The 72,089-nt window shown below is 47.9% G+C and overlaps 1 protein-coding gene across 1 annotated transcript; it reads left to right on the top strand.

Moving 5' to 3' along the window:
- Nucleotides 1-42,310: 42,310 nt before the first annotated feature.
- Nucleotides 42,311-52,663, top strand: LOC138504924 (autotransporter adhesin BpaC-like). Its single transcript, XM_069625323.1, has 5 exons — nucleotides 42,311-42,510; nucleotides 43,172-44,671; nucleotides 47,220-48,215; nucleotides 48,266-49,643; nucleotides 52,547-52,663. Exons 1-5 carry the CDS (start codon nucleotides 42,311-42,313, stop codon nucleotides 52,661-52,663), a joined length of 4,191 nt encoding a protein of 1,396 aa, XP_069481424.1.
- The last annotated feature ends 19,426 nt before the right edge of the window (nucleotides 52,664-72,089 follow it).

The raw sequence follows: 72,089 nt of genomic DNA, 5'->3' as shown, positions 1-72,089 counted from the left end.
CACTAAGAGTTGTGATGCGGTAGTGATTTAACTGTAAGCAGTAGTGATGACACGATAAGCAGTAGTGATGGCACTGTAAGAGGTACTGATGACACTGAGCAGCAGTGATTGCAATGTAAGAAGGAGTGATGACACTGTAAGCTGTAGGGTTGAAACTGTAAGCGGTAGCGATGAGACTATAGGCATGAGAGATGAGACTGTAGACGGGATGGCACTGTAGGCGGGAGTGATGGCACTGTAGGCGGGAGTAATGATACTGTAGGCAGTAGTGATGACACTGTAAGGAGTGATGACACTGTAAGCGGTAGTGATGGCACTGTAAGCGGGAGTAATGATACTGTAGGCAGTAGTAATAACACTGTAAGAAGGAGTGATGACACTGTAAGCGGCAGTGATGGCACTGTAGGTGGGAGTGATGGCACTGTAAGCCAGAGTGATGAAACTGTAAGCGTAGTGATGGCACTGTAAGCAGTAGTGATGAAGAAACTGTAAGCGGTACTGATGGCACTGTAAGCGGTAGTGATGAAGAAACTGTAAGCGGTATTGATGGCACTGGGCCTCATTACGACCCTGGCGGATTTTTTCCACCAGGGCCGGACATTACCGCCATGGCGTAAAGTCTGTTTACGCCATGGCGGATGGCGGACTTACCGCCCCATTCCGAGGTTGGCGGGCGGTAAGTCCCCATTGACCCATTTACTCTTCCCCATTCCCATTTCGGCCCCATAGGGCTCAATGGGAGTGGGGAAGGCGTTAATTACGCCACCGTAAATTACGGTGGCGTAATTAACACGAAGGTCCCTTAGCGCCATGGATTTCTACGGCTGCTAAAAGCAGCCGTAAAAATCACCATGGCGCTATGGGAACTCGTAATTGGCGGTAAGGGGTCGGCGCAGCTAACGCTGGCGTAAACCCCTTACCGCCAGGGTTGTAATGAGGCCCACTGTAAGTGGTAGTGATGACACTGTAGCTGGGAGTGATGACACTGTAAGCGGGAGTAATGGCACTGTAGGTGGGAGTGATTACACTGTAAGCAGTAGCGATGGCCCTGTAAACAGTAGCGATGAGACTGTAAGCGGTAGCGATGAAACTGTAAGCGTAGTGATGGCACTGTAAGCCGTAGTTATGGCACTGTACGCAGTAGTGATAAAACTGTAACTGATATTGATGGCACTGTAAGTGGTAGTGATGGCACTGTAAGCAGGAGTAATGACACTGTAAGTGGTAGTGATGGCACTGTAAGCGGTAGTGATGGCACTGTAAGTGGGAGTGATGGCACTGTAAGTGGGAGTGATGGCACTGTTAACAGGAGTGATGACACTGTAAGCAGTAGTGAAGACACTGTAAGCAGTAGTGATGACACTGTAGTCGGAAGTGTTGAAACTGTAAGGGGTAGTGATGGCATGTAAGCAAAAGTGATGAAACTGTATGCATAGTGATGGCACTGTAAGCGGTAGTTATGGCACTGTACGCGGTAGTGATAAAACTGTAACTGATATTGATGGCACTGTAAGTGGTAGTGATGGCACTGTAAGCAGGAGTGATGACACTGTAAGCAGTAGTGAAGACACTGTAAGAAGGAGTGATGGCACTGTAAGTGGAAGTGATGGCACTGTACGCGGTAGTGATAAAACTGTAACTGATATTGATGGCACTGTAAGTGGTAGTGATGGCATTGTAAGCAGGAGTAATGACACTGTAAGTGGTAGTGATGGCACTGTAAGCGGTAGTGATGGAACTGTATGTGGGAGTGATGGCACTGGAAGCAGGAGTGCTGACACAGTAAGCAGTAGTGATGACACTGTAGTTGGAAGTGTTGAAACTGTAAGGGGTAGTGAGGGCATGTAAGCAAAAGTGATGAAACTGTATGCATAGTGATGGCACTGTAAATGTTGTGATGGCAATGTAAGCGGTAGTAATGGGACTGTAAGCATAGTGATGGCACTGTAAATGTTGTGATGGCACTGTAAGCGGTAGTGATGACACTGTAAGTGGTAGTGATGGCACTGTAAGCAGTAGTGATGAAACTGTAAGCGATAGTGATGGCACTGTGAGCTGTAGTGATGGCACTGTGAGTGGGAGTGATGAAACTGTAAGTGGTAGTGATGGCACTGTAAGCGGGAGAGATGGCACTGTCAGTGGTGATGAAACTGTAAGCGGTACTGATGACACTAAGCGGTAGTGATGTCACTGTAAGCGGTAGTGATGAGACTGTAAGCAGTAGTGATGGCACTGTAGACAGCACTGATGACACTAAGAGGTAGTGATGCGGTAGTGATGACACTATAAGCAGTAGTGATGGCACTGTAAGAGGTACTGATGACACTAAGCAGTAGTGATTGCACTGTAAGCAGGAGTGATGACACTGTAAGCTGTAGTGTTGAAACTGTAAGCGGTAGTGATGAGACTGAAAGCAGTAGTGATGGCACTGTAAGCGGTAGTGATGGCACTGTAGGCGTGAGAGATGACACTGTAGACGGGATGGCACTGTAGGCGGGAGTGATGGCACTGTAGGCGGGAGTAATGATACTGTAGGCAGTAGTGATGACACTGTAAGAAGGAGTGATGACACTGTAAGCGGTAGTGATGGCACTGTAGGCGGGAGTGATGGCACTTTAAGCCGGAGTGATGAAACTGTAAGCGTAGTGATGGCACTGTAAGCGGTAGTGATGGCACTGTAGGCGTGAGAGATGACACTGTAGACAGGATGGCACTGTAGGCGGGAGTGATGGCACTGTAGGCGGGAGTAATGATACTGTAGGCAGTAGTGATGACACTGTAAGCGTAGTGATGGCACTGTAAGCAGTAGTGATGGCACTGCAAGCGGTAGTGATGAAGAAACTGTAAGCGGTACTGATGGCACTGTAAGTGGTAGTGATGACACTGTAGGCGTGAGAGATGACACTGTAGACGGGATGGCACTGTAGGCGGGAGTGATGGCACTGTAGGCGGGAGTAATGATACTGTAGGCAGTAGTGATGACACTGTAAGAAGGAGTGATGACACTGTAAGCGGTAGTGATGGCACTGTAGGCGGGAGTGATGGCACTGTAAGCAGGAGTGATGACACTGTAAGCGAAAGTGATGCAACTGTAAGCGTAGTGATGGCACTGTAAATGTTGTGATGGCAATGTAAGCGGTAGTAATGGGACGGTTCACGTAGTGATGACACTTTAAATGTTGTGATGGCACTTTAAGCGGTAGTTATGAGACTGTAAGCAGTGGTGATGGCACTGTAAGCGGTAGTGATGACACTGTAAGTGGTAGTGATGGCACTGTAAGCGGTAGTGATGAAACTGTAAGCGATAGTGATGGCACTGTGAGCGGTAGTGATGGCACTGTGAGTGGGAGCGATGGCACTGCGAGCGGGAGTGATGGCAATGTGAGCGGTAGTGATGGGACTGTGTGTGGGAGAGATGAAACTGTAAGTGGTAGTGATGGCACTATAGACGGGAGAGATGGCACTGTAAGTGGTGGTGATGAAACTAAGCGGTACTGATGGCACTAAGCGGTAGTGATGGCACTGTAAGCGGTAGTGATGAGACTTTAAGCAGTAGTGATGGCACTGAAGGCGGCACTGATGACACTAAGAGGTAGTGATGCGGTAGTGATTTAACTGTAAGCAGTAGTGATGACACGATAAGCAGTAGTGATGGCACTGTAAGAGGTACTGATGACACTGAGCAGCAGTGATTGCAATGTAAGAAGGAGTGATGACACTGTAAGCTGTAGGGTTGAAACTGTAAGCGGTAGCGATGAGACTATAGGCATGAGAGATGAGACTGTAGACGGGATGGCACTGTAGGCGGGAGTGATGGCACTGTAGGCGGGAGTAATGATACTGTAGGCAGTAGTGATGACACTGTAAGGAGTGATGACACTGTAAGCGGTAGTGATGGCACTGTAAGCGGGAGTAATGATACTGTAGGCAGTAGTAATAACACTGTAAGAAGGAGTGATGACACTGTAAGCGGCAGTGATGGCACTGTAGGTGGGAGTGATGGCACTGTAAGCCAGAGTGATGAAACTGTAAGCGTAGTGATGGCACTGTAAGCAGTAGTGATGAAGAAACTGTAAGCGGTACTGATGGCACTGTAAGCGGTAGTGATGAAGAAACTGTAAGCGGTATTGATGGCACTGGGCCTCATTACGACCCTGGCGGATTTTTTCCACCAGGGCCGGACATTACCGCCATGGCGTAAAGTCCGTTTACGCCATGGCGGATGGCGGACTTACCGCCCCATTCCGAGGTTGGCGGGCGGTAAGTCCCCATTGACCCATTTACCCTTCCCCATTCCCATTTCGGCCCCATAGGGCTCAATGGGAGTGGGGAAGGCGTTAATTACGCCACCGTAAATTACGGTGGCGTAATTAACACGAAGGTCCCTTAGCGCCATGGATTTCTACGGCTGCTAAAAGCAGCCGTAAAAATCACCATGGCGCTATGGGAACTCGTAATTGGCGGTAAGGGGTCGGCGCAGCTAACGCTTGCGTAAACCCCTTACCGCCAGGGTCGTAATGAGGCCCACTGTAAGTGGTAGTGATGACACTGTAGCTGGGAGTGATGACACTGTAAGCGGGAGTAATGGCACTGTAGGTGGGAGTGATTACACTGTAAGCAGTAGCGATGGCCCTGTAAACAGTAGCGATGAGACTGTAAGCGGTAGCGATGAAACTGTAAGCGTAGTGATGGCACTGTAAGCCGTAGTTATGGCACTGTACGCAGTAGTGATAAAACTGTAACTGATATTGATGGCACTGTAAGTGGTAGTGATGGCACTGTAAGCAGGAGTAATGACACTGTAAGTGGTAGTGATGGCACTGTAAGCGGTAGTGATGGCACTGTAAGTGGGAGTGATGGCACTGTAAGTGGGAGTGATGGCACTGTTAACAGGAGTGATGACACTGTAAGCAGTAGTGAAGACACTGTAAGCAGTAGTGATGACACTGTAGTCGGAAGTGTTGAAACTGTAAGGGGTAGTGATGGCATGTAAGCAAAAGTGATGAAACTGTATGCATAGTGATGGCACTGTAAGCGGTAGTTATGGCACTGTACGCGGTAGTGATAAAACTGTAACTGATATTGATGGCACTGTAAGTGGTAGTGATGGCACTGTAAGCAGGAGTGATGACACTGTAAGCAGTAGTGAAGACACTGTAAGAAGGAGTGATGGCACTGTAAGTGGAAGTGATGGCACTGTACGCGGTAGTGATAAAACTGTAACTGATATTGATGGCACTGTAAGTGGTAGTGATGGCATTGTAAGCAGGAGTAATGACACTGTAAGTGGTAGTGATGGCACTGTAAGCGGTAGTGATGGAACTGTATGTGGGAGTGATGGCACTGGAAGCAGGAGTGCTGACACAGTAAGCAGTAGTGATGACACTGTAGTTGGAAGTGTTGAAACTGTAAGGGGTAGTGAGGGCATGTAAGCAAAAGTGATGAAACTGTATGCATAGTGATGGCACTGTAAATGTTGTGATGGCAATGTAAGCGGTAGTAATGGGACTGTAAGCATAGTGATGGCACTGTAAATGTTGTGATGGCACTGTAAGCGGTAGTGATGACACTGTAAGTGGTAGTGATGGCACTGTAAGCAGTAGTGATGAAACTGTAAGCGATAGTGATGGCACTGTGAGCTGTAGTGATGGCACTGTGAGTGGGAGTGATGAAACTGTAAGTGGTAGTGATGGCACTGTAAGCGGGAGAGATGGCACTGTCAGTGGTGGTGATGAAACTGTAAGCGGTACTGATGACACTAAGCGGTAGTGATGGCACTGTAAGCGGTAGTGATGAGACTGTAAGCAGTAGTGATGGCACTGTAGACAGCACTGATGACACTAAGAGGTAGTGATGCGGTAGTGATGACACTATAAGCAGTAGTGATGGCACTGTAAGAGGTACTGATGACACTAAGCAGTAGTGATTGCACTGTAAGCAGGAGTGATGACACTGTAAGCTGTAGTGTTGAAACTGTAAGCGGTAGTGATGAGACTGAAAGCAGTAGTGATGGCACTGTAAGCGGTAGTGATGGCACTGTAGGCGTGAGAGATGACACTGTAGACGGGATGGCACTGTAGGCGGGAGTGATGGCACTGTAGGCGGGAGTAATGATACTGTAGGCAGTAGTGATGACACTGTAAGAAGGAGTGATGACACTGTAAGCGGTAGTGATGGCACTGTAGGCGGGAGTGATGGCACTTTAAGCCGGAGTGATGAAACTGTAAGCGTAGTGATGGCACTGTAAGCGGTAGTGATGGCACTGTAGGCGTGAGAGATGACACTGTAGACAGGATGGCACTGTAGGCGGGAGTGATGGCACTGTAGGCGGGAGTAATGATACTGTAGGCAGTAGTGATGACACTGTAAGCGTAGTGATGGCACTGTAAGCAGTAGTGATGGCACTGCAAGCGGTAGTGATGAAGAAACTGTAAGCGGTACTGATGGCACTGTAAGTGGTAGTGATGACACTGTAGCTGGGAGTGATGACACTGTAAGTGGTAGTAATGGCACTGTAGACGGGAGTGATGACACTGTAAGCAGTAGCGATGGCCCTGTAAACAGTAGCGATGAGACTGTAAGCGGTAGTGATGAAACTGTATGCGTAGAGATGGCACTGTAAGCGCTAGTTATGGCACTGTACGTGGTAGTGATGGCACTGTAAGCAGGAGTGATGGCACTGTAAGTGGCACTGTAAGCGGTAGTGATGGCACTGTATGCGGTAGTGATGGCACTGTAAGCAGTAGTGATGGTACTGTAAGCGGTAGTGATGACACTGTAAGTGGGAGTGATTACCCTTTAAGCGAAAGTGATGGCACTGTAGGTGGGAGTGATGGCACTGTAAGTGGCACTGTAAGCATGAGTCATGGCACTGTAAGCAGGAGTGATGACACTGTAAGCGGTAGTGATGTCCCTTTAAGCAGTAGTGATGACACTGTAAGTGGTAGTGATGGCACTGTAAGCGGGAGTGATGGCACTGTAAGTGGCACTGTAAGCGGGAGTGATGGCACTGTAGGCGGTAGTGATGACACTGTAAGCATTAGTGATGTCACTGTAAGCGGTAGTGATGGTACTGTAAGCGGTAGTGATGAAACTGTAAGAGGTACTGGTGACACTAAGTGGTAGTAATGGCACTGTCAGCAGGAGTGATGACACTGTAAGCGAAAGTGATGAAACTGTAAGCGTAGTGATGGCACTGTAAATGCTGTGATGGCAATGTAAGCGGTAGTAATGGGACGGTACGCGTAGTGAAGGCACTGTAAATGTTGTGATGGCACTGTAAGCGGTAGTTATGAGACTGTAAGCAGTGGTGATGGCACTGTAAGCGGTAGTGATGACACTGTAAGTGGTAGTGATGGTACTGTAAGCGGTAGTGATGAAACTGTAAGCAGTAGTGATTACACTGTAAGTGGTAGTGATGACACTGTAAGCGGTAGTGATGACACTGTCAGCAGTAGTGATGGCACTGTAAGCGGTAGTGATGGTACTGTAAGCGGGAGTGATTGCACTTTAAGCGAAAGTGATGGCACTGTAAGTGGGAGTGATGGCACTGTAAGTGTTAGTGATAGCACTGTAAGCGGGAGTGATGGCACTGTAAGCGGTAGTGATGACACTGTAAGCGGTAGTGATGGTACTGTAAGCGGTAGTGATGAAACTGTAAGCAGTAGTGATTACACTGTAAGTGGTAGTGATGACACTGTAAGCGGTAGTGATGGTACTGTAAGCAGTAGTGATGACACTGTAAGTGGTAGTGATGACACTGTAAGATGTAGTGATGGTACTGTAAGCGGTAGTGATGACACTGTAAGTGGTAGTGATGACACTGTAAGCGGTAGTGATGTTACTGTAAGCAGTAGGGATGTCACTGTAAGCAGTAGTGATGACACTGTAAGCGGTAGTGATGGTACTGTAAGCGGTAGTGATAACACTGTAAGTGGTAGTGATGACACTGTAAGTGGCACTGTAAGCAGGAGTCATGGCACTGTAAGCAGGAGTGATGACACTGTAAGCGGGAGTGATGTCCCTTTAAGCAGTAGTGATGAAACTGTAAGTGGTAGTGATGGCACTGTAAGCAGGAATAATGACACTGTAAGTGGTAGTGATGGCACTGTAAGCGGTAGTGATGGCACTGTAAGTGGGAGTGATGGCACTGTAAGTGGGAGTGATGGCACTGTTAACAGGAGTGATGACACTGTAAGCAGTAGTGAAGACACTGTAAGCAGTAGTGATGACACTGTAGTCGGAAGTGTTGAAACTGTAAGGGGTAGTGATGGCATGTAAGCAAAAGTGATGAAACTGTATGCATAGTGATGGCACTGTAAGCGGTAGTTATGGCACTGTACGCGGTAGTGATAAAACTGTAACTGATATTGATGGCACTGTAAGTGGTAGTGATGGCACTGTAAGCAGGAGTGATGACACTGTAAGCAGTAGTGAAGACACTGTAAGAAGGAGTGATGGCACTGTAAGTGGAAGTGATGGCACTGTACGCGGTAGTGATAAAACTGTAACTGATATTGATGGCACTGTAAGTGGTAGTGATGGCATTGTAAGCAGGAGTAATGACACTGTAAGTGGTAGTGATGGCACTGTAAGCGGTAGTGATGGAACTGTATGTGGGAGTGATGGCACTGGAAGCAGGAGTGCTGACACAGTAAGCAGTAGTGATGACACTGTAGTTGGAAGTGTTGAAACTGTAAGGGGTAGTGAGGGCATGTAAGCAAAAGTGATGAAACTGTATGCATAGTGATGGCACTGTAAATGTTGTGATGGCAATGTAAGCGGTAGTAATGGGACTGTAAGCATAGTGATGGCACTGTAAATGTTGTGATGGCACTGTAAGCGGTAGTGATGACACTGTAAGTGGTAGTGATGGCACTGTAAGCAGTAGTGATGAAACTGTAAGCGATAGTGATGGCACTGTGAGCTGTAGTGATGGCACTGTGAGTGGGAGTGATGAAACTGTAAGTGGTAGTGATGGCACTGTAAGCGGGAGAGATGGCACTGTCAGTGGTGGTGATGAAACTGTAAGCGGTACTGATGACACTAAGCGGTAGTGATGGCACTGTAAGCGGTAGTGATGAGACTGTAAGCAGTAGTGATGGCACTGTAGACAGCACTGATGACACTAAGAGGTAGTGATGCGGTAGTGATGACACTATAAGCAGTAGTGATGGCACTGTAAGAGGTACTGATGACACTAAGCAGTAGTGATTGCACTGTAAGCAGGAGTGATGACACTGTAAGCTGTAGTGTTGAAACTGTAAGCGGTAGTGATGAGACTGAAAGCAGTAGTGATGGCACTGTAAGCGGTAGTGATGGCACTGTAGGCGTGAGAGATGACACTGTAGACGGGATGGCACTGTAGGCGGGAGTGATGGCACTGTAGGCGGGAGTAATGATACTGTAGGCAGTAGTGATGACACTGTAAGAAGGAGTGATGACACTATAAGCGGTAGTGATGGCACTGTAGGCGGGAGTGATGGCACTTTAAGCCGGAGTGATGAAACTGTAAGCGTAGTGATGGCACTGTAAGCGGTAGTGATGGCACTGTAGGCGTGAGAGATGACACTGTAGACAGGATGGCACTGTAGGCGGGAGTGATGGCACTGTAGGCGGGAGTAATGATACTGTAGGCAGTAGTGATGACACTGTAAGCGTAGTGATGGCACTGTAAGCAGTAGTGATGGCACTGCAAGCGGTAGTGATGAAGAAACTGTAAGCGGTACTGATGGCACTGTAAGTGGTAGTGATGACACTGTAGCTGGGAGTGATGACACTGTAAGTGGTAGTAATGGCACTGTAGACGGGAGTGATGACACTGTAAGCAGTAGCGATGGCCCTGTAAACAGTAGCGATGAGACTGTAAGCGGTAGTGATGAAACTGTATGCGTAGAGATGGCACTGTAAGCGCTAGTTATGGCACTGTACGTGGTAGTGATGGCACTGTAAGCAGGAGTGATGGCACTGTAAGTGGCACTGTAAGCGGTAGTGATGGCACTGTATGCGGTAGTGATGGCACTGTAAGCAGTAGTGATGGTACTGTAAGCGGTAGTGATGACACTGTAAGTGGGAGTGATTACCCTTTAAGCGAAAGTGATGGCACTGTAGGTGGGAGTGATGGCACTGTAAGTGGCACTGTAAGCATGAGTCATGGCACTGTAAGCAGGAGTGATGACACTGTAAGCGGTAGTGATGTCCCTTTAAGCAGTAGTGATGACACTGTAAGTGGTAGTGATGGCACTGTAAGCGGGAGTGATGGCACTGTAAGTGGCACTGTAAGCGGGAGTGATGGCACTGTAGGCGGTAGTGATGACACTGTAAGCATTAGTGATGTCACTGTAAGCGGTAGTGATGGTACTGTAAGCGGTAGTGATGAAACTGTAAGAGGTACTGGTGACACTAAGTGGTAGTAATGGCACTGTCAGCAGGAGTGATGACACTGTAAGCGAAAGTGATGAAACTGTAAGCGTAGTGATGGCACTGTAAATGTTGTGATGGCAATGTAAGCGGTAGTAATGGGACGGTACGCGTAGTGAAGGCACTGTAAATGTTGTGATGGCACTGTAAGCGGTAGTTATGAGACTGTAAGCAGTGGTGATGGCACTGTAAGCGGTAGTGATGACACTGTAAGTGGTAGTGATGGTACTGTAAGCGGTAGTGATGAAACTGTAAGCAGTAGTGATTACACTGTAAGTGGTAGTGATGACACTGTAAGCGGTAGTGATGACACTGTCAGCAGTAGTGATGGCACTGTAAGCGGTAGTGATGGTACTGTAAGCGGGAGTGATTGCACTTTAAGCGAAAGTGATGGCACTGTAAGTGGGAGTGATGGCACTGTAAGTGTTAGTGATAGCACTGTAAGCGGGAGTGATGGCACTGTAAGCGGTAGTGATGACACTGTAAGCGGTAGTGATGGTACTGTAAGCGGTAGTGATGAAACTGTAAGCAGTAGTGATTACACTGTAAGTGGTAGTGATGACACTGTAAGCGGTAGTGATGGTACTGTAAGCAGTAGTGATGACACTGTAAGTGGTAGTGATGACACTGTAAGATGTAGTGATGGTACTGTAAGCGGTAGTGATGACACTGTAAGTGGTAGTGATGACACTGTAAGCGGTAGTGATGTTACTGTAAGCAGTAGGGATGTCACTGTAAGCAGTAGTGATGACACTGTAAGCGGTAGTGATGGTACTGTAAGCGGTAGTGATAACACTGTAAGTGGTAGTGATGACACTGTAAGTGGCACTGTAAGCAGGAGTCATGGCACTGTAAGCAGGAGTGATGACACTGTAAGCGGGAGTGATGTCCCTTTAAGCAGTAGTGATGACACTGTAAGTGGTAGTGATGGCACTGTAAGCGGGAGTGATGGCACTGTAAGTGGGAGTGATGGCACTGTAGGCCGTAGTGATGTCACTGTAAGCAGTAGTGATGTCACTGTACGCGGTAGTGATGGTACTGTAAGCGGTAGTGATGAAACTGTAAGCAGTAGTGATTACACTGTAAGAGGTACTGATGACACTAAGTGGTAGTAATGGCACTGTAAGCAGGAGTGATGACACTGTAAGCGAAAGTGATGAAACTGTAAGCGTAGTGATGGCACTGTAAATGTTGTGATGGCAATGTAAGCGGTAGTAATGGGACGGTACGCGTAGTGATGGCAATGTAAATGTTGTGATGGCACTGTAAGCGGTAGTTATGAGACTGTAAGCAGTGGTGATGGCACTGTAAGCGGTAGTGATGACACTGTAAGTGGTAGTGATGACACTGTAAGCGGTAGTGATGGTACTGTAAGCGGTAGTGATGAAACATTAGGTGGTAGTGATGAAACTGTAAGCGGAACTGATGACACTAAGCAGTAGTCATGGCACTATAAGCGGTAGTGATGACACTATAAGCAGTAGTGATGGCACTGTAGAAGGTACTGATGACACTAAGCAGTAGTGATTGCACTGTAAGCAGGAGTGATGACACTGTAAGCTGTAGTGTTGAAACTGTAAGCAGTAGTGATGAGACTGTAAGCGGTAGTGATGGCAATGTAAGCGGTAGTGATGGCACTGTAGCCATGAGAAATGATACTGTAGGCAATAGTGATGACACTGTAAGAAGGAGTGATGACACTGTAAGCGGTAGTGATGGCACTGTAGGCGGGAGTGATGGCACTGTCGGTGGGAGTGATGACACTGTAAGCGGTAGTGATGGTACTATAAGCGGTAGTGATGAAACTGTAGGTGGTAGTGATGAAACTGTAAGCGGAACTGATGACACTAAGCAGTAGTCATGGCACTATAAGCGGTAGTGATGACACTATAAGCAGTAGTGATGGCACTGTAAAAGGTACTGATGACACTAAGCAGTAGTGATTGCACTGTAGGCAGTAGTGATGACAATGTAAGCTGTAGTGTTGAAACTGTAAGCAGTAGTGATGAGACTGTATAGACGGGAGTGATGGCACTGTAAGAAGGAGTGATGGCACTGTAGGCAGGAGTAATGATACTGTAGGCAATAGTGATGACACTGTAAGAAGGAGTGATGACACTGTAAGCGGTAGTGATGGCACTGTAGGCGGGAGTGATGGCACTGTCAGTGGGAGTGATGGCACTGTAGGCAGTAGTGATGACAATGTAAGAAGGAGTGATGACACAGTAAGCGGTAGTGATGGCACTGTAGGCGGGGGTGATGGCACTGTAAGCCGGAGTGATGAAACTGTAAGTGTAGTGATGACACTGTAAGCAGTAGTGATGGCACTGTAAGTGGTAGTGATGACACTGTAAGTGGTAGTGATGAGACTGTAAGCAGCAGTAATGGCACTGTAGGTGGGAGTGATGACACTGTAAGCAGTAGTGATGGCCTTGTAAACAGTAGCGAAGAGACTGTAAGCGGTAGTGATGAAACTGTAAGCGTAGAGATGGCACTGTAAGCGGTAGTTATGGCACTGTATGCGGTAGTGATGAAAATGTAACCGGTATTGATGGCACTGTAAGTGGTAGTGATGGCACTGTAAGCGGTAGTGATGCTACTGTAAGCGGGAGTGATGGCACTGTGAGCAGTAGTGATGAAACTGTAAGCGGGAGTGATGGCACTGTATGCAGTAGTGATGGTACTGTAAGCGGTAGTGATGGTACTCTAAGCGGTAGTGATGACACTGTAAGCGGGAGTGATGGCACTGTAAGTGGCACAGCAAGCAGGAGTGATGGCACTGTAAGCAGAAGTGATGACACTGTAAGCAGGAGTGATATCCCTTTATGCAGTAGTGATGACACTGTAAGTGGTAGTGATGGCACTGTAAGCAGTAGTGATGGTACTGTAAGCAGTAGTGATGGTACTGTAAGCGGTAGTGATGACACTGTAAGCAAAAGTGATGAAACTGTAAGCATAGTGATGGCACTGTAAATGTTGTGATGGCAATGTAAGCGGTAGTAATGGGACTGTAAGCGTAGTGATGGCACTGTAAATGTTGTGATGGCACTGTAAGCGGTAGTTATGAGACTGTAAGCAGTGGTGATGGCACTGTAAGCGGTAGTGATGACACTGTAAGTGGTAGTGATGGCACTGTAAGCAGTAGTGATGAAACTGTAAGCTTTAGTGATGGCACTGTGAGCGGTAGTGATGGTACTGTGAGTGGGAGCGATGGCACTGCGAGCGGGAGTGATGGCAATGTGAGCGGTAGTGATGGGACTGTGTGTGGGAGAGATGAAACTGTAAGCAGTACTGATGACACTAAGAGGTAGTGATGCAGTAGTGATTTAACTGTAAGCAGTAGTGATGACACTGTAAGCTGTAGTGTTGAAACTGTAAGCGGTAGTGATGAGACTGTAGTCATGAGAGATGACACTGTAGACGGGATGGCACTGTAGGCGGGAGTGATGGCACTGTAGGAAGGAGTAATGATACTGTAGGCAGTAGAGATGACACTGTAAGAAGGAGTGATGACACTGTAAACGGTAGTGATGGCAATGTAGGCGGGAGTGATGGCACTGTAAGCCAGAGTGACGAAACTGTAAGTGTAGTGATGGCACTGTAAGCAGTAGTGATGGCACTGTAAGCGGTAGTGATGAAGAAACTGTAAGCGGTACTGATGGCGCTCTAAGTGGTAGTGATGACACTGTAGCTGGGAGTGATGACACTGTAAGCGGGAGTAATGGCACTGTAGGCGGGAGTGATGGCCCTGTAAGCAGTAGTGATGGCCCTGTAAACAGTAGCGATGAGACTGTAAGCGGTAGTGATGAAACTGTAAGCGTAGTGATGGCACTGTAAGCGGTAGTTATGGCATTGTACGCAGTAGTGATAAAACTGTAACCGGTATTGATGGCACTGTAAGCAGGAGTAATGACACTGTAAGTGGTAGTGATGGCACTGTAAGTGGTAGTGATGGTACTGTAAGTGGTAGTGATGGCACTGTAAGCGTGAATGATGGTACTGTAAGCGGGAGTGATGGCACTGTAAGCGGTAGTGATGGCACTGTAAGCGAGGGTGATGGCACTGTAAGCAGGACTGATGACACTGTAAGAAGGAGTGATGACACTGTAAGAAGGAGTGATGGCACTGTAAGTGGTAGTGATAGGACTGAAAGCGGGAGTGATGGAATTGTACGCAGGAGGGATGGCACTGGAAGCAGGAGTGATGACACTGTAAGCAGTAGTGATGACAATGTGAGAGGGAGTGATGAGACTGTAAGCGAAAGTGATGAAACTGTAAGCAGTAGAGATTAGACTGTAAGCGGCAGTGATGGCACTGTAGTCGGAAGTGATGAAACTGTAAGGGGTAGTGATGGCCTGTAAGCAGAAGTGACAAAACTGTAAGCAGGAGTGATGGCACTGTATGCGGTAGTGATGGTACTGTAAGCAGTAGTGATGGTACTGTAAGTGGTAGTGATGACACTGTAAGCGGGAGTGATTGCACTTTAAGCGAAAGTGATGGCACTGTAGGTGGGAGTGATGGCACTGTAAGTGGTAGTGATGGCACTGTAAGCGGCAGTGATGGCACTGTAAGTGGTGGCACTGTAAGCAGGAGTGATGACACTGTAAGCGGGAGTGGTGTCCCTTTAAGCAGTAGTGATGACACTGTAAGTGGTAGTGATGGCACTGTAAGCGGGAGTGATGGCACTTTAAGTGGCACTGTAAGCGGGAGTGATGGCACTGTAGGCGGTAGTGATGACACTGTAAGCAGTAGGGATGTCACTGTAAGCAGTAGTTATGGTACTGTGTAGTGATGGTACTGTAAGCGGTAGTGATGAAACTGTAAGCGGTAGTGATTACACTGTAAGAGGTACTGATGACACTAAGTGGAAGTAATGGCACTGTAAGCAGGAGTGATGACACTGTAAGCGAAAGTGATGAAACTGTAAGCGTTGTGAATGCACTGTAAGTGGTAGTTATGAGACTGTAAGCAGGGGTGATGGCACTGTAAGCGGTAGTGATGACACTGTAAGTGGTAGTGATGGCACTGTAAACGGTAGTGATGAAACTGTAAGTGGTTGTGATGGCACTGTAAGCGGTAGTGATGGCACTGTATGTGGTAGTGATGGCACTGTAAGCAGTAGTGATGGTACTGTAAGCGGTAGTGATGGTACTGTAAGCAGTAGTGATGAAACTGTAAGCGGTAGTGATTACACTGTAAGAGGTACTGATGACACTATGTGGAAGTAATGGCACTGTAAGCAGGAGTGATTACACTGTAAGCGAAAGTGATGACACTGTGAGTGGTAGTGATGGACCTGTAAACGGTAGTGATGAAACTGTAAGCGATAGTGATGGCACTGCGAGCGGGAGCGATGGCCATGTGAACGGTAGTAATGGGACTGTAAGTGGGACAGATGAAACTGTAAGTGGTAGTGATGGCACTGTAAGCAGTACTGATGACACTAAGCAGTAGTGATGGCACTGTAAGCGGTAGTGATGAGACTGTAAGTAGTAGTGATGGCATTGTAGGCGGCACTGACGACACTAAGAGGTAGTGATGCGGTAGGGATTTAACTGTAAGCAGTAGTGATGACACTATAAGCAGTAGTGATGGCACTGTAAGAGGTACTGATGACACTAAGCAGTAGTGATGGCACTGTAAATGTTGTGATGGCACTGTAAGTGGTAGTTATGAGACTGTAAGCAGGGGTGATGGCACTGTAAGCGGTAGTGATGACACTGTGAGTGGTAGTGATGGACCTGTAAACGGTAGTGATGAAACTGTAAGCGATAGTGATGGCACTGCGAGTGGGAGCGATGGCAATGTGAACGGTAGTAATGGGACTGTAAGTGGGAGAGATGAAACTGTAAGTGGTAGTGATGGCACTGTAAGCAGTACTGATGACACTAAGCAGTAGTGATGGCACTGTAAGCGGTAGTGATGAGACTGTAAGTAGTAGTGATGGCATTGTAGGCGGCACTGACGACACTAAGAGGTAGTGATGCGGTAGGGATTTAACTGTAAGCAGTAGTGATGACACTATAAGCAGTAGTGATGGCACTGTAAGAGGTACTGATGACACTAAGCAGTAGTGATTGCACTGTAAGCAGGAGTGATGAAACTGTAAGCTGTAGTGTTGAAACTGTAAGCGGTAGTGATGGCACTGTAAGCGGTAGTGATGGCACTGTAGGTGTGAGAAATGACACTGTAGACGGGATGGCACTGTAGGCGGGAGTGATGGCACTGTAGGCGGGAGTAATGATACTGTAGGCAGTAGTGATGACACTGTAAGAATGAGTGATGACACTGTAAGCAGTAGTGATGGCACTGTAGGCGGGAGTGATGGCACGGTAAGCCGGAGTGATGAAACTGTAAGTGTAGTGATGGCACTGTAAGCAGAAGTGATGGCACTGTAAGCGGTAGTGATGACACTGTAGGCGGGAGTGATGACACTGTGAGCAGTAGCGATGGCCCTGTAAACAGTAGCGATGAGACTGTAAGCAGTAGTTATGAAACTGTAAGCATAGTGATGGCATTGTAAGCGGTAGTTATGGCACTGTACGCGGTAGTGATGAAACTGTAACCAGTACTGATGGCACTGTGAGCAGTAGTGATGAAACTGTAAGCAGGAGTAAGGACAGTGTAAGTGGTAGTGATGCCACTGTAAGCGGTAGTGATTGCACTGTAAGTGGTAGTGATGGTACTGTAAGCGTGAGTGATGGCACTGTGAGCTTTAGTGATGAAACTGTAAGCAGGAGTGATGGCACTGTATGCGGTAGTGATGGTACTGTAAGCGGTAGTGATGATACTGTAAGCGGTAGTGATAACACTGTAAGCGGGAGTGTTTGCATTTTAAGCGAAAGTGATGGCACTGTAGGTGGGAGAGATGGCACTGTAAGTGGTAGTGATGGCACTGTAAGCGGGAGTGATGGTATTGTAAGTGGCACTGCAAGCAGGAGTGATGGCATTGTAAGCAGGAGTGATGACACTGTAAGCGGGAGTGATGTCCTTTAAGCAGTAGTGATGACACTGTAAGTGGTAGTGATGGCACTGTAAGCGGGTGTGATGGCACTGTAAGTGGCACTGTAAGCAGGAGTGATGGCACTGTAGGCTGTAGTGATGACACTGTAAGCAGTAGGGATGTCACTGTAAGCAGTAGTGATGGTACTGTAAGCGGTAGTGATGGTACTGTAAGCGGTAGTGATGAAACTGTAAGCGGTAGTGATTACACTGTAAGAGGTACGGATGACACTAAGTGGTAGTGATGGCACTGTAAGCAGGAGTGATGACACTGTAAGCGAAAGTGATGAAACTGTAAGCGTTGTGATGGCACTGTAAATGTTGTGATGGCACTGTAAGCGGTAGTAATGGGACGGTTCACGTAGTGATGGCACTTTAAATGTTGTGATGGCACTGTAAGTGGTAGTTATGAAACTGTAAGTGATAGTGATGGCACTGTGAGCGGTAGTGATGGCACTGTGAGTGGGAGCGATGGCACTGCGAGCGGGAGTGATGGCAATGTGAGCGGTAGTGATGGGACTGTGTGTGGGAGAGATGAAACTGTAAGTGGTAGTGATGGCACTGTAGACGGGAGAGATGGCACTGTAAGTGGTGGTGATGAAACTAAGCGGTACTGATGGCACTAAGCGGTAGTGATGGCACTGTAAGCGGTAGTGATGAGACTTTAAGCAGTAGTGATGGCACTGTAGGCGGCACTGATGACACTAAGAGGTAGTGATGCGGTAGTGATTTAACTGTAAGCAGTAGTGATGACACTATAAGCAGTAGTGATGGCACTGTAAGAGGTACTGATGACACTGAGCAGCAGTGATTGCAATGTAAGAAGGAGTGATGACACTGTAAGCTGTAGGGTTGAAACTGTAAGCGGTAGTGATGAGACTATAGGCATGAGAGATGACACTGTAGACGGGATGGCACTGTAGGCGGGAGTGATGGCACTGTAGGCGGGAGTAATGATACTGTAGGCAGTAGTGATGACACTGTAAGAAGGAGTGATGACACTGTAAGCGGCAGTGATGGCACTGTAGGTGGGAGTGATGGCACTGTAAGCCAGAGTGATGAAACTAAGCGTAGTGATGGCACTGTAAGCAGTAGTGAGGAAGAAACTGTATGCGGTACTAATGGCACTGTAAGTGGTAGTGATGACACTGTAGCTGGGAGTGATGACGCTGTAAGCGGGAGTAATGGCACTGTAGGTGGGAGTGATTACACTGTAAGCAGTAGCGATGGCCCTGTAAACAGTAGCGATGAGACTGTAAGCGGTAGTGATGAAACTGTAAGCGTAATGATGGCACTGTAAGCCGTAGTTATGGCACTGTACGCGGTAGTGATAAAACTGTAACTGATATTGATGGCACTGTAAGTGGTAGTGATGGCACTGTAAGCAGGAGTAATGACACTGTAAGTGGTAGTGATGGCACTGTAAGCGGTAGTGATGGCACTGTAAGTGGTAGTGATGACACTGTAAGCAGGAGTAATGACACTGTAAGTGGTAGTGATGGCACTGTAAGTGGGAGTGATGGCACTGTAAGCAGGAGTGATGACACTGTAAGCAGTAGTGAAGACACTGTAAGCAGTAGTGATGACACTGTAGTCGGAAGTGTTGAAACTGTAAGGGGTAGTGATGGCATGTAAGCAAAAGTGATGAAACTGTATGCATAGTGATGGCACTGTAAGCGGTAGTTATGGCACTGTACGCGGTAGTGATAAAACTGTAACTGATTTTGATGGCACTGTAAGTGGTAGTGATGGCACTGTAAGCAGGAGTAATGACACTGTAAGTGGTAGTGATGGCACTGTAAGCGGTAGTGATGGCACTGTAAGTGGGAGTGATGGCACTGTAAGTGGTAGTGATGGCACTGTAAGCAGGATTAATGACACTGTAAGTGGTAGTGATGGCACTGTAAGCGGTAGTGATGGAACTGTACGTGGGAGTGATGGCACTGGAAGCAGGAGTGCTGACACTGTAAGCAGTAGTGATGACACTGTAGTCGGAAGTGTTGAAACTGTAAGGGGTAGTGAGGGCATGTAAGCAAAAGGAATGAAACTGTATGCGTAGTGATGGCACTGTAAATGTTGTGATGGCACTGTAAGCGGTAGTAATGGGACTGTAAGCATAGTGATGGCACTGTAAACGTTGTGATGGCAATGTAAGCGGTAGTAATGGGACTGTAAGCATAGTGATGGCACTGTAAATGTTGTGATGGCACTGTAAGCGGTAGTGATGACACTGTAAGTGGTAGTGATGGCACTGTAAGCAGTAGTGATGAAACTGTAAGCGATAGTGATGGCACTGTGAGCTGTAGTGATGGCACTGTGAGTGGGAGCGATGGCACTGCGAGCGGGAGCGATGGCAATGTGAGCGGTAGTGATGGGACTGTAAGTGGGAGTGATGAAACTGTAAGTGGTAGTGATGGCACTGTAAGCGGGAGAGATGGCACTGTAAGTGGTGGTGATGAAACTGTAAGCGGTACTGATGACACTAAGCGGTAGTGATGGCACTGTAAGCGGTAGTGATGAGACTGTAAGCAGTAGTGATGGCACTGTAGACAGCACTAATGACACTAAGATGTAGTGATGCGGTAGTGATTTAACTGTTAGCAGTAGTGATGACACTATAAGCAGTAGTGATGGCACTGTAAGAGGTACTGATGACACTAAGCAGTAGTGATTGCACTGTAAGCAGGAGTGATGACACTGTAAGCTGTAGTGTTGAAACTGTAAGCGGTAGTGATGAGACTGTAAGCGGTAGTGATGGCACTGTAAGCGGTAGTGATGGCACTGTAGGCGTGAGAGATGACACTGTAGACGGGATGGCACTGTAGGCGGGAGTGATGGCACTGTAGGCGGGAGTAATGATACTGTAGGCAGTAGTGATGACACTGTAAGAAGGAGTGATGACACTGTAAGCGGTAGTGATGGCACTGTAGGCGGGAGTGATGGCACTTTAAGCCGGAGTGATGAAACTGTAAGCGTAGTGATGGCACTGTAAGCGGTAGTGATGGCACTGTAGGCATGAGAGATGACACTGTAGACAGGATGGCACTGTAGGCGGGAGTGATGGCACTGTAGGCGGGAGTAATGATACTGTAGGCAGTAGTGATGACACTGTAAGAAGGAGTGATGACTATGTAAGCGGTAGTGATGGCACTGTAGGCGGGAGTGATGGCACTGTAAGCCAGAGTGATGAAACTGTAAGCGTAGTGATGGCACTGTAAGCAGTAGTGATGGCACTGCAAGCGGTAGTGATGAAGAAACTGTAAACGGTACTGATGGCACTGTAAGTGGTAGTGATGACACTGTAGCTGGGAGTGATGACACTGTAAGCGGTAGTAATGGCACTGTAGACGGGAGTGATGACACTGTAAGCAGTAGCGATGGCCCTGTAAACAGTAGCGATGAGACTGTAAGCGGTAGTGATGAAACTGTAAGCGTAGAGATGGCACTGTAAGCGGTAGTTATGGCACTGTACGTGGTAGTGATGAAACTGTAACCGGTATTGATGGCACTGTAAGTGGTAGTGATGGCACTGTAAGCAGCAGTAATGACACTGTAAGCGGTAGTGATGGCACTGTAAGTGGTAGTGATGGCACTGTAAGTGGTAGTGATGGTACTGTAAGCAGGAATGATGACACTGTAAGCGGTAGTGATGGCACTGTAAGCGGGAGTCATGGCACTGTAAGCGGGAGTGATGACACTGTAAGCAGTAGTGATGACACTGTAAGAAGGAGTGATGACACTGTAAGCGAAAGTGATGAATCTCTGAGCAGTAGTGATGGAACTGTAAGCGGGAGTGATGGAATTGTACGCGGGAGTGATGGCACTGGAAGCAGGAATGATGACACTGTAAGCAGTAGTGATGACACTGTAAGAGGAGTGATGACACTGTAAGCGAAAGTGACAAAACTGTCAGTGGTAGTGATGGCAGTGTGAGCAGTAGTGATGGCACTGTGAGCGGTAGTGATGAAACTGTAAGCGGGAGTGATTGCACTTTAAGCGAAAGTGATGGCACTGTAGGTGGGAGTGATGGCACTGTAAGTGGTAGTGATGGCACTGTAAGCGGGAGTTATGGCACTGTAAGCAGGAGTGATGGCACTGTAAGCGGGAGTGATGACACTGTAAGCGGGAGTGATGTCACTTTAAGCAGTAGTGATGACACTGTAACTGGTAGTGATGGCACTGTAAGCGGGAGTGATGGCACTGTAAGTGGCACTGTAAGCAGTAGTGATGGCCCTGTAAACAGTAGCGATGAGACTGTAAGCGGTAGTGATGATACTGTAAGCGTAGAGATGGCACTGTAAGCGGTAGTTATGACACTGTACGTGGTAGTAATGAAACTGTAACCGGTATTGATGTCACTGTAAGTGGTAGTGATGGCACTGTAAGCAGGAGTAATGACACTGTAAGCGGTAGTGATGGCACTGTAAGCGGTAGTGATGGCACTGTAAGTGGTAGTGATGGTACTGTAAGCGGGAATGATGGCACTGTAAGCGGTAGTGATGGCACTGTAAGCGGGAGTGAAGGCACTGTAAGCAGGATTGATAACACTGTAAGCAGTAGTGATGACACTGTAAGAAGGAGTGATGGCACTGTAAGTGGTAGCGATGGGACTGTAAGCGGGAGTGAAGGAACTGTACACGGGAGTGATGGCACTGGAAGCAGGAGTGATGACACTGTAAGCAGTAGTGATGACACTGTAAGAAGGAGTGATGACACTGTAAGCGAAAGTGATGAATCTGTGAGCAGGAGAGATGAACTGTAAGCGGGAGTGATGGCACTGGAAGCAGGAATGATGACACTGTAAGCAGTAGTGATGACACTGTAAGAGGAGTGATGACACTGTAAGCGAAAGTGACAAAACTGTCAGCGGTAGTGATGGCACTGTGAGCAATAGTGATGGCACTGTGAGCGGTAGTGATGGCACTGTAAGCGGGAGTGATGGCACTGTAAGTGGCACTGTAAGCAGGAGTGATGACACTGTAAGTGGGAGTGATGTCACTTTAAGCAGTAGTGATGACACTGTAACTGGTAGTGATGGCACTGTAAGCGGGAGTGATGGCACTGTAAGTGGCACTGTCAGCAGTAGTGATGGCACTGTGAGCGGTAGTGATGGCACTGTGAGCGGTAGTGATGAAACTGTAAGCGGGAGTGATGGCACTGTATCTGGTAGTGATGGTACTGTAAGCAGTAGTGATGGTACTGTAAGCGGTAGTGATGATACTGTAAGCGGGAGTGATTGCACTTTAAGCGAAAGTGATGGCACTGTAGGTGGGAGTGATGGCACTGTAAGTGGTAGTGATGACACTGTAAGCGGGAGTGATGGCACTGTAATTGGCACTGTAAGCAGGAGTGATGGCACTGTAAGCAGGAGTGATGACACTGTAAGCGGGAGTGATGTCACTTTAAGCAGTAGTGATAACACTGTAAGTGGTAGTGATGGCACTGTGAGCAGTAGTGATGGCACTGTGAGCGGTAGTGATGAAACTGTAAGCAGGAGTGATTGCACTTTATGCGAAAGTGATGGCACTGTAGGTGGGAGTGATGGCACTGTAAGTGGTAGTGATGGCACTGTAAGCGGGAGTTATGGCACTGTAAGTGGCACTGTAAGCAGGAGTGATGGCACTGTAAGCAGGAGTGATGACACTGTAAGCGGGAGTGATGTCACTATAAGCAGTAGTGATGACACTGTAACTGGTAGTGATGGCACTGTAAGTGGGAGTGATGGCACTGTAAGTGGCACTGTAAGCAGTAGCGATGGCCCTGTAAACAGTAGCGATGAGACTGTAAGCGGTAGTGATGAAACTGTAAGCGTAGAGATGGCACTGTAAGCGGTAGTTATGGCACTGTATGTGGTAGTGATGAAACTGTAACCGGTATTGATGGCACTGTAAGTGGTAGTGATGGCACTGTAAGCAGGAGTAATGACACTGTAAGCCGTAGTGATGGCACTGTAAGCAGTAGTGATGGCACTGTAAGTGGTAGTGATGGTACTGTAAGCGGGAATGATGGCACTGTAAGCGGTAGTGATGGCACTGTAAGCGGGAGTGATGGCACTGTAAGCAGGAGTGATGACACTGTAAGCAGTAGTGATGACACTGTAAGAAGGTGTGATGGCACTGTAAGTGGTAGTGATGGGACTGTAAGCGACAGTGATGGAACTGTACACGGGAGTGATGGCACTGGAAGCAGGAGTGATGACACTGTAAGCAGTAGTGATGACTCTGTAAGAAGGAGTGATGACACTGTAAGCGAAAGTGATGAATCTGTGTGCAGTAGTGATGGAACTGTAAGCGGGAGAGATGGAACTGTACGCGGGAGTGATGGCACTGGAAGCAGGAATGATGACACTGTAAGCAGTAGTGATGACACTGTAAGAGGAGTGATGACACTGTAAGCGAAAGTGACAAAACTGTCAGCGGTAGTGCTGGCACTGTGAGCAGTAGTGATGGCACTGTGAGCGGTAGTGATGAAACTGTAAGCGGGAGTGATTGCACTTAAAGCGAAAGTGATGGCACTGTAGGTGGGAGTGATGGCACTGTAAGTGGTAGTGATGGCAATGTAAGCGGGAGTGATGGCACTGTAAGTGGCACTGTAAGCAGGAGTTATGGCACTGTAAGCAGGAGTGATGACACTGTAAGCGGGAGTGATGTCACTTTAAGCAGTAGTGATGACACTGTAACTGCTAGTGATGGCACTGTAAGCAGTGTTAGGCGGAAACCTGTGCAGTTCCCTCTGGGACCACTGCAAAAGATTTAGGACTACAGGTGTTTGGCAGTGAACCCACTTGGTAGCAGTCTGTACCACACAGATTCACTTGGTAGCTGTGGCTGAGCAGTCCGACTTCTCTCAAGAAGAGTTAAGCAGTATGTGGAGTATACAATATAGGACAATTCTTCACAGTAAGACAAGCAAACACGCAAGAAGGCTTCAGTGTAAAGATATTAAGGTATTTATTTATAACGGAACATCTATAGAAAACACTATGGCACTATCACGGCAAACACTTCAATTACAATAATTCTAAGCAGAAGAAAACGATCAATCCCCCTAACAATATTTCGACAAGTCTAGGTTCTACCGGTATCACTTATTTTCAGACAGAGGTGTATACCTCAACCTAGATGGCACTCTAATATTAGTTAGGACGGGAGAGAAAAATAGGCAGGTTACGAAATCAACACAGTTCAATACTTCACAGATAAAATGCAAGGCACGAAGGCAAGAACCACAATAGATCATAAAGTTCAGAGGCCAGGCCCACTCGGAGAGAGGCAAGGCGAAATGTCCAAAAAGTATCTAGTGGAAATGCGTTCGAGTCTTTGTAGCAAATTGTTATCGCCAGATTGAACCAGTTCAGAACAACACGCTAGAAAAAGCTTGGAGGCTACCCAACGGAAAGGCGAGGATTAAGACCACTTCCCGACGACAGAGGAGATCTCCCTGCGGGAGAGTCTCTTCCCCTGACTGGTGGGAACAACCAGTCCCCTTTGCTTTTTCTTCACCTCAGGACGCAGTGGTCGAATTGCCCGTGCAGAGCATCTCGGCAACCGGATAGCCACTACCCCTGTACCGTGACCAAAAGGTGCTGCCTTGTGACGGAGCACTCCGCGGCTGGTCTCTTCCCTGGTGGTGCACCGGACTTCACTTTTCTTCGACGACGAGATCATCTCTACTCTTGGCAAAGACCCGACGTGCATCCACCACCAGGAACAACTGCCCCCGCCGGAGCTGTCTCTCCACAAACAAGGTACCGTGTCCGCCTGGCTTCCCTTTCGATCGGTTCGAGTGAGGTGTCTTAACCCTCTCCTTTCCGTTGAGTTGCCTCCAAGCTTTCTCACGTATTGTTCTGAACTGGTTCAATCTGCCGATAACAATTTGCTACAAAGACTCGAACGCATTTCCACTAGAGACTTTTTGGGACATATCGCCTTGCCTCTCTCCGAGTGGGCCTGGCCTCTGAACTTTATGATCTATTGTGGTTCGTGCCTTCTTGCCTTGCATTTTTCCTGTGAAGTATTGAACTGTGTTGATTTCGTAACCTGCTTATTTTCTTTCTCTCCCGTCCTAACTAATATTAGAGTGCCATCTAGGTTGAGGCATACACCTCTGTCTGCAAATAAGTGATGCTGGCAGAACCTAGACTTGTCAAAATATTGTTAGAGGGATTGATCGTTTTCTCTTCGTAGAGTAATTGTGATTGAAGTGTTTGCTGTGATAGTGCCAAAGTGTTTTCCATAGATGTTCCGTTATAAATAAATACCTTAATATCTTTACACTAAGTCTGTTGCGTGTTTGCTTGTCTTATTGTGAAGAATTGCCCTATATTGTATACTCCACATACTGCTTAACTCTTCTTGAGGGAAGTCTGACTGCTCAGCCACAGCTACCAAGTGAATCTGTGTGTTACAGACTGCTACCAAGTGGGTTTACTGCTGTTAGGCGGAAACCTGTGCAGTTCCCTCTGGGACCACTGCAAAAGATTTAGGACTACAGGCGTTGGCGGTGAACCCACTTGGTAGCAGTCTGTACCACACAGATTCACTTGGTAGCTTTGGCTGAGCAGTCAGACTTCTCTCAAGAAAAGTTGAGCAGTATGTGGAGTATACAAAATAGGGCAATACTTCACAGCAAGACAAGCAAACACGCAACGAGGCTTAGTGTAAAGATATTAAGGCATTTATTTATAACAGAACATCTATGGAAAACACTAAGGCAAATCACTGCAAACAAATCAAACACAATTACTCTACGAAGTAGACGATCAATCCCCCTAGCAATATCGACAACTCTAGGCGCTACCGGTACCACTTATTTTCAGACAGAGGTGTATACCTCAACCCAGATGACACTCGAATATTAGTTAGGAAGGGAGAGAAAAAGATAGGCAGGTTATGAAATCAACACAGTTCAATCCTACGCGGATAAAATGCAAGGCAGGAAGGCAAGAATCACAATAGATCATAAAGTTCGGAGGCCAGGCCCACTCGGAGAGAGGCAAGGCGCGATGTCCCAAAAAGTCTCTAGTGGAGATGCATTCAAGTCTTTATAGCAAATTGTTATCGGCAGATTGAACCAGTTCAGAACAAAGAATGAGCAAAGCTTGGAGGCGACCCAGCGGAACGGAGAGGATTAAGACACCTCGCTCGAACCGAACGGAAGGGAAGCCAGGCGGACACGGTACCTTGTTGTGGAGGGCAGCTCCGGCGGGGGCAGTTGTTCCTGGTGGTGGATGCACGTCGGGTCTTGGCCAAGAGTAGAGATGATCTCGTCGTCGAAGGAAAGTGAAGTCCGGTGCACCACCAGGGAAGAGACCAGCCGCGGAGTGCTCCGTCACAAGGCACCACCTTTTGGTCGCGGTACAGGGGTAGTGGCTATCTGGTTGCCGAGGTGCTCTGCACGGGCAATTCGACCACCGCGTCCTGAGGCGAAGAAAAAGCAAAGGTGACTGGTTGTTCCCACCACTCAGGGGAAGAGACTCTCCGGCAGGGAGATCTCCTCTGTCGTCGGGAAGTGGTGAGTCGGCTCAGCAGGGCTCCACCGGAGGTGTCGTCGTTGCAGGTCGGCTCAGCGTTACCCTCGTTGGATTCTTAGGTCCTGTGGCGACTTCTGAAGATCCAGTCCCAAAAGCCCTGCTTTTATGCAGAAAACCCCCATTCATTCAGCCTAGGTGTCAAACAACACTCGCTAAGTGGGGAGCGGGGAGGCTCACCACTTGGGCCACTCACTCCAGAGTGCGACCGGAGTTGGCAAGGCAACTTGGTCCAGGGTGCCTAAACCCCCTCCCACACCCCTGTGGTAACCCAGACAGAATGGCACCACTTTGGAGGGTCTCTGTACAGAGGCCCGCCAAAAGTGGAACAAAGGGCTCAACCTTTGGTTTAGGAGTCACAGAGACGAACACAGACGCCATTTTAAAAACCGAGTTCTGGCAGAAAGTACCATCCGATAAACTTATTTAAGATAAGGAGACCGGTGGTACGTTAGAGATTAACGAGGAAAAGTATCAATCTCCAACAATGGGATGAATCCCATAGGGTTATGTTCGGGGTCGAACATAACAAGTAGTTTCCACTGCCACCAGCCAAAACTCGACGAGGGGGGACGGGACAGTGCCCCCTCGAGTAACAGACCCAGGAGTAATCGAATTACCCCTACTAGCATGTCCACAATAAGATGGTTGGTACTAGTTCTGTTAGTAAATGTAGGTCTAGTAAAGCCAATGGTGACTTTACATGCCCGGGGAGACAGTAGTCAGTCACCGGGTATGGAGTCTATGGTGGGGGACCCGCTAGGGCACCCCCGTGTTACGACACGTAGGGTGCGGTGTAACACACATAGAAAAACATATGAGACCCTATGGAGTAAAAGACCCCATAGCCCATAGAACACATTGACATTCAAAGGAATTACACACATTCATGTCCAAGAGTGGGAGGAAAAGAGTCTCACTCTTGGCAGGATGGAAAACCAAACTCCAGGAATCCAGCAAAGCCAGTGGGGGACTTACTAGGTTAGAAAATTCAGCCTAAACAGAGAATTCTCCCTAACAAGAGGGAGTGATGGCACTCTAAGTGGAACTGTCAGCGGTAGTGATGGCACTGTGAGCGGTAGTGATGGCACTGTGAGCGGTAGTGATGAAACTGTAAGCGGGAGTGATGGCACTGTATCTGGTAGTGATGGTACTGTAAGCAGTAGTGATGGTACTGTAAGCGGTAGTTGTTAGGGAGAATTCTCTGTTTAGGCTGAATTTCCTAACCTAGTGAGTCCCCCAGCAGCTTTGCTGGATTTCTGGAGTTTGTTTTTTCCATCCTGCCAAGAGTGAGACTCTTTTTCTCCCACTCTTGGACATGAATGTGTGTTAATTCCTTTGAATGTCAATGTGTTCTATGGGCTATGGGGTCTTTTACTCCATAGGGTCTCATATGTTTTTCTATGTGTGTTACACCGCACCCTACGTGCCGTAACACTGGGGCATCCTAGCGGACCTCCACAATAGACTCCATACCCGGGGACTGACTACTGTCTCCCCGGGCATGTAAAGTCACCTTTGGCTTTACTAGACCTAAATTTACTAACAGGACTATACAACCATCTTATTGTGGACGTACTAGTAGGGGTAATTCGATTACTCCTGGATCTGTTACTCGAGGGGGCACTGTCCCGTCCCCCCTCGTCGAGTTTTGGCTGGTGGCAGTGGAAACTACTTGTTATGTTCGACCCCGAACATAACCCTATGGGATTCGTCCCATTGTTGGAGATTGATACTTTTTCTCGTTAATCTCTAACGTACCACCGGTCTACTTATCTTAAATAAGTTTATCGGATGGTATTTTCTGCCAGAACTTGGTTTGTAAAATGGCGTCTGTGTTCGTCTCTGTGACTCTGAAACCAAAGGTTGAGCCCTTTGTTCCACTTTTGGCGGGCCTCTGTACAGAGACCCTCCAAAGTGGTGCCATTCTGTCTGGGTTACCACAGGGGTGTGAGAGGGGGTTTAGGCACCCTGGACCGAGTTGCCTTGCCAACTCCGGTCGCACTCTGGAGTGATTGGCCCAAGTGGTGAGCCTCCCCGCTCACCACTTAGCACGTGTTGATTGACAGCTAGGCTGAATGAATGGGGGTTTTCTGCATAAAAGCAGGGCTTTTGGGACTGGATCTTCAGAAGTCGCCACAGGACCTAAGAATCCGACGAGGGTAACGCTGAGCCGACCTGCACGACGACACCTCCGGTGGAGCCCTTCGGAACCGACTCACCACTTCCCGACGACAGAGGAGATCTCCCTGCGGGAGAGTCTCTTCCCCTGACTGGTGGGAACAACCAGTCCCCTTTGCTTTTTCTTCACCTCAGGACGCAGTGGTCGAATTGCCCGTGCAGAGCACCTCGGCAACAGGATAGCCACTACCCCTGTACCGTGACCAAAAGGTGCTGCCTTGTGACGGAGCACTCCGCGGCTGGTCTCTTCCCTGGTGGTGCACCGGACTTCACTTTTCTTCGACGACGAGATCATCTCTACTCTTGGCAAAGACCCGACGTGCATCCACCAGCAGGAACAACTGCCCCCGCCGGAGTTGTCTCTCCACAAACAAGGTACCGTGTCCGCCTGGCTTCCCTTTCGATCGGTTCGACTGAGGTGTCTTACTCCTCTCCTTTCCGTTGGGTCGCCTCCAAGCTTTCTCACGTATTGTTCTGAACTGGTTCAATCTGCCGATAACAATTTGCTACAAAGACTCGAACGCATTTCCACTAGAGACTTTTTGGGACATATCGCCTTCCCTCTCTCCGAGTGGGCCTGGCCTCTGAACTTTATGATCTATTGTGGTTCGTGCCTTCTTGCCTTGCATTTTTCCCGTGAAGTATTGAACTGTGTTGATTTCGTAACCTGCTTATTTTCTTTCTCTCCCGTCCTAACTAATATTAGAGTGCCATCTAGGTTGAGGCATACACCTCTGTCTGCAAATAAGTGATGCTGGCAGAACCTAGACTTGTCGAAATATTGTTAGAGGGATTGATCGTTTTCTCTTCGTAGAGTAATTGTGATTGAAGTGTTTGCTGTGATAGTGCCAAAGTGTTTTCCATAGATGGTCCGTTATAAATTCATACCTTAATATCTTTACACTAAGTCTCGTTGCGTGTTTGCTTGTCTTACTGTGAAGAATTGCCCTATATTGTATACTCCACATACTGCTTAACTCTTCTTGAGGGAAGTCTGACTGCTCAGCCACAGCTACCAAGTGAATCTGTGTGGTACAGACTGCTACCAAGTGGGTTTACTGCTGTTAGGCGGAAACCTGTGCAGTTCCCTCTGGGACCACTGCAAAAGATTTAGGACTACAGGCGTTAGCGGTGAACCCACTTGGTAGCAGTCTGTACCACACAGATTCACTTGGTAGCTGTGGCTGAGCAGTCAGACTTCTCTCAAGAAAAGTTGAGCAGTATGTGGAGTATACAAAATAGGGCAATTCTTCACAGCAAGACAAGCAAACACGCAACGAGGCTTAGTGTAAAGATATTAAGGTATGAATTTATAACGGACCATCTATGGAAAACACTTTGGCACTATCACAGCAAACACTTCAATCACAATTACTCTACGAAGAGAAAACGATCAATCCCTCTAACAATATTTCGACAAGTCTAGGTTCTGCCAGCATCACTTATTTGCAGACAGAGGTGTATGCCTCAACCTAGATGGCACTCTAATATTAGTTAGGACGGGAGAGAAAGAAAATAAGCAGGTTACAAAATCAACACAGTTCAATACTTCACGGGAAAAATGCAAGGCAAGAAGGCACGAACCACAATAGATCATAAAGTTCAGAGGCCAGGCCCACTCGGAGAGAGGGAAGGCGATATGTCCCAAAAAGTCTCTAGTGGAAATGCGTTCGAGTCTTTGTAGCAAATTGTTATCGGCAGATTGAACCAGTTCAGAACAATACGTGAGAAAGCTTGGAGGCGACCCAACGGAAAGGAGAGGAGTAAGACACCTCAGTCGAACCGATCGAAAGGGAAGCCAGGCGGACACGGTACCTTGTTTGTGGAGAGACAACTCCGGCGGGGGCAGTTGTTCCTGCTGGTGGATGCACGTCGGGTCTTTGCCAAGAGTAGAGATGATCTCGTCGTCGAAGAAAAGTGAAGTCCGGTGCACCACCAGGGAAGAGACCAGCCGCAGAGTGCTCCGTCACAAGGCACCACCTTTTGGTTGCGGTACAGGGGTAGTGGCTATCCGGTTGCCGAGGTGCTCTGCACGTGCAATTCGACCACTGCGTCCTGAGGCGAATAAAAAGAAAAGGGGCCTGGTTGTTCCCACCAGTCAGGGGAAGAGACTCTCCGGCAGGGAGATCTCCTCTGTCGTCGGGAAGTGGTGAGTCGGCTCAGCAGGGCTCCACCGGAGGTGTCGTCGTTGCAGGTCGGCTCAGCGTTACCCTCGTCGGATTCTTAGGTCCTGTGGCGACTTCTGAAGATCCAGTCCCAAAAGCCCTGCTTTTATGCAGAAGACCCCCATTCATTCAGCCTAGCTGTCAATCAACACATGCTAAGTGGTGAGCGGGAAGGCTCACCACCTGGGCCAATCACTCCAGAGTGCGACCGGAGTTGGCAAGGCAACTCGGTCCAGGGTGCCTAAACCCCCTCCCACACCCCTGTGGTAACCCAGACAGAATGGCACCACTTTGGAGGGTCTCTGTACAGAGCCCGCCAAAAGTGGAAAAAAGGGCTCGACCTTTGGTTTAGGAGTCACAGAGACGAACACAGACACCATTTTAAAAACCGAGTTCTGGCAGAAAATACCACTCGATAAACTTATTTAAGATAAGTAGATCGGTGGTACGTCAGAAATTAATGAGAAAAAGTATCAATCTCCAACAATGGGACGAATCCCAGAGGGTTATGTTCGGGGTCGAACATAACAAGTAGTTTCCACTGCCACCAGCCAAAACTCGACGAGGGGGGACGGGACAGTGCCCCCTCGAGTAACAGATCCAGGAGTAATCGAATTACCCCTACTAGTACGTCCACAATAAGATGGTTGGTACTAGTTCTGTTAGTAAATTTAGGTCTAGTAAAGCCAATGGTGACTTTACATGCCCGGGGAGATAGTAGTCAGTCCCCGGGTATGGAGTCTATGGTGGGGGACCCGCTTGGGCGCCCCCGTGTTACGACACGTAGGGTGCGGTGTAACACACATAGAAAAACATATGAGACCCTATGGAGTAAAAGACCCCATAGCCCATCGAACACATTGACATTTCAAAGGAATTACACACATACATGTCCAAGAGTGGGAGAAAAGAGTCTCACTCTTGGCAGGATGGAAAAAAACAAACTCCAAAAATCCAGCAAAGCTGCTGGGGGACTCACTAGGTTAGGAAATTCAGCCTAAACAGAGAATTCTCCCTAACAACTGCCAAACACCTGTAGTCCTAAATCTTTTGCAGTGGTCCCAGAGGGAACTGCACAGGTTTCCGCCTAACACTGGTGTACAGCGGTGGGATTTGTATCTAGTATACAGTTTAGAGTGCTTTTCGACACTTTAGGATAACTAACCACAAAACTTAGCACTAAAAAGCAACTTTCAAAAACATGTCTACGATGAAAACTTACAGTCAAGAATCCTTGTCAGGTGAAAATACTGAGAGTTTGCGAGCTCTCTGTAGGCAAGAGAATCTTTCTGTAAGAGGCAAGAAGTTAGAATTAATAGAGAGATTGCTGGCGAACCAAAGTCTGGGTACTGGTTCAGAGGAACCAATTTCTCCAGCAAATGTAGATAACAGTGATGGTGTTGATCTGAATCGTAATTCTGATGATAGCGTTGAAGAGGCTGAGGAGGACGGAGAGGCGAATGAAACTGTCTCCCCTGCTCCTCTACCTGCCTTACCCGCTGTGCTTACGGGGCCCATACCAGGTCCCACAAGTAACCCTGCTTATTTTGAACTTGAAAAACTGAAGCTCGAATTAGAATACAAACGGTTCTTTGCTCAATCTGAACGAAACCAAGAGCTCGAGTTCAGACGGATGAATGCCCAGGCTGAACAGAAGCAAGCTGAGTTAAGACTCAGGGAAATAGAACTTAATCACGAGTTAGAGATGAAAAAGTTGTCTATCGAAAATGCTTCTCTCTCCTCTGGTTCCTCTAGGAGCTCCAGTCCCAAAAGACCCCGGATGCCGAAGGAATTAGTGGGTATGTATGAACCGAGGTTGGATGTGTTGGATTGGTTAAAACTGTTTAAGTACAATCATGGGCTCCAGGACATCACTGGGAATGAGTTACTTCCCTGGTTGTTCTCTAGGCTCCCTCCTGTTGCGACTGATGTGGTAATGGAGTTGGGCGAGGTGGATAAAGCGAATTACGAAAGTGTGAAACTAGCTTTGATAGCTAGATTTGGGAAGACCCCTTCACAGTATCTTAAGAGGTTTAGCACCCTCAAAAAGCATGATGGTACCCCTTGGGCTACCTGGGTGAGTGAAGGGTTGAAAAACTTAGAGGGATGGATTAAGGGTTACAAAGTGAACACTTATGAGGGTATGAAGAATCTTTTTATGTTGGAGTCGATTTATGATGCCTGTTCTCCTGAGCTCAGACAGCACTTGGCTGATTCGAAGGAATTGGATTCCCGGAGGCTAGCTAAGGCTGCTGACTTATAGGTTGCCAACAGGGCTACTCATAAGGATTCTGGAGCAACTCAGAAAAAGGATGAGGGAAAACAGCCTAAAAAAGACTCAAAAGAGAATTTGAAAAACTCAAATTCCAAAGAGGGCCCCAAACAAAATCAGAAGGGTGTAAGCCACCGGGAAAACCACAGCAGAATAGTGTGTCTTCTGGTGCCAAAACCGAAGGAGGTCAGAACAAGCCACCATTCCAAAAAGCGTTCGGTAAATTCTTTGTTTGTGGCTCGCCTGACCACGTGAAAGGAGATCTCAGATGTAAGGGTAAACCTTCAGGTGTCCAGCTTGTCTCCTTAGCCTTCGCTCCAGAGGAGGAAGTCCAAATAGCAAGTGGAAACTTTCAACTGCTAGCTGACGAACCCATTGGAGTCTCAGCCAGCGTTTCTTTAGTATCTCTGGGGTTGTGGGAACAACAGAATTTAGATTTCTATAATTCTATCCCCGATAATACTAAAGAGTATTATAAGGACAGTGTCCAGGTGAACGGTCAGGAGACTCCTGCCATTAGGGACACTGGGGCCAGCATAACTGTGGTGGATACATTGTTTTTTCAGGCTGAGGATGTTGCTAAGGCACCCAAACGCCTCACCAAGTTAGGTGGAGGGCCTGTGCAGATGCTTCCCCAATTACCAGTTCTCATCCAGTGTAACGACATGACTGTAAAGATACCTGTCAGCATACAGAGTGAGGTACCAGGACGCGTACTGTTGGATAATGATTTGAAAACTCTCGGAGTTGTATCGCATACTCCCAGACCTCCTAGTAAACGGTTACAGGAGCTAACCAGACCCGCAAGAGAGAGGACCATGCGCGGTACTCTCCAGGAGATGATGAAGAAGGAAATCACTCCTGCTCCACTGAAATTGTCGGCAGCTGTCTCCAAGAAAACAGAAGCGAAAGGGAAACCTAAGCCTTCTATCCCGAAACCCGCAGCCAGCATTTCAGTGCAGCCAACACGGACTTCCCCGCGGTTGTCCAAAGTTACACCCGTAACTCCACCTCCAGCTGAGGCTGAGAGGGAGGTACAACCCTGTGTGGTAGAATTAGACTCTGAGGAAGAGCTAATGGAAGGCCAGGAACTCATTGGAGATCTGGATCCTGTTGACCATCCTGAGCTGCACTCTTTACTGGCAGAAGGTGGACCCAGCAGGGCAGACTTCAGTAAGGGACAGAGAGAATGTCCAACTCTGGAAGGTCTTCGCCACCAGGCAGAAGCTCAGGCTGAAGGGCAAGAGCCTGGGAAACACAGGTTGCACTGGGAAGATGGCCTCTTCTACAGTGAACCGACCGAGTCTGCACCTGGAGACTACAAATGACTTGAAGTACCCCAAGAGAACAGACCACAGTTCTTGCAGTTAGCCTACGAGATTCCTTTGGCTGGTCACTTGAGTTTCAAGAAGACTAAGGAAAGGCTCTCTCTCTACTTCTATTGGCCAAAGATGGGGGCCAAAGTAGAAAAATACTGCAGGAGCTGCCACACCTGCCAGACCTCTGGTAAGGTTGGCTCCAAGAATGTGGCACCTCTAGTGCCTCTTTTGAAGAAAAAGTAAGGTAATAATACCGTACTTAAGACTGGTGCTCAATGAGCACCAGTCTTAAGTACGGTATTATTACCTTACTTTTTCTTCAAATCTGTTTAGTGCGATTCGGATGCCATAGGATCTATTACAGACTGGTAGCTCCAGGTCAAAACATTGATTCAAACAATTTATCCAAACAAACATTACCTATATTAAAGTATCTTATTACCGTGGTGTCCACCTACACATTGGACCTCTAGTGCCTCTCCCAGTTGTGGGAGTCCCGTTTGAGAGAGTAGGGATTGACATCGTTGGTCCCCTTGATCCTCCAACCTCCTCAGGCAACAGGTTTATACTTGTTGTAGTAGACCATGCTACTAGGTATCCTGAGGCAATTCCTATGAGGACTGTTACAGCCCCGGCTGTGGCTAAGGCCCTCCTTGGTATTTCTACTAGGGTCGGATTTCCTAAGGAAGTAATCTCTGACAGGGGGTCAAACTTTATGTCCCACTACATGAAAGCCATGTGGAAAACCTGTGGAGTTACTTACACGTTCTCAACAGCTTACCACCCACAAACGAATGGGTTGGTAGAACGGTTCAACCGAACCATGAAGAGCATGATAGGTGCTTTAGAAGAACCCCTTAACCGGAAGTGGGACCTTCTACTGCCATGCCTTCTCTTTGCTTATAGAGAAGTCCCTCAGGAGGGAGTAGGTTACTCTCCCTTTGAACTTCTCTATGGTCATCCCGTCAGTGGTCCATTGGCCCTGATTAAGGAGGGGTTGGAGAGTGCTCCTTCCCCCAAGCCGGTCAGAGTGACTGACTACGTGATAGGTCTCCGGAGGAGAATGTCGCACATGATGACGGAAGCAAGCAATAACTTGAAAGCTGGACAAGCATTGATCAAGCACTGGCACGATCAAAAGGCTAACATGGTTGAGTTCGCTCAAGACCAGCTCATTCTCGTTATGATCCCAACAAGGCAGATGGCCTTGCAAGATAAGTGGATGGGACCCTTCCGAGTTGTGGGTAAACTCAGAGAGGTTAGCTATCTGGTGGACTTGGGCAACCCCAAGGAGGCTCCGACAGTCTTCCACACCAACCGCCTCAAAGCGTATGTCTCACGACCTGATGTAGGAGCGTTGCTTCTAGCGTCATCCGAGGAAGAAGAAGAGAGTGAAGCTCTTCCGGATCTCCTCAGAGGCTTACCTTTAGATGAAAAAATTGAAGGAGTAAATCTCTCCTCCAATCTGACACCCGAGCAACAAGAAGAGTGCAAATCTATGTTGAATCAGTTTGCCTCTCTGTTCTCGCTTTCTCCAGGCTTGACCCCTTAGGGCCAGCACGACATACTCACTGGTGACTGTCTGCCAGTCAAAAGAAGAGGATACAGAATGTCAGAAAACGTATGAACCCACATCAAAGGTGAGGTCAGCAAGATGCTTGATCTCGGGGTAATAGAGCCCTCTACTAGTCCATGGTCTAGCCCAGTTGTGTTAGTACCAAAGGCCGGATCTAAAGAGCTTAGATTCTGCATGGATTATAGAGCTCTTAATGCAGTCACCAAGACTGATGCCCACCCTTTGCCAAGAACAGATGAGTTGGTGGATAAACTTGGCGCCGCCAAGTTCCTCAGCACATTCAACTTGACGTCAGGCTATTGGCAAATAGCCCTGACAGACCATGCCAAGGAGAAAGCTGCATTTTCTACCACTGTTGGCTTATACCAGTTTAAGGTAATGCCTTTCGGATTGAAGAATGCACCTGCTACGTTTCAACGGATGGTAAACCAGGTTCTGAATGGGATGCAGGACTTCTGCATGGCATACTTGGATGACATCGCAGTGTTCAGCAATTCCTGGGAAGAACATGTAACCCACCGGAGAGATGTTTTGCAGGCTCTTGGACGAGCCAATCTGACCATAAAGGCGAGTAAATGCCAAATTGGACAGAGTAAGGTAGTCTATCTTGGACATGAGGTAGGAGGTGGAGAAATAAGGCCTTTGCTCAGTAAGATTGAAGCTGTGCAAAATTGGACAACACCTACTACTCAAACCCAAGTGAGAGCCTTCCTAGGCCTCACTGGGTATTACAGGAATTTCATAGAGAACTATGGGACCATAGCTTCTCCACTGAATGTCATCTCCTCGCCCAAATTTCCTAAAAAAAGTTAAATGGAACGAGGAGTGCAATCAGGCTTTTGAAAACCTGAAAAAGGCTCTTTGCCAAGCCCCAGTACTCAGAGCTCCTGATTACCGCCAACACTTCATTGTGCAGACAGATGCTTCAAATGTAGGGATAGGTGCCGTACTCAGTCTACTGGATGGGAAAGGTAGGGAGCACCCCGTTTGCTTCATCAGCCGCAAGCTGAAGGGTCCTGAAACAAGGTGGGCAACAATCGAAAGAGAGTGCTTTGCTATTGTGTGGGATCTGAAGAAGTTTAGGCCGTACTTGTATGGTTCTACTTTTGTCATTCAGACTGACCACCAACCCTTGAGATGGTTAATGCAAATGAAAGGGGAAAACCCAAAACTATTGAGATGGTCGATCTGCCTGCAAGGGTTTGATTTCACCATTGAGCACAGGTCAGGATGTCACCACCAAAATGCTGATGGTCTCTCTAGGATGTATGTCATCGACTAGAGGTATGAGATTCATCCAGGAGTGGATTAAATCCTCCTGTCCCTTAGTCTGAGGGGGGGGGGGCAGTGTTAGGGAGAATTCTCTGTTTAGGCTGAATTTCCTAACCTAGTGAGTCCCCCAGCAGCTTTGCTGGATTTCTGGAGTTTGTTTTTTCCATCCTGCCAAGAGTGAGACTCTTTTTCTCCCACTCTTGGACATGAATGTGTGTTAATTCCCTTGAATGTCAATGTGTTCTATGGGCTATGGGGTCTTTTACTCCATAGGGTCTCATATGTTTTTCTATGTGTGTTACACTGCACCCTACGTGCCGTAACACTGGGGCGTGCTAGCGGACCTCCACCATAGACTCCATACCCGGGGACTGACTACTGTCTCCCCGGGCATGTAAAGTCACCATTGGCTTTACTAGACCTAAATTTACTAACAGGACTAGTACAAACCATCTTATTGTGGACGTACTAGTAGGGGTAATTCGATTACTCCTGGATCTGTTACTCGAGGGGGCACTGTCCCGTCCCCCCTCGTCGATTTTTGGCTGGTGGCAGTGGAAACTACTTGTTATGTTCGATCCCGAACATAACCCTATGGGATTCGTCCCATTGTTGGAGATTGATACTTCTTCTCGTTAATCTCTAACAAACCACCGGTCTACTTATCTTAAATAAGTTTATCGGATGGTATTTTCTGCCAGAACTTGGTTTGTAAAATCGCGTCTGTGTTCGTCTCTGTGACTCCGAAACCAAAGGTTGAGCCCTTTGTTCCACTTTTGGCGGGCCTCTGTACAGAGACCCTCCAAAGTGGTGCCATTCTGCCTGGGTTACCACAGGGGTGTGGGAGGGGGTTTAGGCACCCTGGACCAAGTTGCCTTGCCAACTCCGGTCGCACTCTGGAGTGATTAGCCCAAGTGGTGAGCCTCCCCGCTCACCACTTAGCACGTGTTGATTGACAGCTAGGCTGAATGAATGGGGATTTTCTGCATAAAAGCAGGGCTTTTGGGACTGGATCTTCAGAAGTCGCCACAGGACCTAAGAATCCGATGAGGGTAACGCTGAGCCGACCTGCACGACGACACCTCCGGTGGAGCCCTGCGGAGCCGACTCACCACTTCCCGACGACAGAGGAGATCTCCCTGCCGGAGAGTCTCTTCCCCTGACTGGTGGGAACAACCAGTCCCCTTTGCTTTTTCTTCGCCTCAGGACGCTGTGGTCGAATTGCCTGTGCAGAGCACCTTGGCAACCGGATAGCCACTACCCCTGTACCGCGACCAAAAGGTGGTGCCTTGTGACGGAGCACTCCGCGGCTGGTCTCTTCCCTGGTGGTGCACCGGACTTCACTTTTCTTCGACGACGAGATCATCTCTACTCTTGGCAAAGACCCAACGTGCATCAACCACCAGGAACAACTGCCCCTGCCGGAGCTGTCTCTCCACAAACAAGGTACCGTGTCCGCCTTGCTTCCCTTTCGATCGGTTCGAGTGAGGTGTCTTAATCCTCTCCTTTCCGTTGGGTCGCCTCCAAGCTTTCTCACGTATTGTTCTGAACTGGTTCAATCTGCCGATAACAATTTGCTACAAAGACTCGAACGCATTTCCACTAGAGACTTCTTGGGACATATCGCCTTGCCTCTCTCCCAGTGGGCCTGGCCTCTGAACTTTATGATCTATTGTGGTTCGTGGCTTCTTGCCTTGCATTTTTCCCGTGAAGTATTGAACTGTGTTGATTTCGTAACCTGCTTATTTTCTTTCTCTCCCGTCCTAACTAATATTAGAGTGCCATCTAGGTTGAGGCATACACCTCTGTCTGCAAAGAAGTGATGCTGGTAGAACCTAGACTTGTCGAAATATTGTTAGAGGGATTGATCGTTTTCTCTTCGTAGAGTAATTGTGATTGAAGTGTTTGCCGTGATAGTGCCTAAATGTTTTCCATAGATGTTCCGTTATAAATAAATACCTTAATATCTTTACACTAAGTCTCGTTGCGTGTTTGCTTGTCTTACTGTGAAGAATTGCCCTATATTGTATACTCCACATACTGCGTAACTCTTCTTGAGGGAAGTCTGACTGCACAGCCACAGCTACCAAGTGAATCTGTGTGGTACAGACTGCTACCAAGTGGGTTGACTGCCAAACACCTGTAGTCCTAAATCTTTTGCAGTGGTCCCAGAGGGAACTGCACAGGTTTCCGCCTAACAGTAGTGATGACACTGTAAGCGGGAGTGATTGCACTTTAAGCGAAAGTGATGGCACTGTAGGTGGGAGTGATGGCACTGTAAGTGGTAGTGATGGCACTGTAAGCGGGAGTGATGGCACTGTAATTGGCACTGTAAGCAGGAGTGATGGCCCTGTAAGCAGGAGTGATGACACTGTAAGCGGGAGTGATGTCACTTTAAGCAGTAGTGATAACACTGTAAGTGGTAGTGATGGCACTGTAAGCGGGAGTGATGGCTCTGTAAGTGGCACTGTAAGCGGGAGTGATGGCACTGTAGGCGGTAGTGATGACACTGTAAGCAGTAGTGATGACACTGTAAGAGGTAGTGATGGTACTGTAAGCGGTAGTGATGAAACTGTAAGCAGTAGTGATGACACTGTAAGAGGTACTGATGACACTAAGTGGTAGTGATGGCACTGTAAGCGAAAGTGATGAAACTGTAAGCATAGTGATGGCACTGTAAATGTTGTGATGGCACTGTAAGCGATAGTAATGGCACTGTAAGCGGTAGTAATGGGACTGTAAGCATACTGATGGCACTGTAAATGTTGTGATGGCACTGTAAGCGGTAGTTATGAGACTCAGCAGTGGTGATGGCACTGTAAGCAGTTGTGATGACATTGCAAGTGGTAGTGATGGCATAGTAAGCGGTAGTGATGAAACTGTAAGCGATAGTGATGGCACTGTGAGCGGTAGTGATGGCACTGTGAGTTGGAGTGATGGCGCTGCGAGTGGGAGGATGGCGCTGCGAGCAGGAACGATGGCAATGTGAGCAGTAGTGATGGGACTGTAAGTGGGAGTGATGAAACTGTAAGCGGTACTGATGACACTAAGCAGTAGTGATGGCACTGTAAGCGGTAGTGATGAGACTGTAAGTGGTAGTGATGGCACTGTAGGGGGCACTGATGACACTAAGAGGTAGTGATGCGGTAGTGATGAAAATGTAAGCAGTAGTGATGACACTATAAGCAGTAGTGATGCAATGTAAGAGGTACTGATGACACTAAGCAGTAGTGATTGCACTGTAAGCAGGAGTGATGACACTGTAAGCTTTAGTGTTGAAACTGTAAGCGGTAGTGATGAGACTGAAAGCGGGAGTAATGGCACTGTAGGTGGGAGTGATGACACTGTAAGCAGGAGCGATGGCCCTGCAAACAGTAGTGATGAGACTGTAAGCGGTAGTGATGAAACTGTAAACGTAGCGATGGCACTGTAAGCGGTAGTTATGGCACTGTACGCGATAGTGATGAAACTGTAACCGGTATTGATTTCACTGTAAGTGGTAGCGATGGCACTGTAAGCAGGAGTAATGACACTGTAAGTGGTAGTGATGGCACTGTAAGCGGTAGTGATGAAACTGTAAGTGGTAGTGATGGTACTGTAAGCAGGAGTGATGGCACTGTAAGCGGGAGTGATGGCACTGTAAGTGGTAATTATGGCACTGTAAGCAGGAGTGATGACACTGTAAGAAGGCGTGATGGCACTGTAAGTGGTAGTGATGGGACTGTAAGCAGGAGTGATGGAACTGTACGCAGGAGTGATGGCACTGGAAGCAGGAGTGATGACACTGTAAGCATTAGTGATGACACTGTAAGAAGGAGTGATGACACTGTAAGCGAAATTGATGAAACTGTAAGCAGTAGTGATGAGACTGTAAGCGGGAGTGATGGCACTGTAGTCAGAAGTGATGAAACTGTAAGGGGTAGTGATGGCCTGTAAGCGGAAGTGACAAATTGTCAGCGGTAGTGATGGCACTGTAAGCGGTAGTGATGAAACTGTAAGCGGGAGTGATGGCACTGTATGCGGTAGTGATGGTACTGTAAGCAGTAGTGATGGTACTGTACCCAGTAGTGATGACACTGTAAGCGGGAGCGATTGCACTTTTAGCAAAAGTGATAGCACAGTAGGTGGGAGTGATGGTACTGTAAGTGGTAGTGATGGCACTGTAAGCGGAAGTGATGGCACTGTAAGTGGCACTGTAAGCAGGAGTGATGGCACTGTAAGCAGGAGTGATGACACTGTAAGCAGTAGTGATGACACTGTAAGTGGTAGTGATGGCACTGTAAGCGGGAGTGATGGCATTGTAAGTGGCACTGTAAGCGGGAGTGATGGCACTGTAGGCAGTAGTGATGACACTGTAAGCGGGAGTGATGGCACTGTAGGCAGTAGTGATGACACTGTAAGCAGTAGTGATGTCACTGTAAGCAGTAGTGATGACACTTTAAGTGGGAGTGATGACACTGTAAGTGAACGTGATGAAACTGTAAGCATAGTGATGGCACTTTAAATGTTGTGATGGCACTGTAAGCGGTAGTGATGAGACTGTAAGCAGTGGTGATGGCACTGTAAGCATTAGTGATGACACTAAGTGGTAGTGATGGCACAGTAAGCAGTAGTGATGAAACTGTAAGCGATGGTGATGGAACTGTGAGCGGTAGTGATGGCATTGTGAGCGGTAGTGATGGCACTGTAAGTGGTAGTGATGGCACTGTAAGCGGGAGAGATGGCACTGTAAGTGGTAGTGATGGCACTGTAGGCGGCACTGATGACACTAAGAGGTAGTGATGCGGTAGTGATAAAACTGTAAGCAGTAGTGATGACACTATAAGCAGTAGTGATGGCACTGTAAGAGGTACTGATGACACTAAGCAGTAGTGATTGCACTGTAAGCAGGAGTGATGACACTGTAAGCTGTAATGTTGAAACTGTAAGCGGTAGTGAAGAGACTGTAAGCGGTAGTGATGGCACTGTAAGCGGTAGTGATGGCACTGTAGGAGTGAGAGATGACACTGTAGACAGGATGGCACTGTAGGCGGGAGGGGTGGCACTGTAGGCGGGAGTAATGATACTGGTGGCAGTAGTGATGACACTGTAAGAAGGAGTGATGACACTGTAAGCGGTAGTGATGGCACTGTAAGCCGGAGTGATGAAACTGTAAGGGTAGTGATGGCACTGTAAGCAGTAGTGATGGCACTGTAAGCGGTAGTGATGAAGAAACTGCAAGCGGTACTGATGGCACTGTAAGTGGTAGTGATGACACTGTAGCTGGGAGTGATGACACTGTAAGCGGTAGTAATGGCACTGTAGGTGGGAATGATGACACTGTAAGCAGTAGCGATGGCCCTGTAAATAGTAGCGATGAGACTGTAAGTGGTAGTGATGAAACTGTAAGCATAGTGATGGCACTGTAAGCGTTAGTTATTGCTCTGTACGCGGTAGTGATGAAACTGTAACCGGTATTGATGGCACTGTAAGTGGTAGTGATGGCACTGTAAGCAGGAGTAATGACACTGTAAGTGGTAGTGATGGCACTGTAAGTGGTAGTGATGGTACTGTAAGCGGGAGTGATGGCACTGTAAGCGGTAGTGATGACATTGTAAGCCGGAGTGATGGCACTGTAAGCGATAGTGATAGTGATGGCACTGTAAGCGATAGTAATTGTGATGCCACTGTAAGCAGAAGTGATGGCACAGTAAGCTGGAGTAATGACACTGTAAGCAGTAGTGATGGCACTGTAAGAGGTAGTGAGGGTACTGTAAGCAGCAGTGATGGTACTGTAAGCGGTAGTGATGGCACTGTAAGCGATAGTGATAGTGATGGTGCTGTAAGTGGGAGTGATGGCACTGTAAGCTGGAGTGATGGCACTGTAGGCAGGAGTGATGGCACTATAAGCGATAGTGATGGCACTGTAAGCGGGAGTGATGGCACTGTAAGCAGGAGTGATGGCACTGTAAGCGGGAGTGTTGGCACTGTAAGCAGGAGTGATGGCACTGTATGCGGGGGTGACGGCACTGTAAGTGGGAGTGATGGCACTGTAAGCGGGATTGATGGCACTGTAAGCAGGAGTGATGGTCCTGTAAGCGGGAGTGATGGCACTGTATGCGGTAGTGATGGCACTGGAATTGGCAGTGATGGCACTGCAAACGGTATTGATGGCATTGTAAGCGATAGTGATAGTGATGGCACTGTAAGTGGGAGTGATGGCACTGTAAGCGGGAGTGATGGCACTGTATGCGGTAGTGATGGCACTGTAAACGGTATTGATGACGCTGTAAGTGGTAGTGATGGCACTGTAAACAGGAGTGATGGCACTGTATGCGGTAGTGATGGCACTGTAAGCAGGAGTGATGGCACTGTAAGCAGTAGTGTTGGTACTGTAAGTGATGGTACTGTAAGCGGTAGTGATAGCACCGTAGGCAGGAGTGATGGCACTGTAAGCGGTTGTGATGACACTGTAAGCAGGAGTGATGGCACTGTAAGCAAGAGTGTTGGTACTGTAAGCGGCAGTGATGGCACTGTAAGCAGGAGTGATGGCACCATAAGCGGTAGTGATGGCACTGTAAGCAGGAGTGATGGCACTGTAAGCGGGAGTGCTGGTCCTGTAAGCGGGAGTGATGGCACTGTATGCGGTAGTGATGGCACTGTAATTGGCAGTGATGGCTCTGTAAGCGGGAGTGAGGGCACTGTAAGCGGGAGTGAGGGCACTGTAAGCGGTAGTGATGGCACTGTAAGCGGTAGTGATGAAGAAACTGTAAGCGGTACTGATGGCACTGTAAGTGGTAGTGATGACACTGTAGCTGGGAGTGATGACACTGTAAGCGGTAGTAATGGCACTGTAGGTGGGAATGATGACACTGTAAGCAGTAGCGATGGCCCTGTAAATAGTAGCGATGAGACTGTAAGCGGTAGTGATGAAACTGTAAGGATAGTGATGGCACTGTAAGCGGTAGTTATGGCACTGTACGCGGTAGTGATGAAACTGTAACCGGCATTGATGGCACTGTAAGCAGGAGTAATGACACTGTAAGTGGTAGTGATGGCACTGTAAGCGGGAGTGATGGCACTGTAAGTGGTAGTGATGGCACTGTAAGTGGTAGTGATGGTACTGTAAGCGGGAGTGATGGCACTGTAAGCGGTAGTGATGGCATTGTAAGCGGGAGTGATGGGACTGTAAGCGGTATTGATGGCACTGTAAGCGATAGTGATAGTGATGGCACTGTAAGCGGGAGTGATGGCACTGTCAGTGGTAGGGATGGGACTGTAGCGGGAGTGATAACACTGTATGCGGTAGTGATGGCACTGTAAGCAGGAGTGATGGCACTGTAAGCAGTAGTGTTGGTACTGTAGGTGATGGTACTGTAAGCGGTAGTGATGGCACCGTAGGTGGGAGTGATGGCATTGTATGCGGTTGTGATGGCACTGTAAGCAGGAGTGATGGCACTGTAAGCAGGAGTGTTGGTACTGTAAGCGGCAGTGATGGCACTGTAAGCAGGAGTGATGGCACTATAAGCGGTAGTGATGGCACTGTAAGCAGGAGTGATGGCACTGTAAGCGGGAGTGCTGGTCCTGTAAGCGGGAGTGATGGCACTGTAAGCGGGAGTGATGGCATTGTATGCGGTAGTGATGGCACTGTAATTGGCAGTGATGGCTCTGTAAGCGGGAGTGAGGGCACTGTAAGCGGGAGAGATGGCACTGTAAGCGGGAGTGATGGCACTGTAAGCAGGAGTGATGGCACTGTATGCGGTAGTGATGGCACTGTAATTTGCAGTGATGGCACTGTAAGCGGGAGTGATGGCACTGTATGCAGTAGTGATGGCACTGTAAGCGGTAGTGATGGCACTGTGAGTGGTAGTGATGGCACTGTAAGCAGTAGTGATGGCACTGTATGCGGTAGTGATGGCACTGTAATTGGCAGTGATGACACTCTAAGTGGTAGTGATTGCACTGTAAGCGGTAGTGATGGCACTGTATGCGGTAGTGATGGCACTGTAATTGGCAGTGATGCCACTGTAAGCAGTAGTGATGGCACTGTATACGGTAGTGATGGCACTGTAATTGGCAGTGATGGCACTGTAAGTGGGAGTGATGGCACTGTAAGCGGGAGTGATGGCACTGTAAGCGGGAGTGATGGCACTGTATGCGGTAGTGATGGTACTGTAATTGGCAGTGATGGCACTGTAAGCGGGAGTGATGGCACTGTATGCGGGAGTGATGGCACTATAAGCGGTAGTTATGGCACTGTGAGTGGTAGGGATGGCACTGTAAGCAGTAGTGATGGCACTGTATGCGGTAGTGATGGCACTGTATTTGGCAGCGATGATACTCTAAGCGGTAGTGATGGCACTGTGAGTGGTAGTGATGGCACTGTAAGCGGTAGTGATGGCACTGTATGCGGTCGTCATGGCACTGTAATTGGCAGTGATGGCACTGTAAGCGGTAGTGATGGCACTGTAAGCAGAAGTCATGGCCTGTAATTGGCAGTGATGGCACTGTACGTGCTAGTTATGGCACTGTAATTGGCAGTGATGACACTCTAAGTGGTAGTGATGGCACTGTGAGTGGTAGTCATGGCACTGTAAGCGGTAGTGATGGCACTGTGTGCGGTAGTTATGGCACTGTAATTGGCAGTGATGGCACTGTAAGCGGTAGTGATGGCACTGTATACGGTAGTGATGGCACTGTAATTGGCCGTGATGGTACTGTAAGTGGGAGTGATGGCACTGTAAGCGGGAGTGATGGCACTGTATGCGGTAGTGATGGCACTGTAATTGGCAGTGATGCCACTGTAAGCAGTAGTGATGGCACTGTATACGGTAGTGATGGCACTGTAATTGGCAGTGATGGCACTGTAAGTGGGAGTGATGGCACTGTAAGCGGGAGTGATGGTCCTGTAAGCGCGAGTGATGGCACTGTAAGCGGGAGTGATGGCACTGTATGCGGTAGTGATGGCACTGTAATTGGTAGTGATGGCACTGTAAGCGGGAGTGATGTCACTGTAATTGGCAGCGATGATACTCTAAGCGGTAGTGATGGCACTGTGAGTGGTAGTGATGGAACTGTAAGCGGTAGTGATGGCACTGTATGCGGTAGTCATGGCACTGTAATTGGCAGTGATGGCACTGTAAGCGGTAGTGATGGCACTGTAAGCGGAAGTCATGGCCTGTAATTGGCAGTGATGGCACTGTACGTGGTAGTGATGGCACTGTAATTGGCAGTGATGACACTCTAAGTGGTAGTGATGGCACTGTGAGTGGTAGTGATGGCACTGTAAGCGGTAGTGATGGCACTGTGTGCGGTAGTAATGGCACTGTAATTGGCAGTGATGGCACTGTAAGCAGTAGTGATGGCACTGTATACGGTAGTGATGGCACTGTAATTGGCAGTGATGGTACTGTAAGTGGGAGTGATGGCACTGTAAGCGGGAGTGATGGTCTGTAAGCGGGAGTGATGGCACTGTAAGTGGGACTGATGGCACTTTATGCGGTAGTGATGGCACTGTAATTAGCAGTGATGGCACTGTAAGCGGGAGTGGTGGCACTGTATGCAGTAGTGATGGCACTGTATGCGGTAGTGATGGCACTGTGAGTGGTAGTGATGGCACTGTGAGCGATAGTGATGGCACTGTATGCGGTAGTGATTGCACTGTAATTGGCAGTGATGATACTCTAAGCGGTAGTGATGGCACTGTAAGTGGTAGTGATGGCACTGTAAGCGATAGTGATGGCACTGTATGCGATAGTCATGGCACTGTAATTAGCAGTGATGGCATTGTAAGCGGTAGTGATGGCACTGTATACGGTAGTGATGGCACTGTAATTGGCAGTGATGGCACTATAAGCGGTAGTGATGGCACTGTAAGCGGGAGTGATGGCGCTGTAAGCTGGAATGATGGTGCTGTAAGCGGGAATGATGGTACTGTAAGTGGGAGTGATGGCACTGTAAGCGGGAATGATGGCACTGTATACGGTAGTGATGGCACTGTAATTGGCAGTGATGGCACTGCAAACGGTAATGATGGCATTGTAAGCGATAGTGATAGTGATGGCACTGTGAGTGGGAGTGATGGCACTGTAAGCAGGAGTGATCACACTGTAGGTGGGAGTGATGGCACTGTAAGCGGGAGTGATGGCACTGTATGCGGTTGTGATGGCACTGTCAACGGTATTGATGGCACTGTAAGTGGTAGTGATGGCACTGTAAACAGGAGTGATGGCACTGTATGCGGTAGTGATGGCACTGTAAGCAGGAGTGATGGCACTGTAAACAGTAGTGTTGGTACTGTAAGTGATGGTACTGTAAGCGGTAGTGATGGCACCGTAGGCGGGAGTGATGGCACTGTATGCGGTAGTGATGGCACTGTAAGCAGGAGTGATGGCACTGTAAGCAGGAGTGTTGGTACTGTAAGCGGCAGTGATGGCACTGTAAGCAGGAGGGATGGCACTATAAGCGGTAGTGATGGCACTGTAAGCAGGAGTGATGGCCTGTAAGCAGGAGTGCTTGTCCTGTAAGCGGGAGTGATGGCACTGTAAGCAGGAGTGATGGCACTGTAATTGGCAGTGATGGCACTGTAAGCGGGAGTGATGGCACTGTAAGCGGGAGTGATGGTCCTGTAAGCGGGAGTGATGGCACTGTAAGCGGGAGTGATGGCACTGTAATTTGCAGTGATGGCACTGTATGCGGTAGTGATGGCACTGTAAGCGGTAGTGATGGCACTGTGAGTGGTAGTGATGGTACTGTAAGCGGTAGTGATGGCACTGTATGTGGTAGTGATGGCACTGTATGCGGTAGCGATGGCACTATAAGCGGTAGTGATGGCACTGTAATTGGCAGTGATGGCACTGCAAGCGGGAGTGCTGGAACTGTAAGCGGGAGTGATGGCCCTGTAAGAGGGAGTGATGGTGCTGTAAGCGGGAGTGATGGCACTGTAATTGGCAGTGATGGCACTGTAATTGGCAGTGATGGCACTGTAAGCGGTAGTGATGGCACTGTATACGGTAGTGATGGCACTGTAATTGGCAGTGATGGCACTGTAAGCGGGAGTGATGGCACTGTATGCGGCAGTGATGGCACTGTATGCGGCAGTGATGGCCCTGTAAGCGGGAGTGATGGCACTGTATGTGGTAGTGATGGCACTGTAAGCGGTAGTGATGGCACTGTGAGCGGTAGTGATGGCACTGTAAGCAGTAGTGATGGCACTGTATGCAGTAGTGATGGCACTGTAATTGGCAGTGATGATACTCTAAGCGGTAGTGATGGCACTGTGAGTGGTAGTGGTGGCACTGTAAGCGGTAGTGATGGCACTGTATGCGGTAGTCATGGCACTGTAATTGGCAGTGATGGCACTATAAGCGGTAGTGATGGCACTATATACGGTAGTGATGGCACTGTAATTGGCAGTGATGGCACTATAAGCGGCAGTGATGGCACTGTAAGCGGGAGTGATGGCACTGTAAGCAGTAGTGATGGCACTGTATGCAGTAGTGATGGCACTGTAATTGGCAGTGATGATACTCTAAGCGGTAGTGATGGCACTGTGAGTGGTAGTGATGGCACTGTAAGCGGTAGTGATGGCACTGTATGCGGTAGTCATGGCACTGTAATTGGCAGTGATGGCACTATAAGCGGTAGTGATGGCACTGTATACGGTAGTGATGGCACTGTAATTGGCAGTGATGGCACTATACACGGTAGTGATGGCACTGTAAGCGGGAGTGATGGCGCTGTAAGCGGGAGTGATGGCGCTGTAAGCGGGAATTATGGTACTGTAAGCAGGAGTGATGGCACTGTAAGCGGGAGTGATGGCACTGTATACGGTAGTGATGGCTCTGTAATTGGCAGTGATGGCACTAAAAGCAGTATTGATGGCACTGTAAGCGGGAGTGATGGCACTGTAAGCGGGAATGATGGTACTGTAAGCGGGAGTGATGGCACTGTCAGCGGGAGTGATGGCACTGTAAGCGTGAATGATGGCACTGTAAGCGGGAGTGATGGCACTGTAAGCGTGAATGATGGCACTGTAAGCAGGAGTGATGGCACTGTATGCGGTAGTGATGGCACTGAAAGCGTGAATGATGGCACTGTAAGCGAGAGTGATGGCACTGTAAGCGTGAATGATGGCACTGTAAGCGGGAGTGATGGCACTGTAAGCGGGAGTGATGGCACTGTAAGCAGTAGTGATGACACTGTAGGCGGGAGTGATGGCACTGTAAGCGGGAGTGATGGCACTGTAAGCAGTAGTGATGACACTGTAGGCGGGAGTGATGGCACTGTAAGCAGTAGTGATGGCACTGTAGGTGGTAGCAGGTGGTTGATTCAGGCATGCAGGAAGTTCTGCAGTAGATCAGAGAGTCTCCTGAAATATGCCAGCCTGTCTCATCATCATCATCATCATCATCTCAGTCGCTGGTCCAGCGCGGGAAACCTTGCAGAAGTCTGCAGCTCTCCTGAGGCCCTGACTTCTTGAAGCACCCCGCTGTGGCGGGACATGTGCAACTCCACTGAGCAAAGAAGCACTATCCTGAGAGAAACGGTCATTTAATCTGGACAGTGTGTTGCCAGCACCTCTTTCTGGTCCTTCCTCACGTGCTGCTTTACAGAAGGCGTGTTTGTCAGCCGGGTTGCCATCAATCTCGACACTCACTTTTCCGTTTCTGATTCCTGGCCCTTGGGTGTGCTCTGCAGCACACTCCTTCTCCGGCTCTGTAAAGGAGTGATGGTAGCCCTCCCTCCCCCCCGCAGGCCCCGGGTGGCAGCCTGTAGACTGTTTATGGAAGGATTGGCAGAATAGAGATCCTGTCTGGCCCTCTGCAGTCCCTTTCTCGCTTTCTTTATGGGTTTCTAAAGTGGCCTTAGCTACCCAACCAGAACACAGTGTGAAAAGACTGCAGGGCTTTTCATAAGCCTCCTGCTTGAATGGTTATTTGGCTGCACGTTGTGGTAGCCTCCATTTCTTTAAGACTTTTTTAGTGCAAGAACTGGCTGCCCGAGTAACTTTAGTACCTTTTCTAGCAGTGTATGACCTTGAATGAAAGTGTACAACGTTTCCAAACTCCCAAAGAAAGAGAGCGCAGCCCTCGAGCTCGGCATGGAATCCTCCAACACAAGGTTCAGGCTGTGGGCCTAGGAGTGCACGCAAGGTGCATCGTGTGGACGACAGCCCTTTACAGGAGCCTGGACTCCCCGGTGAACCCCTTCATTTCCACAGTCCCATCGCACTCTTCTGACGTACAGCCATAAGGGGTGCAGAATCCAGTCTCTCCGTTTGCTGGAGGGATATTAGAGTCTCATGGATTTCCAGAGACTGGTCACAGCATCTCACAAGTTCAGCGACTTGCTCATGGGGCCAACACTCCCCTGCTTCATCCACCATCACCTGAACCAACCACATACCCTTCAGCTTCTCGTTTAACCTGTCTGAAGCCACTGCATGAATCCAGTTATTCTGAATGGATTTTAAGGTGTATGTTATACCCCACGCGCTACCATTTGCATGGCTTCCAGGCGCTCACATGGCTCTGTAAGAAAAGTGTGTAGGGTTGGTTATTGAGGGAGAGTGGGCTAGGATAGAGTGTGCGCGCATCTGTTGACGCTTGCAGAACCTGGAAGAATTGGCGTCTGTGTGTGTGAGTTTTCTGGATGTGCTTTATGTACACTGGACTTGTTGCGTCCGTAAGGATGGCGTCCAGTGTCTATGTTGTTTGTAGGTATTGGGTTTGTAGTATGATTAGAGAGGGTTTTACTGTTTGCAAGGTTTTTGGTGGGTTGTTTCACTAGCCCTTTGGGCGTGTGCAGTTTGTGAGAGGTGTGAGGGTGTGGAGACGAGAAGGAGTAGTTAGTTTGTTTTCGGGTGATCTCTGGGGTGTTGAGTAGGTTTATTGTCGGTTCTTCCTTGTATATTGTCCCGTGTTTGCTTTGGTCCTGGTGTATGGAGCCCAACCCCTCACTTCCGGCATACTGGAAGAACAGCAAGAAAGCACTTGTGTACAGGCACGTTATAAATGACTTATATCATATCATATCATGCACGGCACCTGGTACCATTCCAATACCACATCGAAGATAGGAGAGACGTTATGCACTGAGACAGCCGTATCAAATGTACCCACAAACTGTGTGGTAGAAGGAAGTCTGCAGCCACCACTGCACATGGAAGGACTATGAGTAAAGTCTGACAGATGCAAAGTGACATCATGAAGAGAAGATACGCGGATGCACTGAACTGATACACGGATATCGAAAGAATGAAGATGTGACTGAAGTGACGAACTAACATATATACGAAGATGAAGAAAAACCATAGAAGTAAGAAATATAACGCAAGTAAAGCAGCCATATAGAGAAAATGGATGTCGGCATCGTATAATGGTAAGTGAGAAGCCTCGAGGAGAAAGACCCAGGCTGCAGAACAGGCAGGCACTGGAGTACAGATCTGTGTAAGAAGAAAGGATATTTGCTTGGCTCAGGATCAAGGATATTGCTGCAAGAAGCAACTGCAAGGCACAAATGGAGTCGACGAGGATAAGCCATGTGCGTAAGACATACTTCTCTTAGATTAAGCAAATGGTGGATTATTTGCGAGTGCCAAGTATTGTAAAATTAAAGATGCAAAACGCATATGCAAGATGGAGCAACCAAGTCTCCAGAGGCAAAGGACAGGAATAGCACCCAGCATAATTGAATCGCATAGCACTAAATGAAAGGACAGAATAGATAAAATCATGGTCTCCGCACATGTGGTCCAAGACCAGAAGACAAGGCCTATTCATTAAGCTCCAGTATCAGTAGCAGTAACGGCAGTACTTGTCTTTCCACTAGCTCTACTGTGAGGAGGAGGAGCTCTGCAGCAAAACAACCTCGCTGCGGCAGGAGGCGATTGGAGCGAGTCCCTGTGCTCTACATGGGAGACGAGCCGTCTACCCGGAATCCCCATGAGGTCCTACCCCCTCACCTCACTATGCTCCTTAAGGATGTTTGTCGGCTGGGGCAAGAGGTGATTATGGAAGGAGATGGCGTGACCTCTGCCAATGCGTATGCTTTTGACATTGCTTGTACTGGTCGGAGCCCTGTGGATGGTGACCCTCCTGTTCACAAGTGTGTTAGCCCTGACCTGAGTTCCTGTCCTTTTTATATTGACGTGACGGTTACTGCCAGCACGGCTCTTTCTCTGGACAACCTCGGAATGTGTCATGAGACAACAGGGGACAAGGAGGGGACAGCGGAAAAAGTGCTCAACGCTCCTTGTGGAGAGAATGTCTCTCCTTGCCCACATACCAGCGCAGAATCTGACAGGAATGCTAGGATGGCTTCTGTTGCCAGGGCTGAGGATGTGGAGTCGGGGGAGCTCGGGGTGTTGGTGGATCACCCGCAAAATGCCCTGAGTGCAACAGAGAACGGGGCCATGGACTTTCATTCGGGGGATTTGGCCTTCTTTTAAAGGGACCACTCAGGGCTTAGAAGATGACATCCACCAAACAGACCCGAACGAACATGAGGAGGTTTGACACTGTGCGCAGAGTGTCTTTGCCAAACCGGGTGGGGGAGTCTCCAAGGACTGAGCAGCGGTTGAAGGTTATCACAGCCCCCCCCACCCCCTCACAGGTTTTGGTCTTTCCTCAAACAGGACGCTGGTTGATGAGCTGTTTAATACTCAAACAAGGGGGAACATCTGGAACCCTATAGCTATGGGCGAGTACAGAAAAACTTCGAAAGATCTTGACGAACCCAAGATTACCCCTGCAACTAGTACAGTCAGTTTTGGGGGGAAAGCCCTAGGACGTTGTGCGGTCCTATGGAAAAACAACTAACAGACAAATGTGGTAAGACCCTAGAGCCTCGGTTCGACGGCTCTGCCCCCTCGCTTACTCTGAATCCAACTAAAAGTCCCAATTTCCTCTTTCAAAAGGGTCGCTTCCGGAGATCAATTTGGAACCCCACAGGCTTGCCATCGGGAGATTTACTGGTTAATCAGAACTTTCACTACAAGAAGAGGACTTCTAATGTAGTTCGGAAAGCGACTAACTCAGCACTCAAGACCCCATTACATGCAACTACTCAAAAGAGGCTCAAAGAAGAAATACCAGATGCTGAGCTCCTAGAGAACCTGGGTAAGTTGGAAGCAGGTGTTCTAGGCCAAATTGAGCAACGGCCGATTCGGTGTACGCCTAGTGTACCCTCACTAATAGAAAATGGCTCGCTAACACGCCTAAGCAATCTAGACGCTTCAAACTTGGTGTGGCCTACCAAAGAAAAACAGAAAGACCCTGAAAAATCCAACATGCAGAATTCAGATTGTCTGTTGATCGATTCATTGACACGGGAGCACTTAACTCAATCACAGTGTACTCACAATAAGCTTTCTACTAAAAGACCTCGCCTGTCTTCAACCAGTGACTGAGATTTTCTGGATGCAATTGAGGGAGAAAAACCAAGGAATCTAAATAAATCGACGCTTACGAAACCCAGTGAAATTGGACTCTGAAATGGTGCTGGTAAATAACATCACAACTGGTAGTAATCAGGGTTTTGATACCAATATGATACCAACTTTAGCCCTTACTTTAGCACCATTTATGACACTTCATGAGACCCTGAGTGAGAAAATTAAGGGCAACACTAGAGTCCTGGCTATGCTGCACTCCAAGGTTATATTTGTGGAGGGTGTTGTGACAGCCCTGCAGAACCATTTCGATTCAAGTGCAATACACACTACAAGAATCCTTCACAGTAGCCTAGATCCTATAATGGAGGAAAAGGATAAACGCCGCATGGAGAGTTATGTACTACAGGCCAGTTCTTTTCAGAACTCTGAAAGAATCAGGAATCAGTATTTATAAAGATGACAGAGCGCTGACTTGGCCAAGAGCAGGGGGACGGGGGGGGGGGGGCAATATTATCCTGGAAACGAATGTGAGGAATGGCTCTGTGAAAAGTGATCTGCTACCCCTGACAAATAATGAATGAAGGGTTGCAGGCAAACAACTTGGGCCTATAACCGAACAAGAAGTTATTCGTCTCGATAACGAAAATGGATCAAGGGAGAAGCAGCGAGAAAGACCTAAACACAAGCAGCGCGGTACATGAGCCAGAAAACTCTGCTCCACCCCTCCTATGCCTAGGTTAAGAGGAGAGGTCTTGCCTTCTAATCAAGACTATCAAATATTTACTAAGAAACCAGTTCTAGGGAGGGAAGGAGAGGACATCTGACCTTCAAAGCCCATAATAACTTGGACACAAGAGAAAGCATTGAAGGCCAAGAATCCCAATCAGACAGCAGCAATGCAAAAAATATCTAAGAGCAAGAAAGTTCAATCAAACGAAGGCAAATCATTTGTGAGAAATTGAACTTTACCTGCCTCCCAAGGAAAGGTTGTACTGAATAGTGTGCCCCCTCACTCAAACCATCAGGGTGGTGCATGACTCAGTGACAGGCACCGCCCTGCAAAAAATCAGTAACCTGCCCTTCGCCCCCAGCATCTATTACAGAATCAATGGATGATCTTATGAATTTGATGACGAAACTGTACTACAGAGCAAAAGGGATCCGCCCATTGACGCAGAGATGGTGGATGAAAACTCCTCAATTATCGCTCTTGAGCTGGAGGGCGAACAGCCGGTGGGTGCCATGAGAACTCGCCCGTTGCCTGCTGGATACACCCGAGGCACTCGCACCGAAAATAGCAGGAGGTCGGAGCCAGAAATGGACGATGGTTTGGTGGCATTGGAAGGCAACAGACGCAGACAATATCGTACGAACTCCAGGGAAATCTCATGGGTGGCTGGGGGGGCAGCGGAACAATCCTTTGAAATGGTGGCTCAAAAAAGAAAATAATGCCCAGTAAGTACCCAAGATACTGAAGAAAAGGCTATGGGCGATCAACTTACCGAGCCCGAGGCTCGTGACACTACCATGCTTTATGAAAAAGGGATCCTAGACTATAGAGCCTACAATGGCGAAAAATCAGGCTCGCAGAAAAGACAGGAGCTACCAGCTAGAGCGAGCAGCAAAATCCTTACCACCTGTAAGTAACCAGTAAAAAACGATTTAAGAGACAATGGGCCTCATTACAAGTGTGCCGGTCCGGTAACAACGGTGCTGGTAAGCCTACCAGCACCGTTGTTACCGGATTGGCACACTACGAGTCTGTGGGCGGGTGTTGTCCCGCCTGCCAGGGTCAGACCTGGCGGGCAGAACGGCACCCGCCCGCAGAGTTACACGGAAGCACCATGAGTCTTATGGGACTCAAATGGGAATGGGGATTAACAATTAACACCGCCAGACTTCCCAGAATGCTGGGGTTGTAATCCCCCAGTGTTTCCGGCAAGCCAAGCGCTGGTAAAACTTGCAAGTCTGGCGGCAACCCGCTGGGTTTTACCGGCACGGTTGCCGCCGGACTTGTAACACGGCCCAAAGAAAGGAGCTACTCACAGGATTGAATGACTATGGAAGAAAGAAGAATCAAACACCGTCAAGTACAACAGCTACCAAAGGTCAAGCCCTCGGTTCTAAAACCCTTAGTGGCAAGTCAAAAGGGGGTGACTCGGAAGGGCCTACGTTATCACTTGAACGAATCATGCAAATTAAAGACAGCCTAATAATGAATCGAGTAAACGTGCTCAGATTGTTACACCATTTATCATCATTGAAGTCAATAACAACCAATGACGTAAAAATCATTGACTTCCCTGAAGAAGGCCGTTTGGATATGGTCATTTTGCATCTTCCATCTGAATTGTCCAAAAAGCTGATACTATATGAGGCACCACAGCTTTTGAGGATGGGCTTCGATCTCAGAGAGCTTAATAGCTCCGGATTACGAAGGAAAGAAGAAATTAGTCAGAAAAGAGGAGACCAAACGCTGTACACAGATAAAAGAAGCTTCAATGCGGGCGATGGGAAAAGACAGTATAAACCGCAAAGCCCCAAAGCTTTGAAAAACGAGCATAGCGCTGGTAAAGGAAAGTTATCAGTAACCTTCACAGCGATGATTCGAGCGAAAGTGTCGAGGGAGGCTAAAGTGGAACCTGCCAAAGCCCAATTAAGGGACGACCAAAACTGGAGCTGGTTGGCCGAGGCTCTAGTTTTAGACACTAAAAGATTATAATAACCAGGAAAACTGATGGGAAGAATTACTTATTTGGTAGCTGGAACACACAAGACTTTATCCACCTGTTCCCCAGATGACTTTGGCCCGAGAAATCTTCGACCTGATTTGTATGCCAGAAACCTGCCTTAGAAGTGCACCGCTCTTATCTGGCTATTCGGTTCATCTTAATCCAGCTACGAATGAGACAAAGGCCCAGCCTATGTCAGGCCTCTTAACAGCTCTTAAATTGTCAGTGAATTAGAACGTATTAACTGTGGAAAAACCTAATCCATACATTCAGGTTCCTACGATTGAGATTTGCGAACCGAGAGAAACTTGGTCCGATCCCTGTATGCTACTGGAGGCAAAATCTTAGATTACATCTTTGCCTCCAATAATATGCAGAAACATGTGAAAGACCTGGAGGTAATAGAAGCCTTACAAAGTGACCATAACATCTGAAAACGTACATGTTCACGCATGAACGAAGGATTGAAGGAAATTTACCTAGCGAGATTGGGAGTACGCCCTGGAAGAAATCGATTATTCCTTAATCCAGGGAGAATCGCAATCTTGATTGATAGACTTAACGCACAATTTAAGACACTGAACCAGATCCGTTGGATAATTATTTTGACTATCCCACTCTCCTGTAAGACTTTATGGAACAAAGAAAAAATAACAAAAGGTGCTCTTTTTGCCCAAAGCACACCTATGACTAACTGGTGGTCTCTAAGAAAAGGACTTTAAGCGACAATTTAAGACGCCTAAAAAAGGCGAATTGTCCAACGGCAGCCGCCAGGGGCAAAAAAATTAAAACAAGAATACCACAACTGGATTAAGGGTCGGAAGCACGAGATGTTACAACATGACTCTGAAATTGTTTTAACAAACATTGCCACAAAAAACACAAGTGAAATCTGGCAGGCTATAAATGGTGTCAATGCACCCCAGGAAGCCCTCCTGATAAATGCAGTGTCATCAAGTGCCTGGAGTGAACACTTCACGTCTTTGCTTCATGATCTAGAATGTCCCTCTCAAACATCCATAAATCAGAGTACTTCTGGATGGACCTTCAACACAACTAGAGAAGATACTTTAGAATTGATCCATAAGGCTAGTAACTCGAGGGCACCTGGACCTGACGGCATGTCGAATGTGACACTCAAAGAAAACCCTGAGTTGTGGGCCTCCTTCCTTTGGACTTTGTTCGATCACATTAAAAAGGTGAAGAAGGTCCCGCTGTCAAGGAAAAAGGCTATAATTGTCCCCATTTTAGGAAAGGGACCGAACGCTGCCCACAAACTTTAGGCCGATAGCGCTACTAGATGTAGCGGGAAAGATCTGTGCGCCCCTTATTTTACGGGCGCTTACACAGTGGAGTGCCGCTGTTAAGATCAACGATATTAGATAGGCTAGATTTCTGAAAGGTGTGGGCACTGCCCTAAATGTTTTCCTGATAAACATTCTTAAGGGCCGAGTACAGGAAAAAATGAAATCCAACTTAAAAATCTATCTGGCCTTCATAGATCAGGCCCAAGCCTTCGACGCTGTGGACAGAACAAAGCTATGGACAAAACTAGAGCAATGGACATGCCCAGGTAACCTATTGGATGCTGTTAAAGAAATCTATACGGGGACATCTTTGAGAGTTAGTTTAGACATCAGTGGCACCCTGTCTGAACCAATTGCAACATCGAAAGGCGTAAAGGAAGGTTGGGCATTGGCACCTGCTTTGTTTAACCTCTTTCTATCAGATGAGTATCAGGCCCTAAGTACAGGATGGTGCTTCCCTCCAAAAATCGCAGGCGAGCTGGTGGGCAGATTACTCTATGCGGATGATCTTGTCCTGGTGGATCAAACACCCATTGGGCTACAACGTCAATTGGATGCGTTATTGACTTACATTAAGGACAATGGCTTGAAAAGAAATGCAAAAATGTTGATCGTCTTGATAATCGCACTACCGAAAAAAGGCAAAGATTTGACCAGCTGTCACCTCAATGCAGATAACGTACTCAAGGTGAGTTCAATGATGCATCTAGCCATGTGTCTAAATACAAGTACCCTTCGATGCTCCCAGGTTGGTCAATTTAATAAGCAAAGTGGTGAACCTATACTCACAGGCAAGAATTCTATTAAAAAAGTTCTGCACTGCAAGAAGAGATGGACGCCACACTCAAAGAATGGAAAATAATATGCTTAAGCATCTTGAAGAGTCTGGACTCCTCTGAATTATCATTGGCCCTGATACATTTCATAAAGGAAATATTTGATTTGCTGGAACATTTGTAAAATCACGCCTTTCAGGGATTGATACGAAACTGGCTAGGACAATTCATCTGTTTTATTTTCTGGACAATTGTACTGGATATACGTATTTTGACGTTTTTTTCTGGAAATCTTTTTTATGAAAATTGGTGAAAGGTTTTATTTTTAAACCATATACCATACAAATAAAAAAATAAAAAAATAAACTGAGCTCCAGACGAAGATAGCAATGTACCTTCACTCCCTTTAAAGTTCAGAGTAAGAGGACAGTTAGCAAGGTTGACTACAGAGATGAAGTCTTGGTTTAGGGCCTAACTGATGAGAGATGGTAGGCTAATTAGCTAAGGAAGGCAGTTGCCTGACGTTGTTCACCTGCACCTGGGTTTTGTTGCGGGTGTTCTGCTAATTAGCTGAATGTCCAAGGTTGGAAGAGAGTGCCAACCAATCATGAGGGCCTATGTAATGGTGGACCATATATTGTTGCATAAGCCTATCCACTGCTGTTATTATGCTGTTTTCATATTTTACGTAGCTAGAGGTTGGTCAAGGCGTGCCTACCAGATAAGGGGCAGCCAAAGATGATACTAACACTTACATGAAATATAGGTATATATGTTCCCTTAACCAATCCATCCGCCCGATAGATTTTGACTATTTACCAAGTAGGAGGATGTCATAGCTGACGTAAATCGAAGGTATAAAGCCTTTTGCGTAATGAAAATGTGCTGAAAGTGTGTGAGCTACAATCTGTTTGCTTGCAAGGTTTCCCTATGTAGAGGAGCAGACAGACACGTCATCCCTAGCTCCCTCCCCCTCACCTTCATCATATTGGAACAACTGGGGAAGAGCTTTATGTGGGACACCAGGTATTATCCCAATACTGCATCGAGTGTATGAAAGATGATATGCATTCTGACAACTGTATCAAATCTGCCCCTCCACTGAAAGGGTGGAAGGATGTCTGCACACAACATTGGACATCGAAGAGCTGTAAGTGAAATTGGATGAGTGCAGAGTGACGGCACAAAGACACAATGAAACAATATGCAAATACTTAAAGAATGAATATGTAACTAGAGTAATGAGAGAAACATGGAATCGAAGATGAAGAAATCATTTGCCCCAAAGAAATAAAGGAGGAGAGATGAAGTGAATGTATTGGCGCCGAAACGCATGGTAGTTGAGACATATAGATGCTAGCAGCAGAGGAAAACATAACGTGGCTAAGGCGGCCATGATGGAAAGATGGACATCGGACTCATGTTGAAATCAATCAAGCTACCCCAGAGACAGACCAGGCTTCAGAGGCAGGAGATGCTGAAAAACAGCTTTGTGTGAGGAATAAAGAGGAGTCTATTGACCTGGGATCAAGGATACTACTTCAAGGAATAATTGCAAGGCAAAAAGGGAGTCAAGAGTATAGGCCATGTATGTAAGACGTATTTCTCTTAGATTAAGCAAAAAAGAAACCATCTGCAAGAGCCAAGTATTGGACAAAGATGCAAAAATCCCATGCAAGGTGGAGGGAGCAAGTGTCCAGATGCCAAGAGGAGTAATGATACCCAGCTCAATTAAATCAAATAGCAGTAAATAAAAGGTCGAAATGGACAAAATCATGGTTTCCTCAAACCTGATTCAGAAGTCGAAAACAGGGGCTATTCATTAAGCTCCAGATTATGATAATGGTGTACCTACACTCCCTTGAAAGTCCCAGAACAGAGAACAGGCTGCAAGGTGAACTATAAAGAAGAAGCCTTGGCTTGGGGCCTGACCGATGAGAGATGATGGATTAATTGGGCAAGTGGGTAGTAGTCTGATGTTGCACTCTTTTGCTTAAGTGCTGCTGACGAGTCATAAGTCCTACGCTGGGAGAAAATACCAACCAATCAGAGAATCTATGTAGCAACACACTATACAATGTTGCACAGCCCAACCCGCTGCTGTTATTCTACTATAATCTGTATTATACATGTTTAGAGGTGGTTCAAGGCGTGATAAGGGGCATCCAGTAATATTACTTGTACTTATATGATATATAGACACATATGTTCCCTTAACCAATCCCTCCATTCAATAGGAATTACAATTTGCCACGTAGGATGATGTCATAGATGACGCATATCGAGGTATAAAGCCTTTGTGTAATCAAAATTGAAGTGTGAGTGCGTGTACTACAGTTTGTTGTTTGCCAGATTGCCCTACTTTATTTTATGCCGAGAATAAAGTAGTACTTTGCCATATTCTTTGAGTCTGTATGGTTATTTTGGTCTGAGATCATTATTGGTAATCCCATCTAGGACATGGGATGCTTCAAGGTGCTTGAGCACACCTACTTTATTGTACTGATAATAAAGTAGTATTTTGCCATATTCTTTGAGTCTGTCCAGTTATTTGAGCTTGAGATAATTTATTTTGTTATCCTATTCGGCACTTGGAACGCTCCAGGTGCTACTGCACTTTGTGGTAGCGGTGCGGATGGTTTCAGATCCAGGCTCTCGGTTTTTGATGTCTTTCACCGTTAGCCAAAAGATCGCAGAGTTTCCTGTGGAGAGCAGATAAACCATGAGACGGTCAGCAGGTGTATCTTTGAAGAAAGTTGTGTCGGGTCCCCACGGGCACCCCATGGACTGTGGGGTGTAAGTATGCTCCTTTTGTACTCACCCAGACTCCATTGCCTCCACCTGTGCTGATTGTGTGCACCTATGGCAGTTGGGAACATTGCACATAGCATTTTACGGTTGGTTTACGATGCCGGTATTACCGGCATGCCGGTATCCCCTATTTGCACCTTCATGATGCCGGTATTTGCTTGTCCGCCTGACTTATGATTTCTTCCCATTTGCGACATGCCGGTATTGCCGGTATGATGGGCCGCGTGCCCGCGACCATGCTGCTATTAGAGGCACCGTTAATTACGGTGCCTGACAGGCACATGGCAGTGAAATGGGGGGAGAGATGCACACACCACCATGGTGTCAATGTTGATGTGACAGCACGATGTGCACATCACCAAACACTGTGCCTCAAAGCATCCCAAACAGAACATGACACCCAAATCCCATTTTAATGAAGTAAGGTCGACATCTATCACAATATGACTAACAGTAAACCACCTCACATCCCACAACACGTGCACCACTCATCAGCGGACCTCACCCTCCGTACCACCATCCAGCAACATGCAGTGTATATGCACTATGTTGCTGTCTCCAGCAAATCCCCACACAGGACAAGCATCCACGGGAGTGCATTGAACTGAACCACCAAGGGAATCCACTGTGCGTCACAGAGCCGCCACAACCACAGGAATGCTGCATGTCACCATGGGAAAAATCAGCGCTGAATGTCTAATATTGCAGAGCCTACTGCCAACGCTCCCAGTAAGAAAATCATACAGAACACAACACATCACAAATTTGACACGAACACAATGCATGAGCAACAAGACGGCAGTGCACACCGTGTATCATCTTGAAGATGCAACCCACACCATTTTTCCATGGCACAGGACACATTGAGGGCCTAAAAATGGCAGGCATACAACCAGGGACATGTGCATGTGACCAACGGTAATCTGCAGGCATGTATGACTAGTACAGCTGTCCATCATGAATCGACAGACATATACCTTGTCTTGCCTCCCATGCAGGTGACAGTGGCTATCCTTAGAAACCGTGGCTCCTCCCCCCTGTCCGAAACCCACAGAACAGGCACGAGGAGGACTACAATCGATCCCACACCCGTACCCTTGTGGTCATTGAGCAGACCTACAGCCTGTTGAAGGCACGGTTTCGCTGCCTTAGCCGGTCAGGTGGGGCACTCTTCTACAGGCATGAGAAGGTGGCCAAGATCATCATGGCATGTGTCATGCTGCACAACATGTGTATCTGACGGAACGTGCCTTTGCCCCCTGACATTGAACTGCTACCACCTGGTCCTGATGAAAGGGATGAAGAAGATGTGGCTGCACATCATCGCGGTGCCGTTGCACAGGAGGGATGTGCTGTGCGTCAGTCGGTGATTGCACAACATTTCTGACACACATGGCTGCAGAGGGTGACATGATAGTTCGACAGAGGGCACTGGGTGTGGGCGTACATGTACACTATGCACTGTATATGAATAAATGAGACATGCGCAATGATGAATGTCCACTCAAGTCATTTTTTTAACACAACAGGTGCATTGAAATGTCCAATGAATATGAAAGTGCACTAACCCTCCACCACCCTCACATCCTTTCCCCTCCCCCCACAACTCCCCCTCACACCCTCACCCCCCTCTGGCTCCCCCCACAACTCCCCCACACATGTCCCAACAAGTGTCTATTGCCTTAATCAGGCTGGCCAGTCTACTTCCTGCCACTCCCTGGACCTGGTGGCGGCATGTCCGGCAGGCGCAGGGTGCGCGACGACCTGCGGAGTGGGCTGTCTGTGTTGAACTGGAGGACGATGGGGTGGCCACCTGCTCCATTTGGGGGGCCGGGCGCTCAGCCTCCATTGCATCAGCAATGCGGCCGAGGACCTGCCGCAGGGCTGATACCTCCTCATACAGTCTACTTGTGTTTTTGGCAAAGATCTTGCCCAGGTAGGCGGTGTTATCAGCAATGATATTGCCAAGAGAGGCAGTGTTTTTGCGCCACTCCTGCCTTGCTTGGGCATTGTCACTTACATATTGTCACACCAGGGCAGTTAGCTCCTCCTGCCGCTGCACCCCCGCCAGTACACCTGTGGAGGTGGAGGGTGCTTGGTTGTCATGCACAATTTCTATGGGCTCCCCTATGGGACTCATGGCCCCTTGGTTGTACTCCTCCCAGACTGCTCCAGGGTGGTGGCGTGGTCGGAGTCTACCAATGTGATCTGGGGGGATGGTGCTGGAATTGGTGTGAGAGGCAGTTCGGAGGAGTCGTCCTCCCCGGGCACCCACACCTCTTCCTGTGCCTCCTCCTCCTCAGCCAGGGGTGCTGTGGCTGCTACCTCCCTGACTGAACTGGACTCTGCTGAGTGTGGAGCTTCAGCTGTGTCCTGTGCCAGTGTGAATGGAGTTTCGGGTTCTGTCTCGATGGCCCTTGACGGCACCATTGCCGTGGCATCTGGAGGTGGTTTCCGCTGTGGTGCATGGCGAGCCTTGTGTTGGGCTTTTGAGATCGAAGGCCTGTTGCTCTCATCCCGGGCCCTCTTCCGGGGCGTGGTTGGCTGTGGGGGTGAGTCCCGTGCCTCGCTGTCATGGTCTGAGCCTGTGGGAGTCGAAGAGAGGGACGGCATGACTGATGGTTTGATAAGCATCATGCATACATTTGTATAATTCCTCATCTACACAATAGAGGGTAATAGGCAGTTGAGTTTGGATGATCACGTTGCTTGCTATATGGGTGGGTAATGCAGGCATACGTCGGGGTCACTCATGTTGGGGCAGACGTATGGTTTGTGACATGCATATTTGTTGTGCCCTGCATGCAGTGTGATTTATGCCATTAACATCTTAGTGTGGTTTGTGTAAGGTATTGTCATGATCTCTGCTTCCAAAAGGTCAGGGTTTTCCCAACTCCCTTGGAAGCAGATCCATATCCCAGGTTCCGAGTACCAACCAGTCCCAATTGGGACCTTTTGGACCCAGTCCTGGCGCCAGTGGCACCAGGCTCATAAATATGCCCAGTCCCAGCGCTGGAAGCGCCGGGCTCATAATGCTTGGGTGGACTTACCTGCAGCAGACCATGCTGCTTACTTGCCTGCCAGTTGAGCCTCTGATCCTCTTCTGTTTGGAACTACTTTTCCTGTTGGGTGGGGCAGGAGCCACTCCCTAGATTCAGAACACTGGAACTCTTCTGGAAAGCAGGAACTCTTTTCTTACCTAGGCGTGGCTGTGGAAGGAGACACCTAAGCACTACAGGAGGCTATTTAAACCACACCCGATGGATGAATCTTGCTTTGCGTTATTCTGCATCCTCTGCAGCAGAACGCTCATCGTGTCTTCTGCATCTGATCCTGGGCCTAAGGGAAAAGGCTTACCATTCTGAATCCAGTCTTCAGCAACACCTATAAAGACAAGAAAGAACAGGTTAGCATTACGGTCTTCAGTGACAGCTCTTCACTTACCTGGTCCATCGGCTGTCACCAACGCCTCGCGCTGCATTCCGGCATCTGAAAGACAAAGGCTTACCTACTCTTCGTGCGCTCCGGAGGTCTTCACCCTGCATTCCGGCATCTGAAAGACAAAAGCTTACCAACTCTTTGCACGCTCCGGAGGCCTTCGGCGCTGCATCCCGCATCTGAAAGACAAAACAAGGTGCGTTTAAAGACATTGGGGAACTTTAAAACTCACGTGCCAATACTCCTTTCCACATCTAACCCAGTGGGTATTCCGGCACCCTGCAGCCGCTCCGAACTTGTACCTGCAAAATAAAGAGACAGTTAGAGCGCATCGTGAAGCAGGCAACAAGCGCTTACTTACGTGCTTCCAGGCGCTTCTATTCATCACACGGGCTCCATTTTCAACTAACTTCAGCCCGTCATCCGCCATCGCCGGAACCCTGCAAAACAAGAGACATCATTACTAAAGACTTTAAAGACATTGGAATTACTCGAAACTTACCGTTCGTGCAGTAAACGACGGACAGCAGTCCTCTGAAGTCAAGAGGCCTGCTCCCCTTATCCAGTGAAGAAACTGGTTACAGCACCCTGCCCCGAGGCAGATGGAGAGCACGGCGTTCACTTACCTAAGGTGAGAGCGTTAACCTTTGGGGTTCTACAGGAGAAGAGAAAGGGAAGAAGAGAGAGACATTCAATAACCCAGTTCCTTAATTCCATATTTTCTATCTGCAGACATCTTACCCTTCGAGTCAGACATACAGTGCACAGAGGTCCAGCCCAAAGAGCCAGCCGTGTGTTACACATCACCTTTGAAGATACGGTATACGCCCAGTCAAGACCGGCGCCTCTACGGGAATCAGGTGAGCGTTACAGAACGCAAAGCCTACCACAAAACTCCCATCCAGGCGCTATGGAAACCTCGGATACCGACCAGCTAGCCCAGTTACTTGGGGAACTAAGGGCAGATGTACATGCAGCCCGTCAGGAAATGAACGCCCTAAGAAGGGAACTGATTATTTCCAAGGAGCGAACAGATGATCTCGCTAGACAATTGCTACAGTCACAAGCCGGACAGACCCCGTTACCCGCATCTGGGGCAAATCTTCCTTCTACATCCTCTATGAATCCAGTGCAGATCAACCTACCTGGGAATGTACCTCTGGCTCCGCCCGAACGATTTTCTGGTGACCCAAAGAGGTTTGCAGTATTTATAAATCAGTGTCGGTTGCATCTCAGTATGGAAAAACTGTTCGCAAGACATTCACAGGGGCAGGCCTTGGACAATGAGCTTCTTTCGTTGCGACAAGGTAATCAAGACCTTTTGGCTTATATTGCGTCTTTCAACAGACTGATAGTGGAAACTCAATGGCCTGAGGACAAAAGGATTATGCTGTTTTATAGAGGTCTACGTGGAGAGCTCAAAGATGTGTTAGCCCAAGTAGTGAATCCCCCACAAAATTGTTCGGACTATATAGACTTAGTCGTTCAAATAGGTCACAGACTGCAGAACAGGAAGGCCGATCGTTCCAAGTTTGATGCTCGAGTATTTTCCAAACCGCCAACTCCTTCCAAAGGAGTAGATTCCGGGGAACCCATGCAAATAGGGGGTCTGAAAGGTCCTCTAACACAAAAGGAGCGGGAAAGGAGAAAACAGTTGCAATTATGCCTCTATTGCGGAAACTCAGGGCACTTTCTTCGAGACTGTTCGGTGAAACCTGCCAAGAAGGCAGTAGGAGCTGCAGTTACCAAAGTCACAAACTCTGAGCAGGGAAACGACCTCGCCCAACAAGAATAGAGGTCCTCTTGCCGAGCGTGAAAACCAGTTCCGTGACCTCGCATTTCGTGATACCTATGGTCCTCATTAGCCCTGATAATCCGGATCGATTACATGCAATTGAAGCTTACGTCGACAGCGGTGCCATCGGCAATTATGTGGATCATGAAATGGTTTTGAGGATGAATCTAACTCTTTGTCCCAAGGCTGTAAAGGACGTCATTACTACGGTGGATGGTACGGAGATAGCCTCCGGGCCAGTAACGCATACCACTCAAGAAGTGACGCTAGTAAGTCAAGATGGACACCATGAGAAGATCGTGTTCGATGTGATCAAGGCCCCTCAGTTTCAGATTATTCTAGGAATACCTTGGTTAGAGAAACACAATCCTCTGATCGATTGGCGAGCAAGAACGGTCCAGTTTCCAGAATGTGTCTCTACTTGTCACCCTCCACCTGGTGTTGCACTGGCAGCAATTTCTTCAGAGACTCCCCAGTTACCTCCCGAATACCTAGAATACCAAGATGTTTTCCGGAAGGATCAGGCTAACTCTCTACCTCCTCATAGGTCTTATGACTGCCAGATAGACCTGATACCTGGATCTACTCCTCCTTGTAGTAGAATGTATGCCCTCACCGAGCCTGAGAACCTTCACCTTCGACAATACCTGGATCAATACCTGGCAAATGGGTTTATTCGTCCTTCCAAGTCCCCTGCTTCTTCAGCTTTGTTCTTCGTTCCAAAAAAGGAAGGAGACCTTAGAACTTGTATAGATTATCGCTCCCTGAACCAGATCACCGTTAAGAATAGATATCCGTTACCTTTGATCCCTGAACTCCTGGACCAAGTCAGAAAAGCATGCATATATACAAAGCTGGATCTTAGAGGAGCTTACCACTTGGTACGAGTAAAAGAGGGCGATGAATGGAAGACGGCCTTCCGCACCAAGTATGGGCTATTTGAATATCAGGTCATGCCCTTCGAACTTTGCAATGCCCCGGCCGCCTTTCAATATTTTATGAACGATGTCCTCAGAGAGCTCATAGATGTGTGTGTTGTTGTTTACATTGACGACATCCTCGTTTATTCTTCATCGGAATCTGAACATCGGAAACACGTGAAAATGGTCCTCGAAAGATTGTGTCAACACAAACTTTTCGCTAAGTTGGAAAAATGTGTTTTCAACGTGACTGAAGTTGAATTCTTGGGATTCATATTATCACCTGGCGGAGTGCGTATGGATTCAAAGAAGGTCGATGCAGTTCTCAAATGGCCATCACCATCCTCCGTAAAAGGTGTGCAAAGCATGTTAGGCTTCGCTAACTTTTACCGCAGGTTTATCCCCGAATTCTCTCGAATAGTCCAGCCCATCACTGCCTTGTTAAAGAAAAACAAACGTTTTGAATGGTCTACTGAGGCGGAACAAGCTTTCCAGGATTTGAAGACTAAATTTATCTCTGCACCAATCTTAAAACACCCTCGCCCCGAACTCCCCTACATCGTGGAAACTGATGCTTCAAGCCTTGCCATGGGGGCAGTTCTATCACAAAAGGACCCGGTAACCAATCAGTTGCATCCCGTGGCATTTTGGTCCTGCAAATTCTCGCCTCCTGAAATCAGTTACACGATTACTGACAAGGAACTTCTGGCTATCAAGTCTGCCTTTAAGGCTTGGCGGCATTATCTGCTGGGGGCCCGACACACCGTTACTGTGATTACGGATCACCGAAACCTGCAATATTTGAAAACCGCAAAAGCACAATCCTCTAGACAACTCCGTTGGGCATTATTCTTTGCCGATTTTGACTTCATAATTACCTATCGACCTGGTACAAAGAAGGGTAAAGCTGATGCCCTTTCTCGGATGGGAGTGGAAGAACACTTGATCAACCCTAAACCTGTACCAATCATTCCCGAACAAAGAATTCTGGGTGTAATCGCCACAGAATCCATTGAGGAAGTTAAGGATAAAGCCAGGCAACTTGTAACTCCAGCAGACATACAGAATTGGCATCTGCAGGGAAAGGACTTTGCAGTAAAGGACAACTTATTGTATTTCCAAGAACGATTATACCTACCCAGCACAGATTTACAGAAAAAAGTAATCTCTTGTTATCACGATTCTTTAATGGAAGGACATCCCGGTATGGCCAAGACCTCAGAAAAGATCAAGCGCTACTTCTGGTGGCCGTCTTGGAAAAAAGATATCAGAGACTTTATAATGTCCTGTGGAGTATGCGCCCAAAACAAGAGTCAAAAGGAAAGACCAGCAGGCCTCTTACGCCCTATTGACATCCCACCTCGCCCTTGGCATACGCTTTCTATGGACTTCATCACCGATCTACCTCCATGCTCCGGATACAATACGATTCTAGTAATCGTGGACTTATTCTCCAAGATGGCGCATTTCATTCTGCTCAAAGGCTTGCCAACAGCAGCAACTCTGGCCCGAGAATTTCTCGAAAACATCGTCCGACTGCACGGTTTTCCTTCGGTTCTAATTTCGGATCGAGGTAGTCAATTTATTTCTCATTTTTGGCGAAGTTGCTGTCGGTCGGCTCAAATTGATGTGAGACTATCGACCAGTCACCACCCTCAGACCGACGGACAAACCGAGAGGACCAATCAAACTCTGGAACAGTATTTACGCTGCATGCTGCAACAAACTGAAAAAACTTGGAAAGACATCCTTTGGATAGTCGAATATGCCTACAATAACTCTGTCCATTCGGGAACTGGGAAAACCCCGTTTTTTCTTTTGTACGGCAGTCACCCTCGAACCTCGGAGTTGGATCCCCTCCAAGATCTTGAAACACCAGCAGTAGACTACCTGCATTCTACAATCACCCAAGCCTTTAAGGAAGCTGTTTCTCACCTTCAAAGGGCTAAAGAACAATACAAGAAAGGAGCAGATCAACATCGGAAGGAAGCCCCTCAATATCAAGTAGGGGATCAAGTCTGGTTATCCACCAAGTATCTACCTCTAAAAGGGCCACGCACATTCAACCCAAGATACCTTGGTCCCTATTCCATCACTACCATAGTAAACCCAGTAGCGGTCAAGTTGGACTTGCCCCCGCACATGAAGATACATCCGGTCTTCCACGTCTCTCTATTAAAACCCATGCAACCTCAAACCCGACTAACTAAATCTCCAAAACCTATCCTAGTTGATGGAGAACTCGAGTTTGAAGTCAAAAGCATTCTGGACTCCAAGATCTCCAAATCTAAACTATTTTACCTAATTGACTGGAAAGGCTACGGCCCCCAAGAGAGATCCTGGGAACCTGCTGAATATGTCCACGCTCCTCGCTTAATCAAAAGATTTCACCGAACATTTCCTGACAAGCCAAAACCCCCGGAGAAGCCCGGTTTGGGAGGGGCCTTGAGGGGGGGTACTGTCATGATCTCTGCTTCCAAAAGGTCAGGGTTTTCCCAACTCCCTTGGAAGCAGATCCATAACCCAGGTTCCAAGTACCAACCAGTCCCAATTGGGACCTTTTGGACCCAGTCCTGGCGCCAGTGGCACCAGGCTCATAAATATGCCCAGTCCCAGCGCTGGAAGCGCCGGGCTCATAATGCTTGGGTGGACTTACCTGCAGCAGACCATGCTGCTTACTTGCCTGCCAGTTGAGCCTCTGATCCTCTTCTGTTTGGAACTACTTTTCCTGTTGGGTGGGGCAGGAGCCACTCCCTAGATTCAGAACACTGGAACTCTTCTGGAAAGCAGGAACTCTTTTCTTACCTAGGCGTGGCTGTGGAAGGAGACACCTAAGCACTACAGGAGGCTATTTAAACCACACCCGATGGATGAATCTTGCTTTGCGTTATTCTGCATCCTCTGCAGCAGAACGCTCATCGTGTCTTCTGCATCTGATCCTGGGCCTAAGGGAAAAGGCTTACCATTCTGAATCCAGTCTTCAGCAACACCTATAAAGACAAGAAAGAACAGGTTAGCATTACGGTCTTCAGTGACAGCTCTTCACTTACCTGGTCCATCGGCTGTCACCAACGCCTCGCGCTGCATTCCGGCATCTGAAAGACAAAGGCTTACCTACTCTTCGTGCGCTCCGGAGGTCTTCACCCTGAATTCCGGCATCTGAAAGACAAAAGCTTACCAACTCTTCGCACGCTCCGGAGGCCTTCGGCGCTGCATCCCGCATCTGAAAGACAAAACAAGGTGCGTTTAAAGACATTGGGGAACTTTAATACTCACGTGCCAATACTCCTTTCCACATCTAACCCAGTGGGTATTCCGGCACCCGGCAGCCGCTCCGAACTTGTACCTGCAAAATAAAGAGACAGTTAGAGCGCATCGTGAAGCAGGCAGCAAGCGCTTACTTACGTGCTTCCAGGCGCTTCTATTCATCACACGGGCTCCATTTTCAACTCACTTCAGCCCGTCATCCGCCATCGCCGGAACCCTGCAAAACAAGAGACATCATTACTAAAGACTTTAAAGACATTGGAATTACTCGAAACTTACCGTTCGTGCAGTAAACGACGGACAGCAGTCCTCTGAAGTCAAGAGGCATGCTCCCCTTATCCAGTGAAGAAACTGGTTACAGCACCCTGCCCCGAGGCAGATGGAGAGCACAGCGTTCACTTACCTAAGGTGAGAGCGTTAACCTTTGGGGTTCTACAGGAGAAGAGAAAGGGAAGAAGAGAGAGACATTCAATAACCCAGTTCCTTAATCCCATATTTTCTATCTGCAGACATCTTACCCTTCAAGTCAGACATACAGTGCACAGAGGTCCAGCCCAAAGAGCCAGCCGTGTGTTACACATCACCTTTGAAGATACGGTATACGCCCAGTCAAGACCGGCGCCTCTACGGGAATCAGGTGAGCGTTACAGGTATGGCATTGCCTTGCTGCAGGCATCTGCATGTGTCTGTGCTGCGTACGACAACTATGCTGGGAATGTGTGTGTATTGGGCCATGGCTTGCCTGTTAAGACAGACATATTGGTGCACTATCATCAGACTCTGCATTACAGTGTTTTCTTAGGACACTCACCTCCTTCCGCCGATGATGTTGCGCTACACTCCATGTCTCTCACGCCTTCAATGGCCTCCATGCCGATCAGGCTTGCACATATGTCCTCCCACTGGGACAGCTTTATGGGAAAGCATGCTCCT

This window comes from Ambystoma mexicanum, chromosome 11 (genome assembly GCF_040938575.1).
Source record: "Ambystoma mexicanum isolate Mex_15411 chromosome 11, UKY_AmexF1_1, whole genome shotgun sequence".
NCBI lineage: Eukaryota > Metazoa > Chordata > Amphibia > Caudata > Ambystomatidae > Ambystoma > Ambystoma mexicanum.
Note: the sequence above shows the minus strand (reverse complement) of the source record. Positions and strands in the feature narration are given on the sequence as shown.

Bases quoted from the DNA above. Each gene is read 5' to 3' on its own strand.
- LOC138504924 (XM_069625323.1), top strand. From the start codon at position 42,311: ATGACACTAAGTGGTAGTGATGGCACAGTAAGCAGTAGTGATGAAACT. The intron at 48,216-48,265 runs GTAAGCAGGAGT...CACTGTAAGCAG, and splicing joins GTAAGCAGGAGTGATGGCCT to GAGTGATGGCACTGTAATTG. The intron at 49,644-52,546 runs GTAAGCGGGAGT...TCTTTCCACTAG, and splicing joins TAAGCGGGAATGATGGTACT to CTCTACTGTGAGGAGGAGGA.